This window comes from Amphiura filiformis, chromosome 5, assembly GCF_039555335.1.
Source record: "Amphiura filiformis chromosome 5, Afil_fr2py, whole genome shotgun sequence".
Lineage (NCBI taxonomy): Eukaryota > Metazoa > Echinodermata > Ophiuroidea > Amphilepidida > Amphiuridae > Amphiura > Amphiura filiformis.
Window position 1 is genome coordinate 15,232,069 of NC_092632.1, and position 72,089 is coordinate 15,304,157.

Consider the following 72,089-nt stretch of genomic DNA (forward strand, 5'->3'; position numbering starts at 1 on the left):
CCATTGAATCTGTTGCGTACGGAAACTTCTATTCCAATACAACAACAGGTCGACTCTTGAATTACTGAACTGAATGGAGCTTATGGAACTGTGGTACTGATTTGTGCTCTTTTTCATGTTGGTCAAATTATACACACGCCTTAACCATACCTACTCACCCCAAAAGAACGTGGACATAATTACACACTGCTTTGGAATACTAATACGCACATCAACATTTAAATAAGTGTATTATATGAATGCGTGTAAGAAATTAAAGAGAATTACATCACGCGCATTGAATTGATTCTTAAAATAAGGGCCCAACCTTTGAATGATAGAAAAGAAAGAGAGCAAGGTACACCAACTTGAGGCTGCTCGACTTCTCACATTAGACCCAGTTTTAACCACCGTTTTTCATTGGAAGCTGGTAGCCTAATGGATAGAGCGTCCGTCTAGAGATCGGAAGGTCGTGGGTTCGATTCCCATGCTGGCACATTCCCTTGCTTCTTTTCAAGTTGGGTTGTGTACTGGTCGGGATTTGTGTTTATTTGTTGTCTTGTTTTAATTGTAACACTTGGTAAACTGATCATTCTTTCTTTTTCTCTTGTAACCAGCAATCGTCCCCCATTGTGTTTATTTGTTCTTGTCCAGGATGCGTAGCCCCATTACCTACTTTACTTATATTGGGGAAAAGATTAAGGGTACACGATGCACTACAAATATTACTGTATCCAAATGCTTGTTAAATTACTCGCGCATGCTCCAGCCGCTTGACCAATCACAGTCGACTCAGCGAGTTTCTGCCGATGTTTGCCGAATGACCAGCCGAACTTTTAATCTTCGTGTGTTCGGCACGGGGATTTTAGAAAGGTCTTTGAGGGTTGAATAATGTTTTGAATCTGACAACTTTCTACTCCCATTTAGACAAAATGGCAATTTACACGAAGTTTTTTAAACCTTGAAAATCGGTGAAGAGATAAGGAAAATAATGACATTTTTCAGAGCACATGTTTTTGATCAACAGAATTTTTAGGCAAGTTTACAATTCTGAAACATTTTGATGTATAAATTTCATCGCAAGATTCACAATTTCTTGGATTTTTCGATGAATACTTTGATTTTTTGCATCATCGGAAAACTACACAGTATAACACTGTGCTAGTTTTAACGTGTTACATTTTCGATTTTTGTGTTACATTTAGGCCAAAGTTGGACCAAATTTGAGTAATATTTCGGATTTTCCCGTTTCTACTGCACGGAAGATCATAAGGCCGAATGAAAATAAAACATGTTTCTTGTCTCCTCCCGCTTCCTTTTTTGAGGCCGCTTCAAATTTATTTTCAGTTTTTTTAAATTCAGTCAAAACTTTTGAAGAAAGATGTCTTGGAAGTTGAGATGTTTTCTATAGCCTTGCTAATATGCAAGAAACAATTCTGGATGGTTCTGTGATCACTAGCGGGGGCGTACCTACCAGAACCATAAAATAAAAAAAGGACCTCAAGCCCCTCTTCCTCCTTTTTTAAACCCGGACGAGAAACATGTTTTTAGTTTTACTCGGCCAAATCATCCTCCAGACATGCTCCAGATAATATGCAAATGCATGGAGTACAATACCAATCACCTGTTTAACTGGTATTGATCAAAGTAATTCTTTGTACTCCATGCATTAGCATATCTTATGGAGCGTGTCTGGAGGATGATTTGATTCACGGCGGAAAGTGCAGGGCAGCATGAGTGAACACGGGTCACTGAATTAGCATAAAGGTCACAAAAAACAGCTTCCGCGCAAGCGTGGTAACCTCACAGTGAAAAGTTTGACCTTACAAAGCTGTCGAGTATTTAGATACAGCAGTATAGTGTGTAAGTTCGTAGTGCGATGTATTGTTGGTCGAAGCAGCTAAAACATCGATTTTCATTATCTAAATCAACATAATATTGAAAAATAACACTTTGATGTTTTGCAAAAGTTCATTCTACAAATCATATATTTTGAAAACTTATTTATTGTTGTTAATGAGTTATGTACGTTTTATAAAAGTATTGTTGTTTCAGCGAACTTACGTAGGATTAACTGTGGATGAGAGAGGTTTTGTTATATTCAGTTCACAATGGTGGTATGTCTTGTGCAAGAGATTGACTTGTGGAAGAAGTACATTGTAATGCATATTTTGTCATTATCCTTGAAAAATCCAAATGACGAAAAATTACGAACATCTGTTCTTTTCTTTGCATTACTATTAAATTGTGAAGTACCAAATAGCTGAGTTGTTAGTTCAGTATTTCAGGAAAATGTGTTCCTGATGACTCCATGTTGACTAAATAATGACCGGAAAGGGTGCAAATTAATGCCACCCACAGTAACCCGAAATAGACAGTCGTTCAACATTGACGAGATTTCTAGCCTGACGTTCTCGTATGTGATTGGTTGCTCAAAGTTCACGTGATCTAGTTTCTGAGCATCTTCCGATGATTTCCGAATGGTATTTGAAGGTCTATAGCATGAACTATTCATCAAAGTGTCTTAAGTTTGCTCAATGATTTGCCTTGACCGTTTTAGTGATTATATACACGGTACGGTAAAGCCCGATTAGGAGAGAAATAAACCATTTTCTGCTTTGAAAAGCACACCTTATTTTCATTCAGTGACAAATCGAAAGAAGCAGACGTAGCCCGGATATTCATGATCGCGTTAAGCAGGTGCGTAACAACACTTTGTATGTACAGTAATCAATGCGAACGTGCAAATGACTTTAACATTTACGGTAGGACGAATTCAACTTTAGTGGGGAACGGAAAAACAATTTTAGCACTGCTATTAGTTTTCGTAAGTATGTGATACTTTATAATAGTTTTTAAGACTTGTTATGTTTTAAAGTTACTCTGGTTCTCTCTTAACAACAACTGAAGACTTTCGTGGTCATGATAAAGAAATACATTGATTGCTTTTTGTTTTAATAAAAAAGGGACATGTCAATTTTCTTCTGTATGAAGTAAATTCTATTTTGCAATCAAAAACTTAATTTGTATGCTAACTACAGTGGTCTAATAGTCCCATTTTCGTAGCAATGCAATAAATATTGACAACATTCAGCATAATTTTTATAGATATACTTGAACGAATTTTATCAAGTGTAATCCAACTATATTCACAAGCAATATATTCTTCGTCAAAAAAAAGAAGCAAAAAAGAAAAGAAAAAAAAGTGCAATAGTGGTGGTCACAAGATAAATGACATTAAACATCTGCTGATTAAAATGAAAGCACCCACTATGTACTTTTAAAAATCGAAGCGGTACTTTTATACTGCAGTACGATGTCCACATAAGTTGACGCGCGAATGTAAATATCTTGCGATAGCTATTAAGATTATGCAATATCTGTAGATCATTGTAAAATAACGAGTACAATGAAGTACAATGTTGATGCCAAGGGTGTCTTACCGCGTGCAGCAATGTCTAGTAGAAATACAATTAGTTTATTTTTTAGATTGTTATTTTTGATTTAAAAAAACCCGCTCTTTATCCACATGGGTGGACTAAAAAGTTAAGAAAAATTAGGTCATCAGAAAAAAGGACACGTAATACTTGTGTATGCTGTGTACAAATAGTTATAGATATTTTGTTCAAATCTAAATATACTTTGCTTTGGCGGATGAAGCAATACTCTATAATAGTGATAAATCAAACAAAAACAGATACTTTATCATGTAATGCTTGATGTTGAAAGTGTTTATGTACAATGATTTCATAATAATAAAACACGGGAGCTAAATGGCGAACTTGAAATGAAGGCTATGATGTGAGTTTGTATCTGCACAAATTAATTGTTTAATGAACTAAACTGATACCATGCTGTCGCTTCACTACTCATGCCGGGATGGGCATTGTTTTTTTTTTAAAGATAACGATAACAATAATTGCAGTAAACAGTGAGTGATAATGTAGACTTTAACGGGAAAAGAAGTTGATAAAGTTAATTGTAAAACCTCAAAACTAACAAAAACTACTTACGAAACTAAAGTGAATGAGCTACTGAGCGACCAAAAAACATACAGTAAGCTTAACAAAGATCCGTGACAAAAACGTGAGTGTTGTTGACTAGTTTTAAACTTTTCTTTGATGTCTACTACCAACACGTATAAATCTCTACACTCTCTAACAAAAACTGTTTGTGTAATTTTCTTGTAGAAATATCTAAAGGAACCAAATTTGTCTCTAATGTGTTATGTCTAATTTCGCACGTTGCGATCGTTGAGCCGTAAGTTCAGCCCAGTACCAACAAACATCGATATCAAAATATCGACTAATTTTACTTCTAAGCTTATTTTATAAAGAAGTGATCATTAATGTCTTGAAACACACCTTTTTAGTTAAGTTGTCCTTTATATGCCTTTTATGTTGCATCTTTAATTACATGTGTTATCTTTCAATATTTTAAATTCTGGTTTTCAAATACATAATATGTGCAAATGTTATTGAAACGATTCGGAGTTAATGCTACCTGAGGCACAAGTAAACTTTCTCAAAATAAACGCACCCTTTTGATACATGTTTTTGTATTTTATGCCCGAAAACGAGCTTTTATTCAAATCATTTCATTCGTTGCAAATAAAACAATACAATAATAATACAAGCACAAAAAGAATACAAACACAAAATATAGACAAATGAAAGAGGGAGAGACTGAAGGGCTCTACAGATTTGAAACCCGACGCAAAACCCATGATTCCACACGCCCCACCCCACAAGTCTCAAAATAAATGTACCCTCTTGATGCTACATACCTGCCCAATTTGATACTTCCTCTAATAATACTAACAAAAAAACTACCATCCCTGAAATGGCATGCTCTAAACCAGTTTCGTTACTCAGAAGGTATGCTACTCAAAGGATTTGCAAATACCAATGACACATTATTACTGAATCTAGATAGAGAATTACTAACCAAAATATCAACTTGATATTTGACGTTTTCAAAGTATTTGATGAAATATTTGTGATATAAACAGATTCATTTTCACTTACGTATTTCAAAAATATAATATTTGTGACTGCTCATTTTTATCACAAAACCAATAATGTAACTTATTGACACACACCCCCGCATACTGAAATTACAAAATAACCACGGATTTTATACCGCAATTATATATGATCAGTCACTGACCTCTTAGATCCAACACATACCTTATAAATGTAAATGAATGTCAGTGATTTAACGTGCGCTACACTTCAACAATTATTCCGCTGCGATTAGGATATATCAGAATCATTTCCGCTTCCACAAGTCCGCAACTGGTGCACAGGATACTCTCAGCTGACTTAGATTGTGATTACTTCCCAGCAGCTCCCCATTTTACACCTGGGTGGAGTGAAGTAATTGGGAATTAAGCCGTCTTGCCCAAGGACGCAACACGTACACTGGCCGTGGTGGGGTTCGAACCCACAACCTTTCAATTATGAAGCTCGCGCCCCAACCATTGGACCAACGTACTTCCCAATCTCACAACCCTCTCAGGGGAATTTCAAGCTATATAGTCTGTATATCTACCGCGAGTCACCGGCACTAGCTTTGAAGTTCAGCGTTGGTTCAGCGTTGGACTTGCATACGACTTCTAAACACTCCAAGTGGGACCCCAATATAAGGACAAGAAAGCAAAAGTAGTATAAGGGTCACCGTCTGTGTCTACTGCTTGTCGGGCTGTCGGTAAAGAGAATGGCATCACCCATTTCATACTTTTTCCTTTTTTTTAATACTTTTTACCCTATAGTTTCAGTCCTTCTTCAAGCCCTGCCCTTTATCGGGGGCTAATTGGATATCCATATTTCGCGGTTAGTGGTTCTTTGTAGCCCTGCGGGGCAAACTAGTTGGATATCTACAATATAGCCTGAATATCGAATGTGATTCAGTGCGATATAGACTAAATATTAGGTTGTTTATAAAGGAGATCCTAAGGCTTAATATAAGGGGTGCCATTTCTGCCTAACGTGCATTATTTTTTCTGGAGAGGAAAACGGCCAAAACTTACGTTTTGATATATATTTGTATTTTATGTCAAATGTATCTATATCTATGATAGTAATTGTTCTAAACCATTAAATATAAATATAGAATATTGGCTTGCTTGACCCATTTCCTATGTATTAATATTAAGAAGTACACTGGAGTTGTTTTTACTTAATTGGCCAAAACTGAAAATATATATGGTTCCTGCCATCTGCCTCGGCTAAATGATACTTTGACCACAAAAATGTTAGGTATAAAATGCGTGTAAAAAATTACGAGTTATACGTATAAATTAATTGGTTAGAAAGAGAAACCTCTTTACTGAAGTATAATTTGACAGCCAAAGTAAGTATCCTGTGCAATATATCTTGGTAACCACTAATTAGGTTGCTTAAGAACATGGAAGTATTTCCTTGAAAACGTACGTGTTGAAAATAATATTAATATGCTCATTACCCCCTGGACTGAGACTAACCATGGACTCAAAGAGGATCATTTAAGGTTGGTCTGAACCCTGGAATTATGAAAACTTTCGGGCCTCATAACTGCTAAATTATTAGACTAAAGAATATAAAAGTATACATTTTTAGAATGGAAATGACTTGATGAATTCATCTGTGAGGTCCAATTTGGGCCGAAATGCTCATTTTTGGAGAAAATCCAAAAAACCGGGTTTTTTGGCCCAAATTTTTTCGTGCAACGTAACAAAAAAATTGTTTGGCCAAAAATTTTTTTAATTAATTTTTAAAAACTAGATAAAAATATCTAGGGACCGTTTTTTCATTTTTTTGAATTTTGACCAACTTCACCAAAAATATTTGAAATTTGGGCGAAAATCAGGCTTTTTTTATTTTTTTGATTTTTTTTTTTAGTGCAAATTTCTCAAAGTTGGTCAAAATAAAAAAAAATAAAAAAACGGTCCCTAGATATTTTTATCTATTTTTTAATAATTAATAAAAACCCGTTTTTGGGATTTTCTCCAAAAATTAGCATTTTGGCCCAAATTGGACCTCACAGATGAATTCAGCAAGTCATTTCCAGTCTACAAATGTATACTTTTATATTCTTTAGACTATTAATTTAACAGTTATGAAGCCCGAAAGTTTCCATAATTCCAGGGTTAAGACCAACCTTAATCAATACACATACAAATAATACATAAATGCTATAAGCACTGATCATTCATATCCTTCAACTATGAATTACTTCTTAATTATTTATGAGGACCTGAGTAAATTCTGTCCATAGCCACATCCTGGTAAACCTATTACTGAGGGCTAATTTAACACAATATAATATTAGACCCCTGCCACTGCTATTCCCAGTAAACCTACTTATGAAAGCTAATTAAAGGAGGACAAGAAGATGAAGACGAAAAAGCAGAGATTCACGTTGAATAGTTTTATCATATTCTCATTTTCCAAAACGTATATTATTTGATTGAACATGTAAAACTGATACTGTCTAAAAGCCCTCTTACATTAGCATTTTAACTTGAAATGTTACTTGCAAGTAATGTACGTTCTCTGCCTCATGGATCAATATAATATCGGAGATGATAATATGGAATTTAATAGGTAATGAATAATAGTACAAACATGTTTCATACCATTTCAATTTACAACATAGTTATTATATTGCTCATCAGATTACAATATTGATCCTGTCACCACTTGATTTGTAAATTATATTCTGTTTATACACATTGTTTCATTATACACTTTAAAGTTTATAATACACTGCAGAAATTCACTCTGATGCACATGAAAACAGCAAGACATTTTTATCTTAAAATTGCATTTCAAAAAAGTATTTTTAAATTAATTGAAACACTTAAAAATTGAATTCTATCGTAACATGCTTTTACCTACAATCAAAGAAAAAAGTCTTGGAACGCTTGCGTGTAAATAACGGAAAACTGTCACCCCCTCTCCCCCGTACAATGTTGAGAAATGCCAATGTCTCCAGCGGTTCCCCAATGTGTTCCAACATTGCTTGATGGGGAGAGGGAAGGTAAATCATTGTTGTAGATGTCATGTTTCTTCCCAAACACAATATAGGTCATTTCCATGAACATAAGAAATTCTACACGGAATTTCGACAGAGTGTGCCAAGCGTTCCAAGGACTTTTTTTTTTTATTGTCTCTACCGAATGCAAAATATTTCATCTAAATTTCGTTTTTGCCTCATAACTCAAAAACGGAATGTCGTATGAGCTTCAAATTTCACACGATTTGAGAGTGGATCATATACTTGGCAATCATATTAAAATTGTTGATAAAGAATTTGGTTTATTTAAGGTGTGGTCATTGAAACACCCCATATGCTAAATTACACACGTTTCATAATTATGGCTCGAAACTGCTCTAAAATGTCGTTTTTGTCCATAACTCAAAAACAGAATGTTGTATGAGCGTCATATTGCACACGACTTGAGAGGGGATTATATGCTTTGCAATCATAATAAAATTGTTGATAATGAAATGGGTTTAGTTAAGGAGTGGTCACTGAAAATACCCCATATGCTAAATTACACACGTTTCATAATTATGGCTCTAAACTGCTCTAAAATGTCGTTTTTGTCCATAACTCAAAAACAGAATGTTGTATGAGCTTCATATTGCACACGATTAGAGAGTAGATAATATCCTTTTGAATCCTAATAAAATTGTTGATAAAAATGTTGAGTTATTTAGGAGTGGTCACTGACAACACCTCCTATGCTAAATGACACAAGTTTTGTAATTATGGCCCTCTTCTGTATGACACCGAGTCAATTGTCGTTTTTGTCTCATAACTCAAAAACACTACAAATGCATTTTTCGTACAATATCACAATGTTTTGCAGCATGTTTTCCAAAATGTTTTTTTGAATGTTATTTAAACGTTTTGTACCCTTTATGATATAACCTAACATATAAAATTTATGTTTTCTCTAAAACTTGTGTTTGCTGCGTATAGGCACATCCGAGCGAATCAGAAAGATTATGATGTAACAATTTGAAACAACTCATTTCTGAATATTATTTATAACAAAATACGCTTTTGCGATGAGAGAAAAAAAAAAAAAAGAAACAACAATTTAATACACTTAAAGAAAAAATATAGACCACCATTGGGACTCGAACCGCGCACATCAGTCAATAGCCAAAAGGTTAACAGTCGGAGGACTAATCCGCTACACCACGTTAATTTTGCCATTGAATTGAAATAAATATATGCGTTTTTCTTTATCAATTCAAAATGGTAAAGTGTTAACAAATTTCATATATGAAATCAATGTTTCATTCCTTTGCATTAAAACTTTCAAATTGGTATAGCAAATGTAAACGAACGTGACGTTTCATGAGATGCGGCCTCAAAACATAAAATGTCGATTTTGGACCATTTTGTCATTATGGTACCAAGTGATACACTTTGCCATTTCCACTATACAAGTTTACACTTCTCCCGATACCTGACTACTATAAAAGAACAAAACTTGATACTTGATTGCGAAATGGCAGCGTGGCGTAGCGGATTAGTCCTCAGACTGATAACCTTTTGACTATTGACCGATGTGGTTCGAGTCCCATTGGTGGTCTTTTTTAAAAAAGTATATTCAATTGTTGTTTTCTTGTTTTCTTTTCTTGTTTTTTTTTCTCATCGCAAAAGCGTATTTTAATATAAATAATATTCAGAAATGAGTTGTTTATGCGTATTTATTTCAATTTAAATTGGTAATAAACTTAACTGTTAACTAATTTCATATGTGAAACGAATGTTTCATTCCTTTTGCAATAAAACATTTTCAATTGGTATAGCAAATGTAAACGAACGTGACGCTTCGTGAGATGCGGCCTAAAAACATAAAATGTCGATTTTGGACCATTTTGTCATTATGGTAAACTGATACATTTTGCCGTTTCTACTATAGGGTGCTTGCACGAAAGGTCATGAGTTCAGATCATCCTCAGACACGCTCCAGAGGACATACAAATGCACGGAGTACAATACCAATCACCTGTTTAACTGGTTTTGATCAAAGTAATTCTTTGTACTCCATGCGTTAGCATATCTTATGGAGCGTGTCTGGAGGATGATTTGAACTCATGACCTTTCGTGCAAGCACTCTATACAAGTTTACAATTTCCCCGATATCTGACTACTATAAAAGTTATAAAAGAACAAAACTTGTTACTTCGATTGCGAAATGGCAGCGTGGCGTAGCGGATTAGTCCTCAGACTGATAACCTTTTGACTATGACCGATGTGAATGGTTCGAGTCCCAGTGGTGGTCTTTAAAAAAAAAGTATATTCAATTGTGTGTTTTTTTCTTTTCTTGTTTTTTCTCATGGCTAAAGCGTGTTTTAATATAAATAATATTCAGAAATGAGTTGTTTCAAATTGTTACATCATAATCGTTCTGATTCGCTCGGATATGCCTATACTCAGCATACACAAGTTTTCCAGAAGACATTTATATATGCCTATACTCAGCGAACACAAGTTTTAGAGAAAACATTTACATGTTGGGTTATATCATGAAGGGTACAAAATGTTTTAAGTTTTAATAACATTGCAAATATTTTGGAAACATGCTGCAAAACATTGTGATATTGTAAAAAAAATGTATTTGTAGTGTTTTTGAGGTTTTTTTACAGTAGAGGGCATAATTACGAAACTTGTGTAATTTAGCATAGGAGGTATTTTCAGTGACCACTCCCTAAATAACCCAACATTTTTATCAACAAGTTTATTATGATTCAAAAGGATATTATCTACTCTCAAATCTGGTGCAATATGAAACTCATACAACATTCTGTTTTTGAGTTATGGACAAAAACGACATTTTAGAGCATTTTAGAGCCATGATTAAGAAACGTGAGTAATTTAGCATAGGGGGGTTTAAAATGACCACTCCCTTAATAAACCAAATTCTTTAGCGACAATTTTATTATGATTACAAAGCATATAATCCACTCTCAAATCGTGTGCAATTTGAAGCTCATGCGACATTCCGTTTTTGAGTTATGAAACAAAAACGAAATTTAGATGAAATATTTTGCATTCGGTAGAGACAATCAAAGAAAAAGTCTTGGAACGCTTGCGTGTAAATAACGGAAAACTGTCACCCCTCTCCCCGTACAATGTTGAGAAATGCCAATGTCTCCAGCGGTTCCCCAATGTGTTCCAACATTGCTTGATGGGGAGAGGGGAAGGGTAAATCATTGTTGTAGATGTCATGTTTCTTCCCAAACACAATATAGGTCATTTCCATGAACATAAGAAATTCTACACGGAATTTCGACAGAGTGTGCCAAGCGTTCCAAGGACTTTTTTCGTTGATTGTCTCTACCGAATGCAAAATATTTCATCTAAATTTCGTTTTTGCCTCATAACTCAAAAACGGAATGTCGTATGAGCTTCAAATTTCACACGATTTGAGAGTGGATCATATACTTGGCAATCATATTAAAATTGTTGATAAAGAATTTGGTTTATTTAAGGTGTGGTCATTGGAAACACCCCATATGCTAAATTACACACGTTTCATAATTATGGCTCGAAACTGCTCTAAAATGTCGTTTTTGTCCATAACTCAAAAACAGAATGTTGTATGAGCGTCATATTGCACACGACTTGAGAGGGGATTATATGCTTTGCAATCATAATAAAATTGTTGATAATGAAATGGGTTTAGTTAAGGAGTGGTCACTGAAAATACCCCATATGCTAAATTACACACGTTTCATAATTATGGCTCTAAACTGCTCTAAAATGTCGTTTTTGTCCATAACTCAAAAACAGAATGTTGTATGAGCTTCATATTGCACACGATTAGAGAGTAGATAATATCCTTTTGAATCCTAATAAAATTGTTGATAAAATGTTGAGTTATTTAGGAGTGGTCACTGACAACACCTCCTATGCTAAATGACACAAGTTTTGTAATTATGGCCCTCTTCTGTATGACACCGAGTCAATTGTCGTTTTTTTGTCTCATAACTCAAAAACACTACAAATGCATTTTTCGTACAATATCACAATGTTTTGCAGCATGTTTTCCAAAATGTTTTTTTGAATGTTATTTAAACGTTTTGTACCCTTTATGATATAACCTAACATATAAAATTTATGTTTTCTCTAAAACTTGTGTTTGCTGCGTATAGGCACATCCGAGCGAATCAGAAAGATTATGATGTAACAATTTGAAACAACTCATTTCTGAATATTATTTATAACAAAATACGCTTTTGCGATGAAAAAAAAAAATAAAATAAAAAAGAAACAACAATTTAATACACTTAAAGAAAAAATATAGACCACCATTGGGACTCGAACCGCCATGCACATCAGTCAATAGCCAAAAGGTTAACAGTCGGATGGACTAATCCTTATACCACGTTATTTTGCATTTTGAATTGAAATAAAATATATGCGTATTTCTTTCAATTCAAAATGGTAAAGTGTTAACAAATTTATATATGAAATCAATGTTTCATTCCTTTGCATTAAAATTTCTCAATTGGTATAGCAAATGTAAACGAACGTGACGCATCTCATGAGATGCGGCCTCAAAAACATAAAATGTCGATTTTGAGACCATTTTGTCATTATGCAAAAAGTGATACACTTTGCCATTTCCACTATACAAGTTTACACTTTCCCGATACCTGACTACTATAAAAGAACAAAACTTGATACTTGATTGCGAAATGGCAGCGTGGCGTAGCGGATTAGTCCTCAGACTGATAACCTTTTGACTATTGACCGATGTGGTTCGAGTCCCATTGGTGGTCTTTTTTTAAAAAGTATATTCAATTGTTGTTTTCTTGTTTTCTTTTCTTGTTTTTTTTTTCTCATCGCAAAAGCGTATTTTAATATAAATAATATTCAGAAATGAGTTGTTTATGCGTATTTATTTCAATTTAAATTGGTAATAAACTTAACTGTTAACTAATTTCATATGTGAAACGAATGTTTCATTCCTTTTGCAATAAAACATTTTCAATTGGTATAGCAAATGTAAACGAACGTGACGCTTCGTGAGATGCGGCCTAAAAAACATAAAATGTCGATTTTGGACCATTTTGTCATTATGGTAAACTGATACATATTGCCGTTTCTACTATAGGGTGCTTGCATGGAAGATCATAAAGTTCAAACCATCCTAAAGACACGCTCCAGAGGACATACAAATGCACGGAGTACAATACCAATCACCTGTTTAACTGGTTTTGATCAAAGTAATTCTTTGTACTCCATGCGTTAGCATATCTTATGGAGCGTGTCTGGAGGATGATTTGAACTCATGACCTTTCGTGCAAGCACTCTATACAAGTTTACAATTTCCCCGATATCTGACTACTATAAAAGTTATAAAAGAACAAAACTTGTTACTTCGATTGCGAAATGGCAGCGTGGCGTAGCGGATTAGTCCTCAGACTGATAACCTTTTGACTATGACCGATGTGAATGGTTCGAGTCCCAGTGGTGGTCTTTTAAAAAAAAGTATATTCAATTGTGTGTTTTTTTTTTTTTTTGTTTTTTCTCATGGCTAAAGCGTGTTTTAATATAAATAATATTCAGAAATGAGTTGTTTCAAATTGTTACATCATAATCGTTCTGATTCGCTCGGATATGCCTATACTCAGCATACACAAGTTTTCCAGAAGACATTTATATATGCCTATACTCAGCGAACACAAGTTTTAGAGAAAACATTTACATGTTGGGTTATATCATGAAGGGTACAAAATGTTTTAAGTTTTAATAACATTGCAAATATTTTGGAAACATGCTGCAAAACATTGTGATATTGTAAAAAAATGTATTTGTAGTGTTTTTGAGGTTTTTTTTACAGTAGAGGGCATAATTACGAAACTTGTGTAATTTAGCATAGGAGGTATTTTCAGTGACCACTCCCTAAATAACCCAACATTTTTATCAACAAGTTTATTATGATTCAAAAGGATATTATCTACTCTCAAATCTGGTGCAATATGAAACTCATACAACATTCTGTTTTTGAGTTATGGACAAAAACGACATTTTAGAGCATTTTAGAGCCATGATTAAGAAACGTGAGTAATTTAGCATAGGGGGTGTTTAAAATGACCACTCCCTTAATAAACCAAATTCTTTAGCGACAATTTTATTATGATTACAAAGCATATAATCCACTCTCAAATCGTGTGCAATTTGAAGCTCATGCGACATTCCGTTTTTGAGTTATGAAACAAAAACGAAATTTAGATGAAATATTTTGCATTCGGTAGAGACAATCAAAGAAAAAGTCTTGGAACGCTTGCGTGTAAATAACGGAAAACTGTCACCCCTCTCCCCGTACAATGTTGAGAAATGCCAATGTCTCCAGCGGTTCCCCAATGTGTTCCAACATTGCTTGATGGGGAGAGGGAAGGGTAAATCATTGTTGTAGATGTCATGTTTCTTCCCAAACACAATATAGGTCATTTCCATGAACATAAGAAATTCTACACGGAATTTCGACAGAGTGTGCCAAGCGTTCCAAGGACTTTTTTCGTTGATTGTAGGACAATTGCTGTTACTATTGAAACACTATGAAAGTTAAGAAAAAATAAGACAAAAATCTTCCCTGGGGTAATAAAAGTCAAACGAATATGAACTGTGCCCTCTCAGATTCGACAAAATAAGTTACAGTTGTCTTGAATACATATTAAAAAGTTATTTTATTTTATTTTACAAATTCGGCTAAAATACATCAAAAAGCAAAAGTAAAATTACACAATACATACATAAGGAAACAAAAGTGATATAGACCCAATGGGCTAGCCAGGAAGAGTCAGATGCATCAAGACACTATCGCCAAGAGGTGTGACTCCTCCAACCCATTGGGGGCAATTACATAAGGTATATGTGAAGTGCTACCACGAACTCAGCGTAAAGTCGCCACGACTTTATACTCATTTTGTTAATAAGACTACGTTTGCTTTAATAAAGCTTAGGATTCATTACGTTTTCTTTAGAAATTAAGCATACATTTTGGCTTTGCAGATCTTCTCAAATTTAATTAAAATCGTTGGTAATAAATTGCCTACTTTATTTTGTTCTCTTTGCCCTATTAAGTTACACGTGACACATTGCTGTGAAACTATGGTATCAAAGTTAATGGAAATCAAGAATAAAACTAATTTTGGTCGACACTATAACCCTTGTCTCGGTGCACTACAACTCTCAAATAAGCCGTCAAATAACTCGGGCTAATCGTATAAGTCCATCATTCTAGCACCATACATGGGTGTACGGTGGATAACCAAACTGCGAGGGTGCATGGGGGAGGTTGATTTTTTTATATTTGCTGTTCCGAACAGTGATATTGAATTCAAATTTGATATTAGAATTTCAATTTACTTTTATATTTAGCCAAAACTCTGGTGAAACAAGCATGTTTGGACGATTTTTTTTTGACAAAAATCAATTTTTGCCCTATGTATGGTTTTGTACATAACCAGAATTCCCCCATTTCCAAGGGTGCACTCGTATTGATGGCGTGTGAAAAATGTGGATACTTGTTTTATTAAATATCAATGGATAAAAGAAACCCCCATATCTATCATTTAGTACCATATTGTACAGTATAGGGGTTTGGCATAAACATCCAATAGGAGAATAGTTGGTTCAACTCATCAGTAAAGCACGGAAAAACAGTGGCATGATCGACGGGAATTATATAAATAAACATTAATTTTCATCAGGTTCGCCGTCGCAAATAATAAAGGAGACAAGGAGAAAAAGTGATCCCGCCTGGGAATCGAACCCAGGACCTCAGGTTTACGAGACCTATGCCTTAACCACTTGGCCACGGGAGCTTCATGATTAGGCTGGTTGAAATTCGAACCCATAAGCGGTCACTTAAACTTATCTCCTCCCCGCAAATAGCCCATAGTAGCTAGAGCCGTAAATGCGAGAAATAAATTGCCATCCTCCCTGTGAGGAAATATAACACGGAAAAACAGTGGCATGATCGACGGGAATTATATAAATAAACATTAATTTTCATCAGGTTCGCCGTCGCAAATAATAAAGGAGACAAGGAGAAAAAGTGATCCCGCCTGGGAATCGAACCCAGGACCTCAGGTTTACGAGACCTATGCCTTAACCACTTGGCCACGGGAGCTTCATGATTAGGCTGGTTGAAATTCGAACCCATAAGCGGTCACTTAAACTTATCTCCTCAAGCAAATAGCCCATAGTAGCTAGAGCCGTAAATGCGAGAAATAAATTGCCATCCTCCCTGTGCACATCAATAATACTGAAAAACAGCGGCGTGAGCGACTCGAATTATATAAATAAACAGTAATCTTCACCAGGCTCACCGTCGCAAATAAAAAAGGAGACAAGGAGAAAAAGTGATCCGCCTGGGAATCGAACCCAGGACCTCAGGTTTATGAGACCTATGCCTTAACCACTTGGCCACGGGAGCTTCATGATTAGGCTGGTTGAAATTCGAACCCATAAGCGGTCACTTAAACTTATATCCTCCCCGCAAATAGCCCAAGTGGTTAAGGCATAGGTCTCGTAAACCTGAGATCCTGGGTTCGATTCCCAGGCGGGATCACTTTTTCTCCTTGTCTCCTTTATTATTTGCGACGGCGAACCTGATGAAAATTAATGTTTATTTATATAATTCCCGTCGATCATGCCACTGTTTTTCCGTGTTATATTTCCTCACAGGAGGATGGCAATTTATTTCTCGCATTTACGGCTCTAGCTACTATGGGCTATTTGCGGGAGGAGATAAGTTTAAGTGACCGCTTATGGGTTCGAATTTCAACCAGCCTAATCATGAAGCTCCTGTGGCCAAGTGGTTAAGGCATAGGTCTCGTAAACCTGAGGTCCTGGGTTCGATTCCCAGGCGGGATCACTTTTTCTCCTTGTCTCCTTTATTATTTGCGACGGCGAACCTGATGAAAATTAATGTTTATTCATCAGTAAAGCTTGTAAACATAAAATATGTCAATATATTGGTTAATATTTGAATACCTGAGTGGAAGAAGGGCCCAACTCCAATTTTTTACAAAAATGAGTTAGACCCAGCATTTTATTGCCAGCAGACTGATCTTCCTTGTGTGTGAAAAATGAGCCAAAATCCACTCTCTAAATAGTCTTTCACGTACACTTAATCATGGTTTTCATGGAAGAAAGGCCCAACTCCATGGAATTGGGCCCTTCTTCCACAAATATAGGGTTAAAGAGGAATTTTGTTCATCCATGAAATCTGCTTTTCACTACAATAAATGTTCTTTAACATATTACATGAGTTCTACTTGTGCAATTAATGGTGATTACGTAATTTCTGTAGCTATTTATAACACAGAACTGGCACTTGCAGTATATTAGTGGAAGAAGGGCCCAACTCCAACTCGTATTAAGACCTGTACCGCTGCCATGGAAACATCAAATATAATTTCAAATGTATGTACTATTGTATGTTCATGTATTAAAGGTCCCCTGAAGATGAAAACGTTCTGTCTATAAAACTTTTCCAAATATTAAGTTTTTTCTTAATATCTCAAAAACAGTTTTGATAGAGTTGGGCCCTTCTTCCACTCAGGTATTCAATTGATTTGTCTCCGGATCTTTATCTTATAATATTTTATTACAATTCGGTTCAGGTCTTTGCTAGGTATATGTATATTTATTTACGTTGCCCGTCGGACAAATTCTGACTTTTTATCTTCTGATTTTGTATGTTTCTTATTTGTTAAATGTAATGTTAAAGCCATAATGTACGATATTTCAAATTGAGTTGGTCATTTTATTTTCAAACCTGATTTTTTGGCACAATATCCCAACTTAGATTGGAAGAGATGATGCATCTTCCGACGTAGGCTACTGTAAAAACGATCTAACTGACGAAAAATGACGAAGATGATTTGATCATTTCTTTCCATATTGTGAAAAATCAAGTAGCTTAAAATAAACTGTATTCAGCTTACTGAATAATAAAAATTACAAAGATTTGCATTTTTCTTTCCATTACCGTCATATTGTGAGGTACCAAATAGCCCAAGTGTTAGTTAAATACCTTTGAGAAATATTTCTCGCGATGGCCCATGTTGATTTTGGCTAAGTAAGTTGTATTTTTACTCAAAAGGGTACCGTGCGATGATATTTCTTGTCCACCAATTTGACCCCCTAGCTTACTGAATAAATACCGCGGTTTCAGAACTTTTCCGAACTTGATTTGAAATGTTCTATGGGACTCTAAAACTAAAGCACGTTTTTGAGGTTTAGCCCTTCGATTACAGGTATTAAGCTTTTGACGTGTACAACTTACATGGTTGATCGGAGCACGGAAAGTCTACGTTAGGATTGAAATTGTCAACAAAATTAAGATGCTCGGAGCTTGGCAAGTCTATAGAATCTGTCGTCCAAATTTAGACACAGCACCTGTTAAAGGCCCATTCAGTGATTTGCTCATCCGGACGATTGTAGAAATCATCAAAATTCAGATTTTGGTACCTTTGTCATTGTCATAGATGTGCTAACATAGCCTGCAAGTGGTTGAGCCGAAAGCCACGTATTTAAGACAAAATAAGACATTTTACACGAATCTGTAATTTAGATACTGAGGGGGCTGGCATTTTCTTCGGAAGGGGGGGGGGTCCCAAATATGTCGGTGACCGGAGTCATTTTTTACGACCCCCCTATCGCGGGCAATATTTTTTTACGATCCCCCCTATCTTGGGTCGAAAATTTTTATGACTCCCCTTTCCACCTACACAGAATCAAGAGAAATTGAATTTTTTACCGTAAGTGTAAAGAAGGTGCGCGGAGCGCGCAAAAATTTTACATAGATTGTACGCACATTTCGTTTGTGAAGTTAAAGAAATTTTGAGTCACCAGCCCTTAATAATTCTATTTGTTAAAAAAATTATAACCCCCCCCCCCCATTTGGTCTGAAAATTCTATGATCCCCCCTGTATTTTCGAAGAAAATGCCATCTCCCTGACAGTATCTAAATTAGCTACATGTATTTGAATGTGGCTTCAACTTCGTCATACTGCTGTTTTCTTCGTTTTTTGCCAAATTTGTCATTTCAAAAATACCAAATGACAATTTGAATGACTTATCCTTCACTTTTAAGCAATTTATAAATAATTTAGATTTTTTTACAATTGCGCTGTGATCACTGAATGGGTCTTTAACTATTTCCTGTTTCCGGTTCACTTCGTGAGGCATTTGTGCACGGGTGCCAAGTTATTCATCCCAATGGACACCAGGTGTTAATATTATACTAACAAAAACAGAACAGGTGTTTATACTCTTCAAGCATTTTTAAACAGGTGTACAAGTGATCGTTTTAAGTTAAACCTCGCTATGTTGTGTGATTATTTGAATGGATCTGATTGTGGATATATCAGTGGTGACCAATGACCTATTTCTAAATCACTCCCAAAGGAAGCTGTTTCAGCAGGTGTATCATGTCTACTCCTTAATATTCAATCAATATACTAAACCAGTTCAGGTTGACCATTTAAGATCAATGTACAGGCATCTCAGGCATATAGACGAATCCATTGTCACGCATTCCTACACCTCAATGGCAGCCATAGTTGGATCGCCCTTAGGTCTATTCCACCTAAAATATGAAATGATGTGGCCTTGGCCGCTTGGCAGGGATATTAAACTGCATTCCATCACCCGTGTTACATGTAGACAAAAGAATGATGAAAGTTTACTACACAATACAATTCAACATCGATTTTTAAGCGGATTTAATCCACATTTGGGCAGTAACGTCACCAGTTTGGTGCAGACGGGACGCAGTAATGGCCGACTGAATTCTGAGCATCACTTGGCTCGTTGGATTCGTCTATACTAGTTATGCATGCATTTAAATTGCAAATAGCCAAACTTCATAATCCCTTTTACATTTTCAGATCAAAGGGCGTTGTTGGTAATGTTGTAAATAAATATCAAAGACTCGCCACAGTATTTCAATGAGGGTGAACTTTGTAAGAAAATCATCCTACACGTGTTTTGCATATTTTCTGGTCTTCATGTCTTCTGAACACTTGCATAAGACAAGAAGACAAGAAAAGTATTGTTGAGCTGGCTAACTGTTTGAGTGAAAACAGGAAAGTAAAATCACAGGGGAATCATAATAAATCCCTTTCAGGCGCGGTCCATCACACGCATCGTCAATGAAGGATATTGTGTTGTTGATCTCTCACAATAACCCGGATGTTGATTCTGTGCATACGCAGTTCTGCGAAACTGCGAAAGAGTTTATTACACTGGCAAAAGTACGAATGTTAATGTTTTTTAATGCCTGTACGATTTGATAATTATAATGTTTTGATGAAGAAAGTTAAACAATTACTCAAAGCATATTTTTGCTCACCTGAGAGCTTTCGGAATGTATCACTATTCCTTGTCCACTCGGTTTATTGACTGGTGAATTATAATGTTTACTTATACGGTGGGGAAATCACTTGGAATCCAAATTAATATTCACATGTAGTCATATAAAATCTTGGTGAAGTGATGGAGTTGTATATAAATTATTGGCTAATTTGAGATGGGATTTGAGTATGATTACAGATGTGTACAAAGAAGCTAAAGTGTTTTTTTTTACTAGTCGTTGTTGGTTTGGACAGATTCCAACAATTGCACAAATAATGTCAGGATGGAATTTTTACATGTTGGACTTGAGCCAAGGTTAGGTCCGTCTGTGTTGATAAAAGGTTTGTGACAGTTGCAAATTGTATAGAGAAATATCGAAGTACCGTATTAATATCCACAAAACTCATTGGTCAAAAAGCAACCACTTATAGGAAGTCATTAAAACCCATTGATTTGTAGTTAGTTTTGTTTGTTTTGGTAGATTTAAACGGGCTTACACACCTTTATCCAGATTCTTCTATATAGCTTTGTTCCAAATCAATACGGTATATGCTTCACTGCATCTTAGTTATTTCCTATCAGCTAGATGCCATATGTCTTTGCTTGTATTCATTCATTTCATTCGGCTGCGAAGCAGGCGACTACAAAGTTTCTCCATGTACTACGATCTGAAGCCAAAGTGGCAATGGCATCCGGCAGTAGAACATTGTCGAAATCCCCAACAGTTTTTGCACATAAGACAAGCAGGATGTTCTGTGCCTTCCAGGTCTTCTTTTACCATGTAATGGGGTGTAGAGAGCATATCTTCTGCATGGTTCATCTTTCTACATCCTCAGGATATGTCCCAGGAATCGTAGTTGTCGTGATCTGACAGAATTGATAAGAGGCACAGTGTTGGTGATGGTATAGACCCTTTCATTACTAACATGGTCAGTGCGCTTGATGTAATCAGCATTATCCTGATGTACATGATGTACCAAAAGCGTTGATCTTATTTTCCATGTCAGTAGATATCACCCAGGACTCGCAACCATAGAGTAGCTTGAAACAACTTGACTTTTGTTGCAACAGTGATTGTTGGACTTCTCCACAGATGCTTCAGTCTCCAAAATGCATACCAAGCAAGCGCCTTCCGTCGGGAGAGGTCATTGGTGCTAGAGCCCATCATAGAACCAAGATATTTAAAATCGGTGACATACTTGATGGGTTCTCCATATACTTGGAGTGGTGGCTGAGGATTGCAGTTGATGGTCATGTACTTGGTGTTTGGAACACTGATGATAAGACACAGGATTTCTGCTGCAGCCGCTGTTCTGGTCAGCTGTGCCTGTGCCCGTGGGATGGAAGATTCAAGTAAGGCAATATCATCCGCGAAATCTGCTTGTATACTCGTACGGTGATTTTCATCTCATTTCCTTGCAGACGGGTTTAAAAACCAAACGGTGTCTTTTCAGAGCCACACCAGGCTGAGACAGCCGAGGAAAGACTAGAACGTGGCCAAAACTTTACATGATCCTCCGCCAGCTGACTTCCTCGCATCCAAGCCAGTTCCTCATTGCCCAAGTTAGCTTTACACAGTGTCAAAACGCTATATTATAAATGTTTTTTTGTCATAAAGCCCCATACTCCGTTGGTGATCAATATTCTATTGTTAACACAGATAACGAAAGTTTACATATGCATTGTGATATACACGTGATAATTTTCTATTATACAAGCACCTGGATCATGAATGTGTTCCTTTATATAATTGTAATTCTCAAAATTAAATATATCACAATTTTAACTTTCGATTTAAAAATCGTTACGCCAAAAATGCAGTAAAAATGTATCCAGAGCAAACAGTGATGGCCGCTAATTAGTGTATTTAATTTCAAGTTAGTGTATTTAAAACAAAACCTTGGTTTTACCTAAAACAAATTGAATTTCCTTGTAATAGCAACACCATATGGGATACTAAAGCATGCGCAAATCGTAATAATGTGTAGAATAGAACTTGATGGTATCTCATGATAGTCGTACTATGCTTAGCCTGAGTCGCTCGGCCTATCTCAAACAAAATCGCCATGCGTAGCTATTGAAAAACGAGAGGATTCGCCGTACTATCACGGCAAATTTTGACCCTAATTGGTACACCTTTATAATGAAAAATGGCGTTACCCTACACACTCATGATATGAGAGGATAGCAATACCCTATAAAAATCGTGTACTGGTGATAAATATTTGATGTACAGCTTTCATGGTTGACCAGATACATTACGATACAAATCAAGAAGATGAAGATGTTTTGGAGCTTTGAAAGTCTATGAATATAATTTATATAGAAATTATCGTCCAGATTTAGACACCACACCTGCTAAATATTTCCTGCTTCCTTATCCATTTCAATGGGCACCAGGTGTTAACATTATACAATAGACGGAACAGATGTTTATAATCCTTAAGCGCTTTTAAACAGGTGGCATCGTTTTAATTGTGAATATAAAGTAGGTTCTCTAAAAGTTCGCCTGCTCAAATATACGGAATTCTGATTTTTAAGACAAACTGTTGATTTAACCAGTAAATTGGGAGTACTGATGACGTGTATGTGACGTTTCAGTCATTCGCAAATCATGACAGACGTGCATTTTCATAGGGAAAATCCACGCGTCCACTTGAGGTGAAATATGAGAAAAGTTCAGCGGAGTTTAAACTAATTGAATAAGATATATGATATTCTACTTGACATTGTGCCTGCCGGTTGTAATGGTCGAACATTCGCATCGCAGTAATTTGACGTTTTGACTCATGGGCAAAAAGTTAATTGCAATTGGCGAGCAACAAGGTCGTTGGTCACGTCTGATTATTGGATTTCAACTCAACTTTACACAAGCGAACCGCCCTTCGATCATTTTTGGTCATAACTGTTCTATTTTGTTTCTTCATCCGACAATATTGATGAATTTGAGGTTAATGACATCTTCTAGATTGATCAAAGTAGCTTAAATAAATACTGTTTAGAAACTTGAGCAGTAAATCTGGCAAAATGATACTTATTTGTAACAAAATAATGTGAGAAAAACCAATTTAGTAGTTAGTCCGTCACTACAGGTTCAATTCGATTATTTCATTTTATAGATGAAGTATTACCCAACATCTTTGTTTCAATATTTTGAAGAGTGTAATGTTGACATAATAACTGAAATCTGATAACAGTTGTATTAATGGGAATGTTAAGTCTATGTAAAGAATTGATGATTATGAAATGTCATTGGATAATAAAAATAACAACTGTTTGTTTTCAAATTGAACACGTCGGTGAAAATGATCACCCAGGTATTGATGATGTTTCCTCACTTGTACTTTTTGCAGGCGTCTGCTAAATTTGATCGGTAACATAAATGTTTTCATCATGTAAAGTTATTATTGTTCTTGGTGCTTGCAAACTACGTTACTTTTGAAGCAGATTTAGGTATCTTGCCAGCAAAGCACTGCCTTTTCTATAATGCAAAACTTGACAGAATGTTACACCAAAGTATCAAGGTTAGATTTCACAAACTGCCAACGCACGTTTACAAGATTTCAAATCCATTACAACTTACAAGAAGTCAAAGCTAGTTCCAAAATAAGATAGATTTAAGGACTTAAGGATGTTTATACATACCGTTACTCTCCTATTTTGAGCTCTTTTGATGTACTGTATGCTTAGCTTTCTATCAGTTTTTTTAATGTTCAACCCTCTAATTTATTGATTTCACTCGAGAAGATGAGATCGCAATCTTGATAGAGCATTGCTATTGACATTATACATTACATTACATGATAAATGTAGTAGCGTGGTAACCATGACAAATCCACAATCTACAGAGTCTGTTGGCGTTTTCAAATTACAGTGCAGATCTTCATACAAAAACAAAAGTTCTGTAATCTGATGTGGAACTGCGCTGCAACCTGAAACTGTAGCTTATTAATGCCTTTATTTACTAGTGTAAACTTTTCCCCAATAGGACACCAAAGTATTTTAATATGAAATTTTACTCTTATGCCTTTACATTTTTAGATATCTGCTAGTTGAAAGCACCACTGGGAGAGAATCAGACAGGACAACTCAGCAGCAAGTGGCCGTCACAAAATCAGAACTATGGAAAGATATCATCCTCTTCTCATCTACATAATATGGCTATTATGCCTAAGCTACCAAGACACATCAGCAGCTGTTCTTAGACATAATCTTCATCCTCATCCTCAGGAGAAACAGTTAAAGTTCCTAACCCGTCATCGAAGACAATGGGGAGATGTCGTTGAATATGGGGATGATGATGGGGATTACTTTGCGATGAACTATGACCCAACAGTGTGGGGAAGTTACGTAGACACTGGAGATTATTCATCATTTAAAGACACACATGATGCTGCAGATAAAATGTTCTTTAATGGCGGGGCTTTCAAAGAGGAGTCCGTGCCTGTAAGTGGTGGATTTTTCAATAAAAAACAACCAATAGCCGCTAGTGGTGGGGTTTTCAATGAGGAAAGTCCCGTAGCAACTGCTGGTGGATTTTTCAATCAAGATAAACCAGTAGCCGCTGCTGGTGGATTTTTCAATCAAGATAAACCAGTAGCCGCTGCTGGTGGATTTTTCAATGAAGAACAACCCGTCGCAGGTGGCGGGTTTTTCAACGGAGAGCATCCCGTACCCGCTGATGGCGGGTTTTTCAACGGAGAGCATCCCGTACCCGCTGATGGCGGGTTTTTCAACGGAGAGCATCCCGTACCCGCATCCCGTACCCGCTGATGGCGGGTTTTTCAATGAAGAACAACCCGTACCCGTTGTTGGTGGATTTTTCAATGATGAACAATCATCTGTAGCTGATGAAGGAGGATTTTTCAATGAGCAACAACCTGTCGCCAATGGCGGAGGATTTTTCAATGAGGAACCTTTGCCAGCTAAGGGAGGATTTTTCAAGGATGAACCAGTACCTGCTAGTGGTGGTTTTTTCAATGACAAACCAGTGCCTACACATAATGAGGAACAGGCCTCTCTATCAAACCATCGAGAGGATGATTCTAATCATCTGTCAGAGGTAAGTCATGCAAAAGAAAAAAACAACTAGTAATTCAAATTATTCTTCAGGTCGGATATTCGGCACACCTCATTTGCCCACCTCTTTGATTTTTTTCATTTCGACCTTGCTTCATTGAACTGGCGATATTGTTCAAGCCATCTAGTGATTTCTGACAGATACGGTACTCTTGTTGCAAGACGCTTCCAACGGTGGATCGCATAAGCGAAGCTAAAAACAAGACCGTTTATTTTTCCTATTTTGTGATCGCTATCCATCTGGATTCTTTACGTGGGTCAAGCGTTGTGCCAGTAGTACCGTAGCTAAAGTTTGTTCGGCTTATATAAGGCGGAAAAAATAAGACTCATAACACCGTGTATTGATATAGAATGACATGCACGCAGTTGTACGCAATGCTTTTTAGATCAAAACCAGAGTATCAATTAGTATGAAGTAATATATGACCTAACCAGAGTCAATGACACTGGCGAAGGTGAACGGAGATGGACAATTATGTAAAGCTTTAAACGGTAAAGAGACCTCTGATACTATATATCTATAAAATGTAAACAAATTACCCCGTTTTACCACAAAAATTCCACAAATCAGGAAGTCTCAGCCCAGACACCAATTTATAGGAATACGTTTTCAAACTATTGTTCTTTAGGAACTCAGTCACAACCTGCCCCGTTTCCGCGCAATTTGCTTTTTTTGGCGCAATTGGCTATTTTTTCCGTGCAAATTATTTGTCCCTGGTCCTGACTAATCCTGTTTGACCATTATGCTATCCATCCAATACTTCTAAGAAAGTCATTGCTGAAAATTAGCAAAAACATTCCTGAACAAAACCTTTTACGAGTAAACATGCGATCGTGGGCTTGGTGCATATATAAATATGTTCCGGTTGGGAATTCCAATGTAATTGTGTTAAGCACCGAGATTATGAAGTGGGGTCCGTGACATAGATCGACAAATACGAAATGGTAATTGAGAGCATTTCAACATGTCGAATGAAGGTTTATAAGTGCGTGATATTTTACCAGATGATGCCCATCAGACATTTCTAAATAATATCGTCACCCTACTACGATAATTGCCCAAGTCATTTTTTGTAATTTTGAGAACAATGTACAAGATATGGTTCAAGCATACATCAGTTACGTAATCATCATATTTATTTTTGATTATTTCCTTTCATTTGTCTTATTATCATTTGTTCATGTGCAAAGAATGATGAAAAAATATGTTTAAATGCACGCTTGAACCATATTTTGTACTTTGTTTTCAAAGCAACAAGAAATTACTTAGGCAATTATCGTAGTAGGTTGACGGGATATATTATAACCCAGTTCTAAACACATTTTGCACCTCCTGTTGCCAGCCTCTTTGTCTTAGCTTTGTCTTGGCAGTTCTGAACTTGCTTTATTGGTGATATTATTTTAAGCCATCTGATGATTTGACGACTTCTGACAGGTCTTGCACTGTGTAAACAAAGCTAACGCACCTGTGCAACGATGACCAAACATTGTCATATAAACATGCTACAGGGTTGACAAAAAATAAGGTCCGGTTCCGCGGTTCGGGATTCAAAATATAACTGTGTTAAGCACCGACTTTATGAAGTGGGGGCCGTGACATAGATCGACAAAATAGAAAATGGTATTCTATAATTTAGTCACTTCAACCTGTCGGCTGTAGATTTATAAGTGCGTGACATTTCGCCCAATGATGCCGATAAGACATGCCAGAAAGATGTCTAACCCAGTTCTGAACACGTTTTGCTTATTTGATATAATACCTTAATGGACCATTTCCAGTATCAACTTGTTTATCTTCTATTCGGCTATATTGAATTTGATATTTGTGATAGGGTTATTTTCTGTAATCTCCACACACATGTCACTTTAAAATGTGGACAGCATTTTGGTAAAACGTTATATTTTTGAACAAAACATCTTGCACAAAGCTGCAATTATAATGGATATTCATTTTACTATTCAATATTTTGTTACATCATTAAAACAAGATAAATTGCAAAGTATTTTTCGTATGGAACCAACATTTTTTAGGGAAGTGAAAACGTTTTATGACCCTAAAGTAGATCGGTCATTTCATAATAGTCTGATCCTATGAGAACCAGGTCTTTTCACGGTTTGATGGCATGTAAACTGTAGTCATTTTTTAGAAAAGGTGAACAATGATGGCGCTATTTATCTTAAATCTTGTTTGCATCTTTAGAAGGGGTAGACACTTGTATAATGGCTTTAGGACATTGAAAAAAGACTATCATATGGCAAGGAAATTTGCAACAAAAAAAAAATTATTATTTGGCCAATTTAAATTTAAAATGCTTGTAAATAGCGCCCTCAATTTGCACACAAATGTGCACTTTATAGAATATGAATTACCACAACAATGAATAATTTGATGCAGAAACGAAAATCTTTAAACGGGAATGTTAAAAATAGCTTTAAAATATATGTGTATATTAGTGTAATAACTGTTGCTATTGTCCAGGTCTAGAATTAAACATTAATATTTTGTTAGAAAAATTAATAAATGATCACATCAAACAACCGTGTTTTTTATGGAAGTGGTTGAAGGTGAAACTAAATACTAAGAAACCATGAAAAAAACCCCGAAAAAATAGGGCAAATATCACGGCGTTGTTTGCCTTATAGAATTTTCACGAATTGGTAGAAGACACAATTTTGTGAGTCAAAACAAAATGTAAAAACTATTCAGTTACTTATATTCTGTACTAATTTGAATCCATATAATCCGTAATGGGGTCTCAAGTCAACTGTCATTACTCACTGACCTTCGTAATTTCACTCTGAACCAAGACTGTATAATAACTATTCACTTCAATTGATGACTTTGGTATGACTCTCATCAATAATGTCCAGAAATGATCTAATTACAACCCTAAACCGGACAGTTAACTAGATTGAAACATAATCATCCACCAAACATCCATTTGGTATTGCCACATACTCGTATAATACCATTTCGGTTTCGTAATACATGGTACTAATATCCAAAGTAGCCTTTCTCGTTGCAATAAACAAGTTCATCATTCAAATTAATTTCAAAGTTTCTTTCTGAACAAAAACGTAAGATACCGTTGATACTCTCATTAAAATGACCTCTTATAACAGTCCGGTATATACGGGAATTTAATGATAACCCCACAAGACTCTACCAAACCAACCTTTTTAGCTTCCTTTTATGGCCCTATAACACATTCAAGATGTTAACAGAAAATAATTCCCGGCCCCTGTGTGGCCAAAAAAGCCGATTACCCCCAAAATTTGATATTTTTGCTTATATTCCAAGAACAGTATGTCGTAGGTAGGTCAAACTATTCTTTTTCTGAATCTTTGCAATGAGAGGCATAATTTGATGTGCTTGTTAACCAAATTTGAACAACTTTGAAATTTGACCACTATGTTGACCTTTAATCTTGAACATGGCCGGAGTGCCTGGAATGAATGTGTTATAGGACCATGAAAGGAAGCTAAAAAAGTTGGTTCTGTAGAGTCCTGTAGGGGTCATCATTAAGTTCCCGTATATACCGGACTATAGTGACGTTAGCTACTATTATGTTATCATTATGCGATGCAGTGGTATCCAATGACAGGTTTTGTCCGAAAAAGAAAAATGAAGCCATTTGCTTCTGTCCTACAAGAGCGTACTTGTAATATATCATGATAAACTTGTCGCCTTTGGATTAAATCAAAACCAGTGTAATTACTTCCTTGTTCGTGTGGATGATGTATGAACTGACCACAAATGCAATATAGATTGATATCGCCTTGTGGACGCTACTAGTCTATATAGGGACCATCCGCTTGATTAAAAATTCTTGCTCCTTGTAGTTGTAAATGAGGTTTGGATTTTTTTCTTTGATTGATAAAGGCATAAGGCCGAATATCATGAATAATAAATTTGTGGAATTAAACTCCCATTTATAAAAACGGTTTGTTCCAAAACTCATTTTTAATTGGATATATTATATTTATGATACACTGATATGGAAACAAAGATAGATACGCTACAATTATCGCAAGATGCAAGATAATGCGTCTTATTTTACCTTTGAAACAAATTATGCTAGGATCTAAAATCGTGTAAATTTTTGATATGGATAATAAGTTGTAATAAAGTGCTCAGTATTTGAAATAAATTGACATTGCCCAGTGATGCATCGGCTATTCACGTCTCGCATGTCCATAATCCAAGTGATTAATACTGCGTCCACCCACCTGACATAGGGTGACTTACAGTAATTTGACAGCGGAATCTATTACATATGCCACACAAATCAAATATTGAACAAGGAGAGTTCTAATGTCCCATTAAAACAAAGCAAAGTACGAAGACCAGAAAATTTAGAGTAGTAGTAGTATTATGGCGTGGAAAAGGGTTATATGGTCCCCTGTAAATAAACGAATCAAGGCAGCAAAGACAACCTTAACCCTCATCAAGCGGTTTTTGACTGCACACAAAGGTCTCATTTTGTCTCTTTTCAATCGATTATTGCTGCAACCGCAATATTGACTATAATTGCCATTCTGATATTGGGTTCAGTAGCTATTGAGATTGGCCATATTAATTTTTACCTGTGTTTTTGACACACAAGGTGACAAAAGGTTTCCAATCCGTTTTGAAACAACTTTCGAGGCATAGAAGTAAATCGCACTGCGCGCCATTAGCCTTATGTTTAAAAAAATAAAAAAGATGAAAAAAGAGTCCCACTAGGACATACTGAAATTGTGTATAGTCTGTCTACAGCTTACACTTATTCATTACCGTTCTTAATTCATTAGATATTCCTTCCACATCGTGACTTGGTTACATTGATTTATATGCAACAGTCGTCTTATACGCTGGAGAGCTCGGTATCCTTTAGTGTTGTAAAGCATTTAAAGAGCCTCACAATGAAATAAAATGTCATATTATAGTTGAGAAGTCACCCAGCAAACACAAAACGTTTTCGACATCATTCGCAAAAGGTTATAAAAGGTTGTCAGAAAACGTTTAAATGTCGGGTTATATAAAGGGTATAGTAAGAGTATAAAACGTTTTCATAACCTTAAAAAACATTTTTTATAATCTTCTTCTAAGCAAACAAAAATGTTTTACAGAAAACGTTTAAGTGTCGGGTTATATAAAGAGTATAAAAACGTTTTAATAACATTCCAAAAACATTCTTGAAAACTTGATACAAAACATTCTAAACAGAATGTTATTTGGGGTTGAAAAAATATTTTGCGAAATATGTTTGCCCAAAATATTTTCAATAACGTTTTAAAAACGTTTTCATGACCTTTATATAACCCGACATTTAAATGTTATTTAAAGGTTTTGAAAAAACATTTTAAGAAAATTTCTGTGTTTGCTGGGTTCAAATATTTTAACATAATGTTATTTAAGTATTGACACAATATTTGGCAAAAATGTTGCAAAAATAGTTTACAATAACATTTTTTGAAAATATTAAAAAATATTGTTGTAGTGTGTTTTCATACAAAACGTTTTAAAACGTTATCATGACCTTTATATAACCCGACATTTTAATGTTATTAAAACGTTTTTACCTAAACCAAAAGCCAAAATATAACTTATTTAAAACGTTTTTAAAACGTTTTTGTGTTTGCTGGGCACCTAGCTTTCGGACAAAAATCAATGTTAATTATTGTAAACAAAAATGTGTTGATCAGTGTTGATCTGCTTCTCATCTCATGTATGGATTTTTGATTCTGCGTAAAACGGTTATACAACTAGAGTTATGTATAAAGTCAAGAAGAGCATTTTTGCTAATCATTGATGTAAAATGTCACCATGAAGCTTGATTCTTTTGCACACTTTGATGCATAATTTTCCCAGACATTTCAGAAAGGGTGATTCATATAGCTCGTGAGGATTCACACAGTTCTCAAACAAATTCAATAAAAGGTGATGTTAACATACCCAGTGGCGGCGCTACGGGGGGTGTTAAGGTAGGCACTCCTCCCAATATTTTTCTTGCCACCCCAGTTTTCCCCCCACCCACTTGAGGCTAAAACCCCAAAATCACACAAATTTCCATTTTTTGCGGCAATTTTGGGCAAAATTTCTTCATTTTGCTAACCCCCTGAAATTAACTTTTCCAAAAAAAAAAAAAAAATCCTGGTGTCGCCACTGAACATACCTCAATGACAGTTCTGTGCAAATGACTAATTGCCCTTTCTCGTATGTTGCGTCCTTTTGGTAGATGACGTAGATGACGCTGTTAATTATGATTAGATGTTTATAAAATCCATTTGAGTGCATTTAATTTAAGTTGAGCAGAACCTTACTAGTACAGCTCAACTTACCGTACTTTGCCTAACCAGACAGTCCATGCCAAAATTGTTACTACACCTTTACATTTCATCGAATCTCTTTTTGATGTCTGTCATTTTGAACATCACACAATTTCATAATTTGCATATTATTAGCATATTTGTAGGCCGTTTGTTATGACTTGATGAATGAAGCTGTTAAAACAGATTTTGATATTTTTGCTTATTTTTCCTTTTTTGCCCCAAAATGTATAAAAAAAAAAAATTCTTGGATGACCTACATTTTCTTTGAATATTTATCAAATTTCTTAATTTAGGTATAATACAGTGCAGAAAAAGATGTCAAAAAATCTGTTAAACAGATTTCCAATAAATTGTTCCATTTTCCATTTTGGGTTAAATACTCAATTTTCATGCGCGGGATATTTGAAACATAAAATGAAAACATGTCCATTGCACTTTTTCCTAGAGATGTACTATAATATCAAGGTTACGGATATATTATAATCCCTTCTTATCTTCACTGATCAATCAGATACCTATTGTTATGAATGATCAATGAAAAGGTTCAGAACTGGGCTACTAATGGTCTGTCAAGTATCTATAGTTATTTTCATGACTGTGTCAACTCAAAAATCATGCAAGGTCGAATGTAGGAAAAGTATGATCAGTTGAGCTGTATTTGTTTTCGTTTTGTCTTCTCTTACCTCTGCTTCTCAAAGATAGCTTGGGTGACCAAGTACTTTTCAGTGCAGCTCGGAGTGCCAATTTCTCTTTCAGTAGGGATTGAGTCAGACTCTTTGGTGTAAAATTGCTGTGAGTGGGTCGCATTTAACATTTTTGTCTTTTGCCAATTATTTGAAAAGTTTCCAACTGTTTGAAGTTTTAAAAAAAAAAAAGAAAGAAACCAGATCGTGAGTAACGTTTTACAAAGTTTCGTCAAACAACACACCTAGAATGATTGATTGCGAAATGTAATACCTATAGTTGCTATTTCTTGTTTTTCACCTCGATAACAATGTTGAATTCTTGGATACACGATATGCGTGTTAGTTACGTATATCACATTGCTTCTATTTCTGCGTGTTCACGGCCTTAGGTCATGTCTGATATTTTAATAATTGAGGTATAATTGGTGCCTTGATTCTGGTATTTTACACGGAGTCATCATTTCTTTCTACTCCCACATCCCCGCTTCAAAAATTCATACAAATATATGGCGGAGTTTTGTAATCCGACATACTATAATGCTTGTGGAGGTTCACACCCGAATGACTTAAGTTAAACGTAGATCTACCCTTGAACCTGAGTCAAGGCGGTCTCTGTACTGTGGAGGGCGCTATATGCTGATTGCATAGGTTCACTTAATTAACATGATCAATCACTGCTGTCCATTTCTTCCGAATTTTTGACGTAAATTGCAAATTTGCAACCTGCAAGGCTTTTTAAGAACAGGTATGAGAGGTGATAACCGCGTTCTTAAGATTGTCCGGGAAAATGCCAAAAGATAGAGACACATTAACAATTCTGGTCAAAGTGGGCAGCACACAAATGTGTTGTTTCACAAGCCAAGTCGGTAAGGGATCAAGGAGATATGTTTTAAAGGAGACATGTCTTAAACATAAATGCATAGGCAGATAAACTAGAGTAAAACTCCGTACTTACCTGCCTGTGCTGGGACTAGAACCCCAGACCTTTCGCTTGGGGCGGGCGCTCTAACCACTGATCTACACAGACTGTCCCTGATAAACAGGACTCAAGTCTGGTACTTATGGATATGAGCAGTCAGGGTAAACAGTCCATGGGTAAACAGTACAAACAACACATAGCACACCAGTGTACGAGATTAATTGATACTCACCCGTCAGCCTAATAATAATCAAACAAACAAGCGAAGAAGCTTACGCATCATACACTGGAACACAGAAACATTCAAACAATACAAACTAGCGGACGGGATCAAATTAATGATGCTTAATCGTTATTTGTGATATATTAATATACAGGGGAAATAAGAATCAGGCATCAAACACTAACACAATTAAACATGAAATTACAATTAGCAACATAACATGCATAGCCAGATAAACCAGAGTAAAAACTTTGGACATACCTGCCTGTGCAGGAACTAGAACCACAGACTTCTTGCTTGCGGGGCGAGCGCTCTAACCAGGAGAATTCAAATTTATTTATTTATTTATTTATTTATTGCATCATATTTACCCAGGGTGGCCCGATCAGCTAAAATGCTGTTCTTACACGGGGCCCTGCATAACATTAAAAACATACAGATACATGAGTATTATAATAAAGCATAAACATATAAATCACAATTTAAATAGAGTATACCAATTTACAAGTACTTAAACTAATACAATGTTAAGAACAAATCATTACAAAGTACTACTAATATTGGTAACTCAACATGGCACAAAATTATAAACGTAAAAACTCATGTAAAAACTCACACCTTATACACTCACCCCCACACACACACCCCCACACGCACCCCCACATAATTATATACAAACATAAAATGAAGATACTGTTTATCATGATGTTTTGTGCGCATCAACCATGATGAAATAATTAACAATAACATAAAATAAGATACAAATAACAACCAAATTCATCAACATTGACCAAAATATACGATATACTCTTAGGGACCGTTCACAAACACTTGTAAGGGGGGGGCCTGATGCAAAAATAATTTATCGCAAACATTTTCGGGGGCCCCCCTTTACAGACCTCGAAAATTTCAGGGCCCCCCTTTTTGACATGAAAATTATCGGTCAACCCCATAGAAAAGCATATAAACTTTTTTCAGGCCCCCCTTAGGATGGTCAAAAATTTTCAGGGCCCCCCTTTTTGCATCAGGTCCCCCTTACAAGTGTTTGTGAACGGTCCCTTAATGCAAAATAGACCAATATTGGTCCTAAAGCAACAAACGTTATGTTCATCATAAATTGTACATGCGCTTAAAACATTGAATACTTGGTGACTTTCTGATGTCAAGATTAATTTTGTTCCATACTTGAACACCACTATAGGAAAATGAAGACTTGAAATATTCAGTATCATTGCCATTGGAACATGGTGGTAGCGCCAGCAGATCAGCTGCGGCTTGTCTCGTATTAACACAATGTCTATCTGAAATATAATTGACTTTTGAAGAGAGATATGATGGAGCCAGACCAATAGAAGACAGTGTCCATGGCATTGGCCAATTACACACTTTTTTCAATTTTACTGGGAAATTTGCTTCTTGAAAATGACCATGAATGGAAATAAGAATAAGATTAGATGTTTATGAAATATATTGTGCATTGCATTGAAGTTGAGCAGAAGCTATTATTTGTTTTCGTTTTGTTGTCTTTTATACCTCTGCTTTGTAAAGATAGCTTGGGTGACTATGTAATATATTTTCAGTGCAGGTCGGGAGTGCCAATTTCTCTTTGAGTAGAGATTGAGCAAGGCTCTTCGATGTAATAAGTTTCCAGCCTTTTGAAGTGCGCTTCAGATCAGATCTAAAAAATTGTACTTTTGTAAATAACAAAAAACAAAACAATATAAAAAAAAGCCCCACCCAGATCGTGAGTAACGTCTTACAAAAGCACACACATAATGATTGATTGTCGAAATGCTACACTTTAAAATAATATAGTAATGGTTTCTCGTTTTTCACCTCGATAACAATGTTGATTTCTTGGGTACTCGATATTCCTGTTAGTTATGTATATCACATTTCTTCTATTTCTGCGTGTTCTCTGCCTTAGGTCATGTCTGATATTAATTGAGGTATAATTGGTGCCTTGATTCTGGTATTTTACACAGGTTCATCATTTCCTTCTGCGCCCATGCACTTCCCTTCATCAACAAGTCATTTACATGTATAACGGGTGATAGGGAGAACAATATCGGTTAATAGAATAATAATCTGTGCTTGACTAATGTCTAATAAAAGGCGCAGTTCACTGCACTGTACGGAATGCTTCCACCTATTAACCCCGTCCTGCGAAGGTTTTCATCCGACATACTATAACGCTTGTGGGAGTTTACACCCAAATGACTTAAGCTAAACGTAGATCTACCTCTTGCGCTCATTTTAGTGATAACCGTTAACAAGCCCGGGGTAAGTCAACCATTAGGGGGATTTGCTGAAGTCCATCATAGTGTTTTGCAATAATGGACTTTAACTGGATAAAAATCGTATGTACGTAAAGATTTTATCCGAAAATTAATGTTGCATATTCTTTTGTACATAGCCAGACTTTCGTAATTTCGCGAGGGCACGCTGACATTATGACATAGTGAAATTACATGGGGATTGTTTGTACTTATTTTGGTATCACTGGATAGAGTGACTCAATAGGAGAGAAACGTGCTCAATTAAAATATTCATAATTGGTAATGATTCTATTTTAACGAACAAAGACGAAGGTCACTGTACATATTAAAACACGGAAAATACAGACCCAGTAAGATTTCAAATATTATGGGCGGGGCGTCCATACGAGGCCGGGATTATTAGAGGCCCTATTTGCCCAACATATACCATATAATGTGGAGGGGCTCTGAGCTGGCCACTGGAAGAACTCCCATATGTCAAATAAGTCATACGTGGTCAAATACAAAATAGTCTCGATTTGCTGTCAAATTTAGATTGATTCTATTGAGAGGCGACGATCATTGCACGGAAAAGCTTCCACCTGTTGTATTAGGTAATTGGCACCGAGTTCAATGTATCTTTTCATGATTTCTTAGAAGATAATATACTATTTATCACGTACATATTCCGTGTAGGCTTGGAACAAGTGATTAAATGAATTAGGAAGTAAACTGAAATTGATCTGTGTGTATTTCAAGCTGATCATACTTACTATTTTCTCCGGGGAAGATTTTATCAATGGTTTTAGATAAAGAAGACACCTTTTAGCCTCGCTTAATAATTGAAACACTTGCAGTTTCTCCTTTTAATTTCGACTTCCAACAATGTAAAAAATGCATAAATCGTTCATGATGGTACGGATATGCTTTCAGAGTAAGAACAAAACCAATGAATTTAACTTATCTACTTGTCTCAAAATTTTGATGTTGTTTTGGTACTTGTGGCGTAACATCATTAGTGCTTAAGTGACATCAAGACTATTTTTCTTCGTTGAGTACGGTATAAAACATGAAATAGGCTCCCGCTAGGTTTCATTCGACTACATTGCTTGTGTCTTATAAGGTGTCATTACCTTAAAAAGCAAATAAATGATTCAAAGAACGGTTGTGAGATTTTCCGTGCGAAAGGTGAACACTGGTATTGTAGAAACTATAAAACCGTATTGCTATCCAGTATGTTGAGCGGCGATAAAATTTCAATAGTACTGATAGTATTGTCGAATGCAATATATTTGAGCCATAGCTTATAATCTGTAAGGAGTGTATGTCTAAATCTGAAATAGAAATTCACGCTCATAAGTTAATTAAAAGTGCGCTGAAACTGCAATAAAACAATGGATATACGCAAAGTTTAGTAGACAATAAAAAAGGCTTTAACGTCCAATTTTATGGGACTCTTTATCTAAAATGTACCACTTACAGCTATAACATGTTACGCTTAGTCTAATCTAGTTTCGTTTCTTATTTGCTTATTAAAGAGTTCAGTTTTGTAGAAGCGACACTGTTCCGTTATTCAAAACGTTGGGATATAGGCTATTAGATAGGCAATAACACTTTTCATCATTTTGTTAGAGTAACCGACTCTAGACTATTAAATTAAAGCAAAATGTGTTACTTGTCATGATATATATGACATAAAAATCTAGTAACATGCCAAATCATGACATTTTCTATTTCTCCTCTGTTCAAGTTCTTGTTAAAGGTATTACCGTAACGGCTAACGGCTGTTTTTGCGTCACTTATTTTATTGCTAACTCTTTAGTAGGTTATAATACGTTAAGTGGTAAATTGTACATTGTGTAAAGTGTGATGTTGCTTTTTGTATTGTAATTTCAGTTAAGTTGTTGAATCTTCTAATGATGTAACAGATCTTTATCGAAGTTTATCCACGCCGCCTTTAGGTTTATATTACTGTTTGTCTCTGCAAGTTTTGGTAGTCTCAAAACGTTTTGCCTTATGGTGTATAAGTGCGGCATGTCATGTTTGTTCATTTACTTGTCAGCCAACTTTACAAAATACTAAATAACTTTATTCATGAACGTCTCTCTTTTGTTCTTTTCTTTTACTTCCAGAAACTACCACAACCTGAAGAAGTTCCAGCAACTAAATCTTCAGTCAAAAATATGGATATCGATTTAGACTTAATTAGTGCTTTTTTTAACGGCTTTCGATTACCACACGAAGATGTTAACGTGCGAATGCATCGCAGAGCTTCAAATAATTGATTACAGTTCAAAACTGAAATAGCTTAAACGCAATAAGTTACAGTATTTCTACGAGTACGGTTATCATAGTACCGATGCAGCCGGTCCCTGTGTGAGTGGTTGAGCTTTCGTCAGATGTATCTGACTTTATCAGGATTAAAGGAGGATTTCGTGATCCTAGCATAGTCTTTTTATGACATTTTTCAGTAGATATCCACGAAAAAAGCTTATTCCCAAAATTTCAGTTGATTCCGATTTTGCGTTTGCGAGTTATGCATGATTATGTGTTTTACACTGCTCCATAGGCCACTGTTGTAATTTCGTTCTGGTATACCAGAACGAAATTCAAATTTAGTGATATTTTTGCTCAACGGATTAATCTGCAAGAAATATTTGGTACTTAAACATTATGTAGCCAGAGGTATCCAGTGGTATAAAAATCTCAACTAGTTTTGAGAAAAGTGGGGGGATCTGGGATGAGCCTGTGGATCACGAAATGCCCTTTTAAGACACACGTGACGAAAGCTTGACCACTAACATAGAGACCGGTTGAATCGGTACTGTGATAACTAACGACGATGTACTCGTAGAAATACTATAACTTATTATGATTTCCTGTCGAGAAAGCCGATTATACTTATAAGCTTTAACACTACCACCAAGACACGAACTCACAATTCAATGCATGCATGTATAGAGTTGTAGATAAAAACAATCGATGAATTATGCAAGATGAATCCATGTAAATGTTAAATCATGGTTAAACACACCAAATTTAGTTTACATATATTCTTGTTTCTGGAGGAAGCAAGGTTTTTTTAAAAGAGTAGAACAGTGTATAGAGAATCGCTTCATCGTTTTGTTAAAACATCATATTGGAAGGGAAACCTGTATCTTCCCAAATTGGATTTGTCTAGCAAAATTCTTAATAGTTTATTCTTCATTAAATCACCAAATTGCATCGTGTATAGTTTATAATTTATAGTGGCGGAAATCAATATTAAATCAAATATGTTTTGTTTTTAAATTTGATTGTGTAATCGAGTCCATATGGGCATATCTGATCCTATTTCAGTACCCATAGACATAAAAAACTAAAGCAAGATGAAAGCATTTTGTGTGCGATTTTTTTTTCTGATGATTTCTGACTGTGTATGTGTTATGAAACATCCACACTCATATACCCCAGCAACAAACGAGCAATTATTCTGTCTCTGTCCGAGATAGCCTCGTAAGGCAAACAATTGGTTTGTAGTGGTGGAGCCACTGGGCGGGCGTCAGAGTAGCGTGTACAATCAGTAAAAGAGAAACTGCTTCATAGGACAGGCTGTTCCTTCAAGTAACTTATCCTGCCTGAAAGTAACCTGTCCATATGTTTTAGATCTAACATTGTTTTTTTCTGTATTGGTACAATTTGTAATTGTATGTAATACTGAAAAATTAAATAGGCCAAAAGGAAGATGAACATCATAAATGTTGTCAATTTTGTCCAGGTTTTAGCCACTACTCAATATAATGGCAACATTTCTGAGGGTCCGTCGGACGGGTCCGTCGGACGGGTCCGTCGGACGGGTCCGTCGGACGGTCTGATGACAACACGTCCGATGACAAAGTAGTCAATCTTGGACGTGAATACTATGGTCAGAGACAGGCAAAAGCAGCTCTGAATCTATATAGGCATTTACTACAGAACTAGAGCCCCTGGGCCTGACTAGGGTTACCAATTATATAAAGTTACTGTTTATGATCGATTCGTGCTTGGCGAGACCATTAGCTTGATTAGTTGTAATGGCACAGTATAGATGACCATAGCTTAGTTTTATCATGGACTTTCGAAATGGGTCAAGTGGGTGAACAGACTTACAAGCCATATTAAAGTAAACTATTGTTAACTATTAATGTATTTATTGCTATACATGCTATAAGGAAGGTTTTACTATCGCAAACCTGACTATAATTGCTTAAAGTGTATAAGTAAATTGTACTGCGTAACATAATGGTAACATCCAATGTTATTTATAATTTAAATCTATTTTACACACACATACACCACTCCCACCCACAACACACCCCACTTCCCACACGCACACCACTTACCACAACATAGTGTGATGGATCGCAACGATCCAAAGCCAAAAACACCTTCAGAATGCACAACAAGACACACTGTTTTTATAAGTTAACCAGATTTGAATCCTCAAGGAAAATTGTAGTATTGTTGGACAATAATGTTGTATATAAATATGAATGCATACAATCAGTTAATGGATTACAATGAGGATTTACAATGTTTACTTATCCGGCAGTCTTCATCTTGTTGCTGATTACAAAGTTCTGTTGCACTCATTGTTCAAGACGACAGCAGTAGATCCTGATACAAACTTGTCCAGTGAAGACCACTGTTGACTTACGTAATATGTATCCTTTATGTACAAAATCCTCGCACAGATGATAATTTCCAAAACGGCGCTGCTTTCACTATTCAATCACTTTGATCCACTCTGTTTCCTGTTTCCACCTACATTGACAGACGTGTCGTTTCATAAACCAGACTTCAGCAAGTCGGCAGAAGAATATGTTCCCTGTTTGGAAAAGATGAAATCTTTTGCATATTTTGATCCTTAGTTGGATTATCGAAAAAACAAGTGCCTAGCTCAAAATAAGTTTCTTTAAAGGTATATGGTAATCACCTTACAATACCACACAACACTTATTCAGATTTATATGATCTTTGATCTAACTGTCACAGCGATGCTGCTTGTGCATTATTTTATAAAACAAATCTGCCCGCCTTATCCTCAGGCAACCCAGTCGCAGTCATGTCTCTGCTCTTCTGCACTCACTCCACTGATTGCCTATTGCTCAAAGGATCAAATTTAAGAGACTTCTCCAGGCATTCAAAGCATTTCCACTGCTGGGCCGCGTCTCTGTGAATTTCTTGATGCAAAAATAGGCCTGACTGACTTTGTTATTGGGGATTCCCATCTTTCATGAAATAGCTTTAAATGTAAACAAAGTGAAATGACCAATTTAAATTACACAGGGTAAATCACAATAGTAACAGAAAGGCGTAAGTAGAAAGGCGTAAATCTGTAAGTCATCTAACAAATCGCGTCAAAAACAAAGACAAGACAAGATCATATTCGTAAAATTGTGAGTTACCAATGTGGCTTGCGCCTTACGAAATACACCATGGAATTCCTTTGAAATCCAATCAGGTGAGATTTATTTTCAAAAGAATCAATGCGTGTCATTGAACACAATGTGGAAGAGAGTCTAAGTTTACTTTAAGTTCAAGTTCAATGTTGTTTTTTAAGTTTGTTCTGTGTTTTGTCATAATGACGTGGTATGAGGTACAGGTGTATATTATAATCGCGGAAATTGAAGTAAAAGTATCGCTTGATGACAGCCAACTATAATATATATACATTTATTTTTGGCTAATCTGTTAATGCAACTTGCTTTGAATATTTAACCTCAATACCTACATACCCCTCAATATGACCTTAATGGTAATGTGCAAAAAGCGGTCGACTTAATCATGTTTATTTCTATATAAAAGAAGTAAGGTTATGCTTTGGGCAAAAAACGAGGTTGTCATTCGAGACATAACTACAAGTATCTGGTATCACCCCTGTGAAGCTTGATTAAAATTGGGTTAGAAGGTATTTCAAAAACATGTTTAGAGATAAAAGCAAATATGGTGGATATAGACCTTCTTTGTAAGTGTTTCAATAATGAAAACAAATGTATGTTTTTTTAAACATATTAGTTATAAGTCTCCAAGGAGATTGTCAAGCGAAAGTTTTGTTGAACGCTACAAAGCAACGAGATGACGTAAAAAGGTGACTTAATTTAAATGTGTTTTCGTGAATTCTCTGGTAGCCCGATTTGCATTTCAATACTTGGCTTTAGAATTTCAAAAACAAGTTTAGTATTTCAATTCGTTAATGGAAGAATCTCGTGAGACTTTATATCTATCGAAAAAACACTACACAAACTTGTGCAGAAACATATGGATCTTTGTAACTGATAAACTTGAGATTAATATTAATGTTAGATTCCCAAGAGCTATTGACGATGAATTTCATTATAGTTAATCCTATTCTAATTTATGTGGCTTGAATTTTCTGTACGTTTCCAATTTCACTTAAAGAAATAATGTATCTTGTCTATTAGTTATCTTATACCACTCTTATCTACAAAATCTTTTCCAATTGTGCTTAAAACCATAATTTATACTTTTCATTACCGAATAGGGTGCAACTTGCTAGACTCGAGTCCAGTCCTCGTTTACGGAGTTTAGGGTTATGGTTTGGAGTTGGGGTAGGGCAGTCTTGTAATAAGACTAGTAGGGTTGCACCCTATTCGGGGTTCGCTCCAATTGTAAATTGTTTCTATATATGGAAACCAAAGTTAGTCCTAAAAAACCAGGCTACTTTCAGGCAGGACAGGTTACTTTTAGCAGCCTGTCTTACGGACTACTTGTTTTTTGTTATGACTCCCAAAATTCCCTTTTACAAATCCCCATTTTATTTTATCTTATTTTAAAGAGTAATTTGTACTTGTATTAAATTATTTTTCTTTTATGATTGTACAAAACTATTGTTATTACTAAGTATTATATTTTAAAAGTAAATTGACAGCAAAGAAATGATATGTAGAAAGGATGAAAGTAGTAATCCGGTGATTATCTCACAATTATTGTTTATTGTTGTACCATTTTGTTCTCAGAAATATGTCTTGCATTTCGAGCTTGGTAAATTTGAGTATTAAAACATTACTCGTGGAGCGGCTGATTCTTTTAATTAAATTACTTAATGATTATATAGTTGCCACGTATTATAAACGAAGTTGTGTAATTATTGATGATTGCATCATTATTAATTGGTATATTTCACATCCGGTACCTAGTGTAGCATAGAATGTAGTGTTTACAGTTTAAGATTTAATTAGCTTTGTAGAAGTAGATTGCAGAAAATTAAAAATGATTGATAAAGCTTATTGTCCAATAAAAAATGATTATTTCTTTAAGTATGGTTGTACGTCTTATTATTTCTAACCAAGTGATTATTTGCATCACGCAAAGAAATATTAAGGGGTACTACACCCCTCAATAAAGTTGTGTCTATTTTTGCATTTTTCTCAAAAACTAATAACACAGTGGTAACAAAAGTTACGTATATTATAGGGTAAGGAATCCAATTACTACACTAGAATTTCAGTGACCCAAGACAATTGTTCGTTATTTATAATAAGAAATAAGGTACCGCTAGGATGTACCTTATTTCCTATCATATCGTTATGAATTCGGCAGACGGCCGAATCCGGATTCGGCTTTTGGTAAATTCATTTTACCCATGCATTACATTTGAATTAGAGAACAAGGGATCAATGCTGTACATAATAGAGGGCAGCATATAATTTTTTTAACGGAGATCAGATGATAATAGCATAATAAGTAATCAAAAGAGGGCGACATACAGGGTTAGCTAACGGTGCATCGCAGTGTGGTCAATGACGATAACCGTTAAAAAATCGATATGCTGCCCTCTATAGGTAAAGCATTGATTCCTTGTTCTCTAATTAAAAAATAATGCATGCGTAAAATGAATTTACCAAAATCCGAATCTGGATTCGGCCGTCTGCCGAATTCATAACGATATATACTGAACTGCTTGTCTTGAGTCACTGAAATTTCAGTGTAGTAATTGGATTCCTTGCCCCAATAATATACATAACTTTTGTTACCAGTGTGTTATTATTTTTGAGAAAATGCAAAAATAATCACAAATTTACAACACATCAACTGTATAGCACTAACAATTTTGTAACAATAACGCTCTGTTGAATCATAATGATAAAATACATGGTGCTATGGTTTGAAAGTCTGCATAGATTTTCCATTGCACATACATAATCCGTTTTGCTAGTGCATCCTGTTGCTTGTCTTACTTATATTGTTATACAGAAATTTCCCAAGGTACTAAAATATTTCAGAAACGCTTTGGGAGAAAAATGAAGGAAAAAACATCCGCTAAACAGTATTAACCACCAATTCAACGTGTTTCAATTAAAAGAGTAAAATACTGTTTTCTCCTCCAAAAATCCCACAAAAATCAAGTTAAATCCCTAAACAATTAAGGATACTTTACTGAACATGTTCTTCAGGACTGTTATTGAAAATAAAGACGAATTTCATAGTTCTAGTCCAATAAAACAGCACTTACTGTGGACGTTTCGGAATCTGTCAGATTCCTTTATCAACACTGATGTTGTTGTGACGACCTTCTGTGTACAACTCGTTGTTGCTTAGCAACTTGGTTGCCAGTTGGTTTCTTCAGGAGATCGTCAAATACGTGACGATCGTCAGATACCGTTCTTAGACACTTTGATAGTTAGACGCGACGATGGCACAATAAAGTTACTGGTATATCGGAAAGCCACCCACACCGACCAGTATCTTAATTTCAGCTCCCACCATCCGCTACACCAGAAATTGGGTGTTGTTCGTACGCTCCTGGATAGAAAAAATAAGATCATAACCGAAGATAAAGACAAGGAAGAAGAGGAAGTCACTATCAAAAATGCACTTAGTAACTGCGGCTATCCTTCTTGGAGTTTTGAGAAAGTCAAACAACAGATGGACACACCAAAACAGAAGAAGAAGGCAGTTAAGAAGGATGAAACTACCGAGTCAAAAGGCCTTGTCGTTATCCCCTACGTAGAGGGTGTGTCGGAGCGTATCGCGAGAACTTTGAAGAGTTACAATATCTCTGCTGCCATGAAGCCCCATTGCACCTTAAGAAACATGCTCGTGCACCCTAAAGATAAAAGGGACCCGCTCAACACCACAGAGGTTGTTTATTCCATCCCTTGCAAGAATTGCAATGAAACTTATGTCGGTGAGACGGGGAGGAAATTTGGTAAGCGATTGGAAGAACATAGGGCAGAGGCAGATAAGGCGTGTGTTAACGTTCGTACGAGAGCAAACAGAAAAGCATCTCAATCAGCTACCAACAAATCGGCCATCACAGATCATGTTCTCGAGAAAGACCACATCATTGACTGGGAGGAGGCTAAGATTTTTTAGGCAAAGAGGCAGACAGATACAAACGATGGATCAAAGAGGCAGTGAAAATCAGACAACAGGGCACCACCATGAACAGAGACGAGGGGCAATACAACCTAACTCACGTATTTGACGATCTCCTGAAGAAACCAACTGGCAACCAAGTTGCTAAGCAACAACGAGTTGTACACAGAAGGTCGTCACAACAACATCAGTGTTGATAAAGGAATCTGACAGATTCCGAAACGTCCACAGTAAGTGCTGTTTTATTGGACTAGAACTATGAAATTCGTCTTTATTATAATTAAGGATACTGCTGTTGGCGCATCAAAATTAACGATTTGTTGTATCCGTTTGTGAAGATAATCATATCAGAGGTATTAAACAATATTAATATTTGAACTAAACATTTAAAAAAAGTAACTAACCCCCTTAAATAATGGCCATTATTCAAAAAGGGGCTATTGTATTGCAAATCTGTGAAATGCGTTGGAAGCAGAATTTATTTCTGCACATTTTGACAAAGTCAACTGGACTTACTATTTTTGAGTGGGAAAATTTCACGTCCAACCCTGAACGCATCATTAGCCCTACTGATCATCTGGCGGTAAAAGTTCATTGACCTGTGAAACGGATGTTGTAGTATCACAGGTCACCACCTTTGAGTTCATCTTTTTGCTCGTTCGAAGATACATGTAGCATTCTGACTGGACGAGGGTTAAATGGTCCCTGAGCCCCTGGGCCGGTGCTTGAACCTGGGACCTCAGGCGAGGGAACAATCGCTGCGCCAACTCGCTCTCCCGGATCCAATTACCGCGTAGAAACTTGATACACATCCCTGGAGATCACATTGATGCTGATCCCGCTTGCGTGTGGAGTCACCCATGTACCTGAATTCACGACTTAGTCACGTTTATCTATAAAATAAGAAAGGTTGTGCTCAGGAGTGTGTCATTTGAGCCATAACAACAAGTTTCTGGTAACACCCTGTGAATTTTTTTTTGAAATTGGGTTAAAAGTAGCCTTGATCAAGGATTCCTCCTTACTTATTCTCTATTCATGTTATTCTTAGGACCCATGGTCGAAGTATCATATTTACTGGACTCCCTCAGATTTTTAGTCAGGTCAGAATTTTTGTGTAGGACGAACTGGCAACATGAGCTTAGGGAGGAAGTATACCTTGTGGGCATGGTATGCATTTTGCTCAAACACAAGTCAGTCTCCAAAGAGATTGTGAAGTGAAAGTTTTGTTGAACTCTACAAAGTTGTAGGAAAGAGATTTCGTTAGAAGGTAATTAAATATAAATTGCACGTGATGTAAACACGTGGTTCACATGGAGACCGATTTATATGGCCTTCCAAAGACCGACTCAATTGAAGATTTCAATTCGTAAATACAACAATCTCGCGAGACCTTCGATTTATCATGAAAAACAAAATCAACCACCAAACCTTTCAGAAAAAAATTCATGTCTGTCACTTAAATTCCCATGAGAGATATAAGGCGTAGAATTTCATTTAGATTTACCCTATTCCAATGGAGCTGTATGTGTAGGATGTAGGATAACTTAAGAAGTCGTTCCATTGTGATATGTTGGTATCCGACATCCCTATCATTATACTTTCACTGATATTAATATTAATATTTCTTTTCGTACTCTTTATCTTATCTTCCTTTAAGAAACAATGTTTTTTGGCTGTTGATTTTATAACTCTCAGATAAATGTGACATTTTGGTTTTGATTCTCCTACTCACACATTCCAATATTAGACTGCTATTTCCTTCGACAGTGAGCACTCTTTATTTTACAAATTCATTACGATTGTTCGTAAAACCCCAAATAATTTACTCTACACCAATAACTAGCTACATGTTGCCATTCAATATAATATGGCTTTGTCAACATTCTATTTCTATAACTATTATATTTTGAACATGCTACCAAACTTGATTCTACTCTAAAACTCACACTCTTCCCTTTTACCCATCTCGCTTTTATTTTATTTCTCAAATAATATTTTCTTTTGTGATTGTACAAACAATTTTTGTTACTAAATATTAGAGACATTGCGATTTCCAAACGTACACATCGGACGTACGTTGATCTATTCAAAACCACTCTCCTGTATCGAAGCGAGGTCACGTATTTAGCTATTTTTGAAGATATTCCACGTGCGAAATCGACGTAGATACATTGTTGAAAATGCACAAAATTTGTCCATTTCACAATATGTTAAAGACAGTCAAAGATAATGAACAAATGAAGGAAAGTCTAATATTATGATCCTTTTTGTTTGTAACAAATCATTATAATAAAGGTACAGCGATGTGTTAAAAATGGACTAAAATGACATTGCGATTTCCCATTTTGGATTCCAATGTAGAATAAAACGCAGATGCTACGTTGAAATATGTTGATTTTACCTCATGCCTAAGTCCATGCAACGCGCCCAATTTTCAGGACGAAAAAGGCTCATTTTGAAAGTAAAGTCAGGATGTATGGATGTAGTGATCTTTAATCTACCAAACTATAATATTTGGGGAGCACAAAAAAACAAATCAAAATCAAAATCAAAAGCGGCCTGTTTGAATTAGGCAGAGACTCAGCTTACTGTTATTTTTTCAATCACTATGCCCTCTATCGACCTAGATTAGATTAGATCAAATATTATAGTCTTTATTCCAGCTGACTCGTTCTGCTTCGTGACGAATGAGCACAATCCAGTTTGGAACCGAGACTAGCAATATTTAACACCGTATTAACGTACGTAAAAACGTACGTTCCACGTGCTGCGTTTGGAACATCGCAATCTCTCTATTATATTTTAAAAGCAAACTTACCGCAAAGAAATAGTCACTATAATTTGTACATTATGAGCTTGTAGAAATGTAGAGACTGAAAGAAAGTGTGTCCAATAATTATCGCACAATCGTTGTTCAATTTAGTTCACAGAAATATGTCACGCATTTTAAGGTCGGTATATTTGAGTTATATATTCTTTTTTATATTAGTGACACATGTATTCACATTCGTGGAGTGACGTATTATTTTAGTTAAATAATTGCAACGTATTATACGAAGTTGTGTAATTATTGATGATTGCGTCATTACTAATTGGTATATCAAATCCGGTACCTAGTGTAGCATAGAATGTAGTGTTTACAGTTTAAGATTTAATTAGCTTTATAGAAGTAGATTGCCGAAAATTTAAAATGTTAAAAAGTCTTATTGTTCAATAAAAGATGATATTTCTTTAACTATGAATTGACGTCTTGTTATTTCTGACCCAGTAATTATTTGCGCCAAACATTGAAATATTACTCTATCATTATTGCACATAAGATCAACTTTAATTTTGTAATATATCCTGACTGTGTAATGGTTATAAATTTAGTATAAATAAAAAAAAAAGTTAAAAAAAAAAAAGGTTTTTACAAAATGTACTTGTTTTACACATCTGGGCCATATGGATTTGTTTGGCTTGTAACTCCGGAACGATAAGTCGGTAGGTAAAATTTTACATTTTCTGAATCGTCATGATCAGAGTGACATTTCGGCAGTTTTAAATTTTGACCCCCGTATAAACTTTGACCTTGGAAATTTTGAATTGACAATTCAACACCTCCAATTTAATTAATAATTAGCGAAGAAAAACACTTTACCTGGCAAAACCATCTAACCTGATAAAACATAGTTTGCAGGAGATTCGCCGATTAGAAATACTTCATTGATTTCGCCATTGCACAAATGCTTATACACTCTTATCTTCCGATATAGAAATCCTTAACCAATCTTAACCAATCATTGTTTACGTGGCCCTCTCTTCTAATAATTGGTTAAACTTCGCCACTGTTTAACATCTTATACAATTATTGCTTAAACCTTAACCCAATAAATGCTTAAATGCCTTAAACAATTGCATGTTTAAGACTTTAAACAACCAATTGTTTAAAGATTTTAAACGTTTATTGCTTAAAATACGCTCGTCTTAAACAATAATTGCTTAAATATATGAATAGGTCAATATAATTGGGTCTTTTTTTCTTTCTTTTTTTTAAATTTAATTTTATACTGAAACATAATTCATGATAGATTTGAAGTCATTAGATCTTGGTCAACTGTGAGATTCGTTCAAAAATACAATTTCATGCATAAAGTATTTTGGTTTTTTTTTATCAGTTCAAACCGGTATGTATCCGAGCATGGAAGAAAGAGATAAGAAGGAACCACAACGAACGCATTCACTTTGTACACTCCTTTACCGACATTTAATTGACATTGTTATTCATGAGGATTTACTTTGATCAATACCCCGCGTTAAATAGGTGATTGGTATTGTACTCCATGTATTTGCATGTCTTCTGGAGCGTGTCTGAAGGATGATTTGAACTAATGACCTTCCGTGCAAGCACTCTATAGGATTTTCTCTGGTGACGTGATCATCGGTCATTGATGGCCTACATCTTTTTCTTCCATTTCGCCCAATTTTCCCGAACTTTGATGACTTTTTTCTCAGAGTTGGCAGTCCTTGGCACTGAAACGAGTTAGCTAGTTACGATTATACACATATAAACTATTAAATTAAACAGGTTTCATGTACCGGACTCAACCGGAACATTGTACATTATTTAAGAACATTTTGCATCTATTTTTCATCGAAAAGTCACCAAAATCTTACCTTATTTGCTAAAGATGAAACTCAGCAAAAAAACGGCCGATTTTGATGACCTTTTCGATGTTTTAAAGGACATTTTCTACATAACACGATCAAGAAAACAGTTTGACTGTAGATCCCAAAACAAAGCTACTATTCAAGTTCAGAGCATCAGTGAAATTCCATAATCTTACTTCTGGGTAGCGTTTGTTTGTTCTTGGATGGGTTTGTTATAGTTTTTTTCCATTAATTATTTCGCCAAGCATCGATCGCGGTAAATGGATCATACATGAAAGTAAGTACCATTGATAGCTTTTCTTTTCATGCGTCAATAGATATGCGGATTAAAACTTGGCCGATCGAAGTCGTTGTGGTTCCTTCTCATCTCTTTCTTCCATGATCCGAGCAATGTATCCGAGTAAAACATTAAAATCTAGTAAGCCTTTCTCTCTCGCATGCATTACGATACAATGCTGACATACAACGCATCAACCCTAATAAATTCACACACTCGATACGGTATCCAGCATACCGATACTTCAATGCATCTGTCTACATTGTAAGCTATTGTACGTATGCCCTATACTGAACATCGCGGTACACACATTGGTGATATACATGCACCGTGCACGTAGAACAGTACCATGCTGCAGTCACTGTCCGTTTTCCTATACACAATACACAGTGCTCTCACCATTGACGCGTGACCTCTACAAACAGTGTATGTTATAGGTATATGGGCATTGCCTAGTTAACATCACTGTGTGAAAAATAACCAGCCAATATTTTAACTATTCTCCAAACTTCTAGCAAATATATTTCTCTAACATGACCTAAAATTACAGCTAGGTTAGATGTTCAGAAGGGGTCGCAAAGCATAGCTAGCTCATAGCTAGCCAACTCCCCGTGTTAATTGAATGGCGATTTGACCGAAAATATTGAGCTATATTGGTAACGGACCGCTCCGTTCTGAAGGATGCCACAAAAAAACGGTACAAGCTACATTTAAACTATTCTATGAAATTCTAGAAAATATAGTTTTGTAACATGTCCTAAATTTTTAGCTAATTTAGGTGTTTGGAGAGGGTCGCATTTTTGTGTTTTAGGAAGGATATGTAAACGACAGATAACACCAAAAATATGAAGAAATTATTTCCAAACCGTGTTAAGTCAACAATCATGTTGCTCATTTTCAAGAATGCTGGTTTACAAAAAGCAGGCCATTGTCTCATTTCGTGAACAAAGGTACACATACCATTGTTTCCTTTCGTTTCCTTTATAATCGGTTACCCAACTGAAGCTATAATACCAGCTTTATTGCGATATCGCACATGTAAAACAGACACTTGTGCACAACCAGAGAAGATCCGATTTAATCAGTTGAGCTGTTTCAATGAGTGTTATCTTGGTTTAATAGCTTTTAATGGGGTTTAAGTCCTGCAAAGGTCGAGATGAATTCTACTGTAGACATGACTGCATCATGCAGTACAGTATCGCTAGAATGTCAATCCCAATGATGTTGTTAAATCTAGCAAATAAACCCATAAATATCCATCCGTTGTGTCTCAACGATGTCTATGCATAACTTATCAAACGAATCTCGAGTTTGGTGCAACCTGATTGACTCAAACCTACCTATTTGAACGAAGTTTCAGGAGACCATAAGCAGCACGACCAGCATTCACTCGTGGCCGCCATTTGCCTTGTTATTTTAAATAATAATTGGTTAAAATTCCGCGGCGCGAGATGTATCGTTATAGGGACATTCAGCATGTTCTGGTAAATTTTTAAGTTTCAATGTTTGCAAAAATAACCGACCATTATAGTACAAACTAGACAAGTTAAATATGAAGAAAACTATTTTGGCACGTCAAGTGATCATGTCTGTTATGCATACTGCAGTTACTGTCCGTTTTCCTATACACAATACACAGTGCTCTTTCCCATTGACGCGTGACCTTTACAAATAGCCCTACGTTAACAGTATGGGGATATGACTAGTTAACGTCGCTGTGTGAAAAATAACCGGCCAATATTAAAAGTACTCTTCTAAAGTTCTAGAAAATAGAGTTTTTAACATGTCCTAAATCTTTAGCTAATTTAGATGTTTGGAAATATTCGTACTTTGGTGTTTTAGTTAATGTTATAGGTAATAGTACATTGCCTAGTTAACGTCGCTGTGTGAAAAATAACCGGCCAATATTAAAAGTACTCTTCTAAAATTCTAGACAATATAGTTTTGTAACATGTCTTAAATTTTTAGCAAATTTAGATGTTTGGAAATACTCGTACTTTGGTGTTTTAGGAAGGATATGTAAACGACAGATAACACCAAAAATATGAAGAAATTATTTCTAAACCGTGTTAAGTCAAAAATCATTATGTTGCTCATTTTCAAGAATGCTGGTTTACAAAAAGCACGACATTGTCTGATTTCGTGAACAAAGCCACACATAACATTGTTTTCTTTCGTTTCCTTTATAATCGGTTACCCAACTGAAGCTATGAATACCAGCTTTATTGCGCTATCGCACATGAAAACAGTCACTTGTGCACAACCAGAGAAGATCCGATTTAATCAGTTGAGCTGTTTCAATGAGTGTTATCTTGGTTTAATAGCTTTTAATGGGGTTAAGTCCTGCAAAGGTCGAGATGAATTCTACTGTAGACATGACTGCATCATGGCCCAGTGCGTTCCAAGGTCCTGCCTTGATCCATTAATTAATATTCCTTTATTATGATTGCAGGCATTTGCTGCTATAAAATTTAGACTTACTTTATCTTGTATCAGAATTCGCTTGCAACAAAACGATATATTCACCCCACACACCCCCACACACCCCAACATATAGTTTTGAGTATAGGCCTAGTGATGAGAAATTCATAACTTTCACAAATCATGCTGTTTTGTCAAAATAAATATTGTTGCAATTTTCATTTGTTATTTCAAGTTGATTGCGCCACATCATGAGATCAAAATATTAACATTCTAACACATTGCCCACAAAATCTGTAAATGTCCCTTTAAACAACTAGGATTAAACAACTAACCCACTTGCTTAAAGGCTTTAACTTGTGAAAAGTTAACGGATCTTAAACTTTTCTGTTTAAACCTGTTAAACCAAATTGTTTAAAAGAAAATATGTGCCTTTAAACAGATATTGGTTAAAATCGTAAACAATGTTTCTTAAATAGCGCAATCTTAACTTCTCCGGTAAGAGTGTAGCTAACAAAAACAAACAGAAATGGGATCCGTTTTGCAGGTATATCCGGTTGCTCGTGTTACTATGCCTATATGTATATTTATATACACAAAATTAAACAAGTCATGCTCTATTTTTTATAATTAAGGTCACACAAACAGATTTTCTAATTCAATGTGATGCAAATTCAAGATATTCCCATGGGCCCCAATGTATTTTTAGGAACACTTTGGAGAAAATGACATCCTCTAAATTCTATTCAACGCAAGTTAAAACAGTAAAAAATGCCATTTTATTTCCTTAAGTTCACAACTTATTTTGTCAAGAAGTCTATAATCCCTTAAAATAAGGAATACAGCTGTAGCCGCACCAACATTAACAATACATTTTCTCAGATGACATATAAAATAGAGCTGTTTTTCCGTGTGCAATTACCACGGGCATGATCAATCAAATGTTGGTGTTCCAGTGCACTGCAATTTTCTCTATAAATAAGCTCAAAGAATGATCCCTCGATCATCCGAGACATTTGATTGTGATTTATTTTGAATGTTTGTGCACTTTCGGAGATAAATTCGGTGAGGGGGAATTAATACACATTTGATTAGGCGAGGGTTAAATGGATTGGAGATCTGGGCCTGTAATCAAATATTAAATGGATTCTAAAAGTGCAAAATGTAGCATGGATCCTGTGACAGTAACAAGCTTTGATCGGAAAGCATAATAATATATATGTGGATTTTTTTTGTATTTCGCGCTTGTTGTTTTATAAATTACCTAAATACTTCTCTTAAATTCCAGATTCACATAACATTAAAAATATAAGAGTCGTGCTCAGAATTGATCGTTTGCATTAGGGAACGAATTTGGAGAATACCTTCTGCTAATAAAATACTATGCTGAGCCACCAGCCTGGGTGGCTCACGCTCCAGTAATTTCAGATGATTGAAGTCAGTAATAATGGCATTTTCCACTATCACGTTTATTATTATTATCATAATTAAACCTCCCCATCCTTTAAAATAATGTCTGTAACATTTAACGAGAAGTTGATATCAAAACATGTATCTGACTTCACGTCAAGCCTGCACATGTTACATAAGTCCTGCTGTCGAACTGGGTTGCAGAATTGTACACTGCGTGGACTCTTGTTACTTAAGGTTTTACCGTCGTCAGCCGATTCGACTTGACTATTGCGCCTGTTTTCAAGGCGTGCGTACGCCGCGTCGTATTCGGCGTTGCGTTGCAGACATCGCAGAGAACGATGTGTATTGAGCGTGTCAATGCTATTTTTGCGCACCGGCGATAACTAGGGCCAAAAAATAAAGAAAACAATGTTTGCTGAGCGCAAAAAAAGTGGTCGCTTCTAATATATTAAATACAACATGTACAAACCAAATCTTGCCAGCGTGCTTCCAGTAATAACAGACCTGGAAATAGGTCTTTTGGGGAAATAAATCCATATCTTCAATATGAAAGTTAAAATTTTCAATTGATCGTCGGCTTTTCCTCCCAGCTACATACACTTTAAGAATATGTCATTAGATTTATAAAATTTAATTCGAGGACTGTTATATATCAAGAATATGAAAAATATCAAATTTTAATAATTTGTCATAAAATTTGAATTATATCGTGAATTTCAAAAAATGAAAATTATTTGATATCAGAAAGACATTCTTCGTATTCAGAATGCAATTTGATACATGTATGTCTGATGTGCTCTCATGTCCCACAAAAATATACTGTCGAAACGCTCAAAACGCTCATTCCAGATCCCTTAAAGGTTACCGTATACGTTTGTAGAACGTTTCATAAATGAAACACACTACAACAAAATTAAAAACATGTTGTGAAAATGTCATAATTTGTAGACATAATTATTTTGGCAACATTGTTCCAACTTAGAATATGTTTTGCAGCAAGTGTTCAATGTTTTTGATTGTTATTTTTAAAATGTTTTAAAAGTTTATAATCCACCATTTAAATGTTTAAAGCATTTTGTGTTATTGGGCAAAGACCTACTACGTGCACTGAGTTCATAATGCATGCGATATAGACAACACTATCAAAACTATTCAGTTTATAAAAATGTGTCATACATTTACAAAAATGATATCATAATTGGCCAAACGTTTTCATATAGCTATAGGCAACCCAGCGTTTAACTTTGCTTTAATTGAACTGCAACAATTGATGATATGAATCCACCTGGAGATAATTCCGTAGGCCTATAGTTTTGTGACCAAAAAGTTTTCCTCTCGGTAAACGGCACTAAGCATGCTAAGTAGGCCTATATGCCTATAATAAGTGTAGGCCTATTATAGTCAAACACTTCCGCCCATGGTGTCAAACGCTTCGCTTTAACATGTTTAATAAATCCTCTTTTGGTCATTCGTGTCAGGTGAACATAAAGCTGAAAATAACTCGCTTTGTGTAACTTAATAACTCTTTGGCCCAATATATTTGCAGAATGGGAGCCTTTCTTACACCCGTTTGTGACCAAAATACACCAAATTAGAATTAGGTTCAGATTTTTTTTTTACAGTGAAAACTTTCCTGCGTAAACAGACAATTCCTTTTTTGTGGCCATATGCGTAAATGAACGCTGATCCGGCATCAGATCGCGCTTCATACCAGCGCGTTGGCACGCACCAAAATATCCACGTGCGCAATTAACTACGCATGGTGTCGCAGAAAAAATGCATTTTTGACCTATTTTGGTCAATTTACGCGAAAACTAGGTCCGGTACCCCCAATTTTTTTTGCGCGATTTTACAGAGATTTTTCTTTTTCATAACATATATAAAATTAAAAAATTTTTGTCTCGACAATTTTTTTATACAACGCAAAAGGTGATATATTTTTGGCAAATTGCTGATTTTGCCATTGAAGTGTACAGAGATTTTTGGAAATGTACACTTCTTTTAAAACGGCTGTAGCTCAAAAGTGAGGTCCGGCACCCCCTGTTTTTTTTCATGATTTATTATCTACACATATTAATGTACAAAATACGTCAATTTAAAAAAATTTCGTCGATAGGTTTAGTAACGACGGTAAAACCTTAACCATTATCTTTAACATACTGCGCGGATGACGTTGTCGGGCGAGCACTCTAACAGCTGAGCTAAACAGATAAAACCTGATAAACAGAACTCAAGTCTGGTGACTACTGCGCGGATGACGTTGCAGACTAGTTTCCCATTTATCAATCAAGTGGACTCTGGACACGCGTACCCATACGCTCGGCGCATGACAACCATATCCATATTCGTCCGGACACATTATTAGCATTATTGATATAAACATCTCAATAAAGTAACCATGGAAGAAAGAGATAAGAAGGAACCACAACGAACACATTCACTTTGTCCACTCCCTTTACCGACATTTAATTGACATTGTTATTCATGAGGATTTACTTTGATCAATACCCCGCGTTAAATAGGTGATTGGTATTGTACTCTATGTATTTGCATGTCTTCTGGAGCGTGTCTGAAGGATGATTTGAACTAATGACCTTCCGTGCAAGCACTCTATAGGATTTCTCTGGTGACGTGATCATCGGTCATTGATGGCCTACATCTTTTTTCTTCCATTTCGCCCAATTTTCCCGAACTTTGATGACTTTTTTTCTCAGAGTTGGCAGTCTTTGGCACTGAAACGAGTTAGCTAGTTACGATTATACACATATAAACTATTAAATTAAACAGGTTTCATGTACCGGACTCAACCGGAACATTGTGCATTATTTAAGAACATTTTGCATCTATTTTTCATCGAAAAAGTCACCAAAATCTTACCTTATTTGCTAAAGATGAAACTCAGCAAATAAACGGCCGATTTTGATGACCTTTTCGATGTGTTAAAGACATTTTCTACACAACACGATCAAGAAAACAGTTTGACTGTAGATCCCAAAACAAAGCTACTATACATGTTCAGAGCATCAGTGAAATTCCATAATCTTACTTCTGGGTAGCGTTTGTTTGTTCTTGGATGGGTTTGTTATAGTTTTTTTTCTAGTAATGATTTCGCCAAGCATCGATCGCGGTAAATGGATCATACATGAAAGTAAGTACCATTGATAGCTTTTCTTTTCATGCGTCAATGGATAAGCGGATTAAAACTTGGCCGATCGAAGTCGTTGTGGTTCCTTCTCATCTCTTTCTTCCATGAAGTAACTAATCCCCCTTAAGGGAGGGGTTATGGGCAGGAACCTGGTTTGGATTCCAGAGGGAGTGTGCCTGCAAGACACACAGCCATCAGAAAAGGAATAGCTCAGATCGCGCGCCAAATAAGTTAGCAGTTCAGAAATTGATATTTTTCCCAGCCTTGAAAAAAATTAGGCAGAGCTGGGAATCGAACCCGGGACCTCGCGGTGCTGAAACTCAATGCATTACGACTAAGCCAACTAGCTATTTGCTGTGAGAGGTTTGATAGGAGTCCTTGATATTGCTGAATAGAATAAATCAATACTGATATTTATCTAATGTACGATGTTATTCAAATGTCAGTAAATAAACAAATAAATAAATAGACATAGGACCCGTAAATAAATAATAATGCAGAATGCAGTTAGTATTTTAGTTACTAAATTCCAAACATTCTATAATTTATAATTTTCTGCTATACACGCAAAGGAGCTGTGCATTTAATATCCGCGCCTAATCAATAATGGGTATTTCACTACATAGTCAAACTGGTGTGCGCCCTGACGGATTATCCATTGACCAGCTTCTAAACCAATAAGTCTTTTATCTGTATGCTTTATAACCATGATAACAGATTAAGAGTCTGTAACAAGGTCGGTCATTGGCGGCTTGCTAATCGGTTCTGGCATTATACAAAGAGCAGCACCAATCACAGCACATGTTTGATAATGGGCAACCAACGTATCCATAATAGTATAGTTTAGGCGCTGACGCAAGCTTTCATGCGGGAAATATGAACACATTCTCGCTAGTCGTACCCTTTTTCGAGATATTGATACGGCGCTAAAGGCCACGGCTTTTCCATGTTAGAGCGACGAACCCTATAAACAGAGGTAAGTTATCATGTTGTTACAAGGAATTCAAAGTAATTTTATCATCAATAGATCCACATAGAGGAATTCGACATCTATCGTGAGCCAATCTGCATTTTGTTGCCTGCAAAAGCCGACGATCAGGTAAAAATTCTAAAAGCAGCGTGAGCAGATATTTTTCTTAATTTCATGATAAGCTTAAATTGCATTGAAAACGCCAAATTGCAGACATAAAATATATAATATTACTAAATCACCCAAGCAGATGGTAACGTAGGTATGTGGAAAAGAACTGCAATAACAATAACAAACTATGTGCTCAAAGAGTTGTCTTTGGCATGTCGCTTTTTGAAATATCACCAAAAATATCAAATTTTGGGAAAACGCCCCAAAATTTAAAACAAACACGCACCTCCCAAAATAAATATATATTAGCACTCGGCGGCCCACTGACTACCTGCCGCTGTGATTTGGGGTAACTCGTTGCTTCCCCTCTCCAGATATAGATACCTGTACTTCAAGTTCGCCCATACCCCATGCCTTAAATAATGACCATAATTCAAAAACGGGCGATTGTATTACAAATCTGTAAAATGTGTTGGAAGCAGAAATTATTTCTGCACATTTTGACACCTCATTTCTCATTTGTAGCAATTGACTAAATATTGATGTCACAGCGTACATTTAAATCAATGTAACCCAAGATTTGAAAGTTGCAGTAAAATTGTATTGATTTTGTGTAATGATATCTGAGTGTTTTTGTATTGTATTTAAGTGCAACTTTCAAATCTGGACCTCACTACATTAAATTGACCGGTGTTTTATTGTTTTCTGGGCTATCGTATCAAATGAGGTGTCAATATGCGCAGAAATAAATTCTGCTTCCAACGCAGTTTACAGATTTGTAATAAAATAGCTCCTTTTTGAATAATAACCATTATTTAAGGGGGTTAGTTACTTTTTTGAGATGTTTATTAAGAATAACGATTAAGCATCCGTAATTTGATCCCGTGCGCTAGTTTGTAGTGTTTGAATGTTTCCATGCTCCAGTGTATGATGCATAATAGTCCGGTGGCAGAGCAAGGTTAGATGGTTTTACCAGTTAAAGTAGTTTTCTTTGCTGATTATTACTCTTTGAGTGGTACAAAATAAGATTTTGGGGATGTAAAATGGTAACCCTTGGGCAATTAGAAATATTCAAGATGGCCGCTATGGATAATTAAAAAAGCGCGGTTATTCACTTGTGGTACCAAAATAAATTAAACTATAATATATTTTGTGTAAATTATTTATCTTTTGGATGCTTTAAATATAAACTATATACAGTTTTAAATGTGACATTCTCATAAATCAAGAAATTCAAAATGGCCGATGTGTAACGTCATAAGCAACAACCATTAGTTTCAAGGTAAAGTTCTTTTGCCTGATTTTGTTTCTTACACTAATTAATGTACACCCTAGAATTAAGCAGATCCAGTTTGACATTTTACTTCTTCGCAATCGCATAAAAATTCCAAGATGGCCGCCACCGAAATGAACGGTAGAAATATATCATATTTTTGAGTGACAGCCCCCCCCCCCCCCCCGGGTTAACAGCTTCCCATTTGGTGATATCTGAACTGATATCTGTATCATCCGCCTGCAACTGCAGCCGGATGACGTTGTCGGGCGAGCACTCTAACAGCTGAGCTAAACAGATAAAACCTGATAAACAGAACTCAAGTCTGGTGACTACTGCGCGGATGACGTTGCAGACTAGTTTCCCATTTATCGATCAAGTGGACTCTGGACACGCGTACCCATACGCTCGGCGCATGACAACCATATCCACATTCGTCCGGACACTAAAGGTAGCATTATTGATATAAACCTTAAATAATGACCATAATTAAAAAACGGGCGATTGTATTACAAATCTGTAAAATGTGTTGGAAGCAGAAATTATTTCTGCACATTTTGACACCTCATTTCTCATTTGTAGCAATTGACTAAATATTGATGTCACAGCGTACATTTAAATCAATGTAACCCAAGATTTGAAAGTTGCAGTAAAATTGTATTGATTTTGTGTAATGATATCTGAGTGTTTTTGTATTGTATTTAAGTGCAACTTTCAAATCTGAACCTCACTACATTAAATTGACCGGTGTTTTATTGTTTTCTGGGCTATCGTATCAAATGAGGTGTCAATATGCACATAAATAAATTCTGCTTCCAACGCAGTTTACAGATTTGTAATAAAATAGCCCCTTTTTGAATAATGGCCATTATTTAAGGGGGGTTAGTTACTTTTTTGAGATGTTTATTAAGAATAACGATTAAGCATCCGTAATTTGATCCCGTGTGCTAGTTTGTAGTGTTTGAATGTTTCCATGCTCCAGTGTATGATGTATAAACATCTTCCCTTGTTTGTATCGTCGCTCGCAAGACATATTGACGTATCAGCCATTTTTGACAAAATGAGATAAGATCAGTTTCATAATCTATGTATAAAGCTTTACATTCTGACAAACTTTCAAGACATGCATGTCATTAATTAATTAAGTATTATCACTGATTAGGTTTGGCGTATCTCACTCAATGGAATTATTGTGTACAACATTCCCCTTGTTTTGGACGACATAGTGGCGTATCAGTGACATATGTGTAGCTCAGTTGTTAGAGTGCTCGCCCGACAAGCGATAGGTCTGTAGTTCATTCAAGTCCCCGCACAGGCAGGTATGTCCGGAGTTTTTACTGTGATATATCTGCCTATGCATGTCATGTTTCCATTTGTAAATTCATGTTTAATTGTGCTAGTGTGCAATGCGTGGTTCTTCTTTTCCCTGTGTACCATCATTATAGTTTATAGTGTTATATAAATATGAGCTATATTATATTTGTGATTTATACCGTCATCTCAATACAATAGTTGTTTTCACTGAGGTGCACTTTAGAAATATGACATATATTGTCACTATACTATTTATAAGTTAGAAAGCTATTAGTACTTACGGAACCCTTTTGTTGAAAATGAAAAAAAAAACCACGTATTAACTGAGTCCAATTCAAACTAGCTTCATTTACCCTTTTTAGTAAATATCCATTAACAAGATGATGGGTTTAAGGTGATGAGTACGATTGAACTCTTGTTTTACTTCAAATGTCTTTGGAGAAGCAAATCTATTTTATGTGTCATATTAAGGTAACTCCAAGGATTCGTCCGACTTTGACAAAATCAATTAGTGTCTTCTAAATGATTAGTGATTAAAGTTGTCACTTAGGAGTTCGTCAGTTTTATTTTGAGAGCACGAGGATTTTTGTGCATCATAGAAGCACTGCAAAAAGTTGGTATAGGAATTCTTTATAGCCTTGCTCTGTACTATTGGCATTAAAGCAAGAACCAACGAACCCGCTACACTTGAAATGTTGGCACCATAGATATTTTTCTTCAAGATGAATAAAAGTACCCTTGTTTGTTTTGTCTTGTATAACCAGGCATTGCATTAGTTGGTAATTTTATATTGCACCTCATATACGAGATTGGACGTTTGAAATATTAGGCTTTTGGAGGTTTGAAATTCTGGAATCTCAGAAGAGGCCATAAAGCAATTGAGGTAAGTGGACCTGATCATATTCTTATATTAAATGTAATAAATATGTATGAAGTATAAAAACAAATACCACATGTACATTCAGGGCCGAAGGGTCACTATTTCCCCCTACTTGTAGCCAATACCTCGTGAAGAATATTTCCCCTTATCTCCCTTTAAATCATGTTCATGTAGTATTTGTATACAAGCTAAATGAGCCGATCCATTTGTATCATACTTTAACTAAAAGTTAAAGTTGCGAGCTCTTGGTCACTCGCTGCTTGGTATTTCTGGTATTTCATCTTGTTGGGTTGGAAAAAGGGGCTAGGGTGCACCCTCGGAAATCAACTTCTAGAGATCTTCTCTTGCATAAGTTGCATAAAAGCATAACACGCTAACCAACTGCGCCAATCAGCCCGCTATCACCATCTTGGATTTTTTAGAACTTTATAGTATCTGAAGTCTCTTCAGCAGTTAGTGTGGTTCGCTCTTTTCACAGAATGTGAATGACGCGAAACCCAACTAGCTATTGAGGAGACTATAATTATCTACGGTAAGCCTGTCCAGAATTCAAGAAATTGGTAGCCACCAAGGAAGCTATTTTTGTGTGAATTCTCCGGAAATACATCGACTTGGGGCGTCAAATTTCAGGATAGTAATGAGAAAAATACGATCTATTTTGTGATACCAAAAACTCATTAACAATGACAAAAATCGGGGGGATGATGTTGTCGATCGGGTTACTGACCTTTAAGGCTATCACACAAGAACAAAAACGGGGTTCCATGAACTAGTTATTAAATGAGATTAGCTGTATTTATATTTGTTTCGAAAACGTTTTATTGAGTTTGCTACTTTAAGGTTATCGTTCAGGGAATTCCATAAATACGCACGTGACCCATGGGCACGACATACCAAGATCAGCAAGCGTGACCAAATCCTCATGCATTGACCACTATACAGGAATAAATATCATCAAATTTCTCCTTATAAATTGTCGCTTCATTGCCTGAACCGAATTATCAGATCAGGGTCCATCTTTCATCTTTCATGTTAATCATCAGGTCGTGACATTTTTGATCTTAGACTTGATTACAGTCATGTTCCAGAATCCTGGAACTTTGAACCTGTCCCGTCAGAGATGGCTGATTGATTTTGATTTGCACTACTTCCTTGCCGCCTCGTTCAAACCACATATCTGTCCAAGATCTTGACCTGGTTTGAGTTCACAAAATGTCCCGCTGACTCAATGTGGATGTGGTTAGATACTTTCGATTTCGAAAAGCGTGGTCTTCTATGTTCCAGAAACCAAAGATACTCAATACATGTATTGAGTATCTTTGCAGAATCTGCTTTTAAGGGGTATCATCCCTGCTCAATTTTGTGCCTATTTTTGCATTTTTCTCAATATTATAGCGCATTGGTGACAAGTAAGATATGTATATTATAGGGGCAAGGACTACAACTACTGCACTCGAAATTTAATTTCAGCACAGACAACAGTTGTGGAGTTATAGTCAAAATGAGGGAAAACCAATATTTGATCAATAAATCAATAACTACTTGCCTTGAGTTGCTGAATTTTCAGTGCAGTAGTTGTAGTCCTTGCCCCTATAATATACATGTCTTTTTTGTCACCAATGCGCTATAATTTTTGAGAAAAATGCAAAAATAGGCACAAAATTGGCCAAGGGTGTAGTACCCCCTTAAGGAGCGTTCTGTCTCCCCTGTAAGCTTCATTACACTGGCCGGATGTAATTTGGCATTGGCAGGGGATATAATAGTACACAGGTCCAGTAATATCTTTTTTGTCCGTTTTGGTGTTAAAGTATGCTGCATTCATTGTATTAGATTATACGTTGCAAATTCTGTTATAAACATAACAAAACAATATTTACATTATTATGTTTTTTCCGACAACAATTCCAGGGATTGTACAATTTCTCTTAAGTAGTACGCGCTGGTTATAATGAAGTTAGAAGTAGTTATTAATATTCACTACAAGTCCAACCTTATCTAAAGGATTATTTCTTGTGTTATTTTAATTGAGTCTTCAAATTCAAATTGAAACATCGAGGAGGTTGTTGTTAGAAACAATTCATTTTCAAGAAGATAATTTGCGAATAAAAGACCTTGAGCAGGGATTGAATAACTGCAAATGATTCTATTCTTGTGGTTTGTGAAAAGTTTGTCAAATTATGAAACACGTTGGTTTTGAAGTACTTGAAATACATTCAGTCTTACGTCAAGTCAAATGTAATCATATATGGAGAATGATATTAAGTAATATGACCTTTATCTTATCTAATCCAATGGAATTATATAACATTTTTGTTGGTAGTAACATTATAGCATATAAATCAACTGCCATTCAATTTTATTTTATATAATTTAAAGACAACGTGAAAGTCACCTGACAGATTTGCCCCAACACGTGAAAAGCATCATGCAACTTATCCTCAAGGCAACTCTGCTGTTTGGCATTATTATCTTCCACGGCACAATTCAGTTTATATCAGCTCGGGCTGCAGGGGACGATCAGAAGCAACAAGAAGATGAATATGATTACCACCCAGAAAACAGTTGCCGACATGAAACCTCTCCGTCATATAGAGGACCCTGATGAATTAGTACAGCATGGAGACGAGAAACCCATTCCAGGCTACGATGACAAACCCTTGGAAGAAATTATATATACACTATATAAACGTTCAGAGGAAGAAAGTAAGTGTGTTATACCTCTCGAGGACTACTTGCATTTCAACTTGCATAGCACACGCGCAGCGACTCTCAAATAGCAAGCATTTTCCCTCATGTAAATCGCACCCTAGATGAGCATCAGGTGTTTGTTTTCTTACCCTAGTACTTAATGACGTGCTATCATTTTCTTGTTTTGATACCCTAGACAAGTATTTTGTATGAATACAATGTAGAAGGTAATTCTCTTGAAACAGATTCTTGAAACAGGTAACTCTCATTAACAAAGGTCAAATTAGGTACCATTGAGGCCTGTATTACGACATGCTTACCTTACCACCAACATGTCATGTGTAGAGCATAATTTCTTGAGCAAACTCTACGATCTTTTTAAATTTTTAGATTTTTCTTTTTTTCTTTCAAAATGATAATATGCAATCATGAATTTTTCCATTTCAATTTTTTTGTACTGATTAGCTATGTTGTGCCACATGGGTCTATAGTGACGAAATATTCCTCTGTGAACAGAGCCCATCCAGATCTGGCAAAATATGTTTATTGACTAGCGATCCACGTTCAGCAAGTCTATTCTCAATATGAAAACAAAGAAAACATGTACATAAGTAATGGGAGTGTCATTTGTGAAATGAGGAGATGTATTATGTTGAAAAGGATTCTGGGAAGGGTAAGATATTTTCTCTGGGCTTTGAGTTAAAGATATGGCAAATACCAACATTTATAAATGCTTCTTGATAAACATGGGAAATATCCCAGCAAACACAAAACGTTTAAATGTCGGGTTTTATAAAGGGTATTAAAACGTTTTAATAACATTCCAAAATTTTGTTGAAAACTTGATACAAAACATTCTAAACAGAATGTTATTTTGGAGTTGAAAAAATATTTTGCGAAAACGTTTGCCCAAAATATTTGCAATCACGTTTTAAAAACGTTTTATGACCTTTATATAACCCGACATTTAAATTTTATTAAAACGTTTTGAAAAAGCATTTTAAGAACATTATTGTGTTTGCTGGGTGCAAATATTCTAACATAATGTTATTTAAGTGTTGGCAAAATATTTGTCAAAAATGTTTGCAAAAACATTTTACAATAACATTTTGAAAACATTTTAAAAATAGTGTTGTGGTGTGTTTTCATACAAAACGTTTTAAAACGTTTTCTTGACCTTTATATAACCCGACATTTTGATGTTATAAAAATGTTTTGCCTAAGCCAAAAGCCAAAATATAACTTATTTAAAAAGTTTTAAAACGTTGTTGTGTTTGCTGGGTAGTGTCTGCATACCAAATATGGTCTGAATCCTTTTGCATAGTTGTACAGAATTTTCAGATCTAGCAGTTTTCTGAAAGCGAGCGAAGCAGATTTCTAAACTACCCTGTCAAATTTTAATTTTCGTGATTTTCTTTAACATTCGACTGCCGTTTGGTGTAAATTTTACAGGATATTTGACTCATATGCAACCAAATCTAATCTAAAAAAACTGGAGAAATTCGTTGAAATTCAAGTCAGAGATGACAAAAACACCAAAATGACCTTGATCATGTTTACATCCTGCACAATTGTAGTTTTAGTACTCTTTTGGAATAATTATTGTGATATAGAAACCTGATGATATGATCATTGAAACCTTGTTTTTATAGTAATTGATCTCAAGTTATGAATTCGATACATCTCAGCATTATATTTCAGATATGAATTCTTCCAATCCTGTATTTCAATCACCTAATAATTCCCCTTTCTTCCGAGGCCTTGGACGGGATGAAAGGATGGAAAAGCCGTTACGCTAGCAACGGACGAGATGGTCGGGATGGTGAAGGTAGGAACTTTGATTTAATATTTTATAGCAAATATATTTATGAGGACAATTCAAATGGCTAGAATTTTGTTTAATGCAGGACTAGAGAGTATCTCTAGGTGAGAATGGCTTTTAATTAAGCGAAGTCGAATTAAAACTAAATTGTCAATGGGGAGAAATTTTTGGCCAGGTGTAAAGATGGGAGTTTTTTCCCCCTTGTGTATAATATGGGTTAAGCCTTTGATCCACTTGGAATTATGCACATCAGTGATTTCAGTTATGCGTTCACCCGTGTTAAAACAGGTGCGTGGTTATAATGCAATCATAATGGTTTTGTTAAATGCTTTTGTTGTTGCTATGATGCAACCAATCACTTGGCATAATTGTAGCTGGTCAAATGCAAATGGGTTTTTGACTCATATCATGTTTTATCATCGAGAGATCAACTTCTATTGAAAAATGGTTAAAGCATCTATGGTTAAATAGCTGCATGTCAATATAAAACAGGGGCATGTTTAATACTTGCATTCGCTCTATGGCAATGTATAGGAATCTCCCAACAGGATATTAACAAAATGGCAACAGTAAAACAATCAGCAGAGTGATCAGGGTATCGAGTGCAAGTAGAATGTTACATAGATTGTGATTGTAAAGCAGGACGGGTGTCATCATGGTGGAATCTTTGTCTTTCGGCGGTATGGAAGAGACAGAGGACTTGAGTAGGCAAGTTATGATTAATCTGTTAATTATACTATGAAATAATAATGATAATAATAAATAACAGAAATGGCAATAAGGAGGATCACCACGAAGGACAGCGATTAAGTTATACGGGTAATATACATGTAGCAAAAGATTAAGCAACTATTATACTTATCTCGTATCGTTTGAAAATTTTATTAAATGTAAGCCTACACGAATAACATCTATACGCGTATAACATCTATAAGCAGTGCCAAGAAATGAGCGCGTAAAGGCATAAGATAGGAGGCGAGTTAATTAAAACATTAAATAGTGCCAGCGTAGGCATTTCAGTTGATCGAATAATTATGAATAATATGAATTAATATTATTATGTGGTTAAATAGATTAATGTCAAACATGCTCAAAATACACGCGAGCACATGGTATGTGTAAGACGGAGGGCAAGTAGTAGGACCTATAGTACCTTCTGTAGGCCTACTGGGGGATCAAATTATATATATACAAATGCACGGTCAGATTCATCTTCGAGTTATTGCGAGTTGATAGAGTACGTAAAAAACCCGAAATAGTATCACACAAGTTCGAAGTAATGACGCTTCAGATTGACATGGTTTCGTCAAAAAATAATAGGCCTAAACACGAATATTTCAGGATATAAAAGTTGTATTAATTATGGTAGGCAATAAGTACAAGGATAACTAGCGGGGAACAAATTTAATTATGCAACAAATGGTAGGGTCAAGGAGGTTATACTAAATTCATGTTTCTATTACTAATGCAAAACAGAATAACGAAAAAGGAAAACTATTGGTTATTAAGGGAGATAGACCAGCTCTATATAATGGCAGAGTCGAGATCTTATCAAGTAAATGAAAAAAAAACAAAAAAAAACAAAAACCTGACATCTGAATAAATTAAGAAACTAGCCAGATTAACAATATATGTGAACAATTGCTGTACAAACGGGAAGTAAAGAAGGCCAACAAGAAAAAATATCTTATTTTTCTGGAGGTAAACAAATTGGGATGGTCACTTAGGAAATAAAGAATAGGCCTAACATAAATATAAAAATAATAAGCATACCAGATACAGTAATAGCATCTACGTGTATATAGTGGATTGAAATAAAACACATTTGTATAGGTAATGATAGATATAATATAGATATGCAGTAAAATATATAAATAGTCCTTCAAATACATAGATTAGTAACACGGTAGAAATGACCGATCAAATTAGTGGATCTGCATTATACAATTTAATATAACAATATCAAATAATACATACAGGTAATATAATGAAAAAAAAAAAAGTAATAAAATAAATGGAAGTGAGTATATTAGGTTTAGGCCTAATATCAAAAATGTGTAGTTTACATGCGTTTAAAGAGATTCCTTTGGGTGGTTGTCAATTAATACCAGTTATATTGAGTTAGTGCATTCACACAACTCCATCGATGGTTTAGGACGTTTGAAGTGCAAGTATAGGGTAGCGAGAGGCCTAGTTAAAAAGAATGAACAAAAACTGTCTTGTACAATGGGCAAAATATGAAAACATTTAAGCTTATTACAGTGTTAGCAGATACCTTATGTACTGGCTAAAATATGGAACATAGGCAGATCACATGACCAGGTTAGCAATATTGGAATATATTCGTATCATAGGCAAGAAATATAATTTTGAGTATAGTCCTATACTAAAAAATGTGAACTTATGTAGTTAGGCATTCATTTATAGGTGGTATTATAAAATATGCTGACACATCAAATATGCAAAGGTATATAAATGTAGGCACGAGCAAGGAATACATGATTGTATAAATGAGAAACAGGTTGATTTTAAGATGGAACAAAATAGGAGGAGCAGTAGATGAGGAAGCCACAAATTGCATAGTGCGTTCTGATGTTGACCCCCCCCCTTTACATGATGGTTAAACAACTAATGCAGTAAGAGAACAAAACAAGTAGGTTACGTTTGCGAGTTCATATATGCATTCAATGTTAAACAAATTGATAACAAATAGGCGTTTCAAAAATAAGGAGTAGGCCTATATTTACAATTATAGGTGCAGCTAGACGTATATCAAAGAAACATGGCTGAACAGACACCAACAGACAAATCATATCTCCATAAATCATAAAACAGTATAAGACATACAGTGTATAGCATCAGTCGTCTCTTGCTGTGTATTTTTGTTTCATTTCAGAAATTCATAGTGCTGAAGTTGTGGAATTAGCGTACTTGGTGGGATATGGCAAAATGTGTAGTGGACATCATGCATGGTATACAGTTCAGTCTATAACAAGCGACAATGGGCGGTACCTCACAAGGCAGAGCTCCTGAACTCAGGGAAATTAAAACAATTTCACGCATAACGCATGAACGCTTGGATCAAACTGCGGAGGATATCAGCATTCAAGTCTAAGGCCTACAAGAAGTTAATAATACCCCCGGGATAATACCGAAGTTCTTGAATAACATACCACTGAAGATTATAATACGAACATGAATAATGATGAACAAGGTATGGCAAAACGAAGTTCCTAAGCTCATCGAAATTAAAAACAATTTCATGCATGAACACTTGGATCAAACCGCATTAAGGCCTACAATGTACAGCTCATACTACTACTACAATATGGGCTTAAGGATAGATGCGGTATTGGGGTCGAAGCAGCCAAAATATTGATTTCGTTATCTAAATCAATATATCATGGAAAAATAACACGTTGATGTTTTGCAAAAGTACATTCTACAAATCATATACCGGGAAAACGTGCCGGATTATTGTATCGTTGTTAAGGAGTTGGGTACGTTTTACAAAAGTGTTGTTGTTTCAGCACTCTTTACAACATAACTCAAGAAGTGCACATGACCTACTACAGTATATCTGTGATAATTAAATTCTTCTACACACTCGCTATGAAATGATGAATGCTATTTTTGCAAAAGCCCATCCACCAGTTGCAAGATGCTGTGAACTACCAAATCGTAACGGCCGGAGGTGCGAATGTGTCTCAAATGTGCAGCAATTATACTTGCTTAGGTGATGTTGTAAACCGTTAAAATCGAAGCACAGTCGATAAATGTATAATATTAATAGCCGCATCAACGCCGCATCATCAACATAATTGTCAGGGGGGTGTGTCAGCATGGAATTGGCATTTGATGAAAGCTCAGATAACAAAACTTGAACCAATGCAAGTAGTTTGTAGTCACAAAACAAAATCAAGCAAACTTTATTCTGGAAATGGCATGATCATCACCAGGGTTAAACAATGTCCACAAAAGTACAATGAACTACAAGTACACTACAGGGTTAAGCAGTCTTAAGATACATTTAATTGTTTTCCCTGGGGATACAAATTGAAACTTAATTTGTCAAATGCATAAAGCCAGTAGGTAACATAACACTCTTACTATGAACTTGACAGTTGGCAAAGGCGAAATGATAAACCAAGTTCATAAAAGAAAAATTGTATATAGATCCTGTATGGAAATCCTTGGTAAATATTGAAACGATACACGCTGCAATTGGAAGGTTTTCCTGCTTTTATCCCACGAAGGTTTTGATTAGGTTTTTCTACGTTCCAATTACATCTATTCGGTATCAGTGACAGTATTAAATCCAACGGATTGGTATGGGAATTTGTAATTGTATGAATTCAAAGTATGGGTTTAATTTAGTCAACAATTATTTGAAAAGCCGTTAAGAAAGATAAAATATACAGTAAAGCATTTAGCCACCCAATGCTCAAAATCAGTTCTCGAGGTGCTAACCGCTTAACCCACAAGTAATTTGGGTATTATGTTGGGCAAACTTGTGGCATTCTAAAGTCACAATCATCAACTTATGCTCCACAAGTTGAAAAAAAAAAAAGTTTCATCCTATATTAAACTGGATAGTGCCAGCTAACTTCAGGCTGCATGTTTCACATGGCATCCTGGAATATTGAATCATTGAAATTGAAAAAAAAGGGCGGGGGTTAAGCAACTTCCTTCTGAAATGAAGGAACTTGTTTGGCAGTTATTTTTCGGCTTTCAATGATATTATGCATTAATTATATGCATTTATGACAAATCATGGCAAATGACATGATCATTATTTGAAATCTGCGTAAAGTTGGAATTGGGTGTTATAAAATACACTTTGAGGCTTTGGTAACTTGTGCCCTTAATTAGTGCAAATTATGGTCATGTTTGGCTTTGGGGCATTATATAGGGAATAATATGTGCCCTGAAATGGCTGCGGATTATGGTCTTGTCCGGGTCAAGGGTCAAGGGTCACTTTCCCATGGAATCTAGAAGTGTGCCAATTGGCGAATATTTATGGTGAACAATGGTAACTTGTGCCCTTAATTAGTGCAAATTATGGTCATGTTTGACTTTGGGGCATTTACCATAGGGAATAATATGTGCCCTGAAATGGCTGCGGATTATGGTCTTGTCCGGGTCAAGGGTCAAGGGTCACTTTCCCATGGAATCTAGAAGTGTGCCAATTGGCGAATATTTATGGTGAACAATGGTAACTTGTGCCCTTAATTAGTGCAAATTATGGTCATGTTTGACTTTGGGGCATTTACCATAGGGAATAATATGTGCCCTGAAATGGCTGCGGATTATGGTCTTGTCCGGGTCAAGGGTCACTTTCCCATGGAATCTAGAAGTTGTTAAATTAATAACGTCATAAGAAATAATGTGCCTTCAAATACGCGCAGATTATGGTCATGTCTGGTGTCGAGGCATTTTTCTTTGGTATGAGATACTTAAGAAATCCCATAGAGGATATTCTTTATATATAAATAAACCAAATGATCTCTCGGTTGGTATAGAACATGACCACCACAAAATTGTGTTGTCTCCCATGCTTGTTTTTGAGTCCAATGACAATGGCTTTTAATTAAGCGAAGTCGAATTAAAACTAAATTGTCAATGGGGAGAAATTTTGGCCAGGTGTAAAGATGGGAGTTTTTTCCCTTGTGTATAATATGGGTTAAGCCTTTGATCCACTTGGAATTATGCACATCAGTGATTTCAGTTATGCGTTCACCCGTGTTAAAACAGGTGCGTGGTTATAATGCAATCATAATGGTTTTGTTAAATGCTTTTGTTGTTGCTATGATGCAACCAATCACTTGGCATAATTGTAGCTGGTCAAATGCAAATGGGTTTTTGACTCATATCATGTTTTATCATCGAGAGATCAACTTCTATTGAAAAACCCACCCTCC

General features: G+C 35.7%; 2 protein-coding genes across 2 annotated transcripts; both read left to right on the forward strand.

Moving 5' to 3' along the window:
• Window positions 1-25,084: 25,084 nt before the first annotated feature.
• On the forward strand, window positions 25,085-43,138 carry LOC140152019 (uncharacterized). Its single transcript, XM_072174319.1, has 2 exons — window positions 25,085-25,426; window positions 37,977-43,138. The coding sequence occupies exons 1-2, from the start codon at window positions 25,085-25,087 to the stop codon at window positions 38,127-38,129; spliced, it is 495 nt and encodes a 164-aa protein (XP_072030420.1). The 3' UTR covers window positions 38,130-43,138.
• Window positions 43,139-44,751: 1,613 nt separating this feature from the next.
• LOC140152020 (uncharacterized) lies at window positions 44,752-45,201 on the forward strand. The gene has a single exon (XM_072174320.1). It carries the CDS (start codon window positions 44,752-44,754, stop codon window positions 45,199-45,201), a length of 450 nt encoding a protein of 149 aa, XP_072030421.1.
• The last annotated feature ends 26,888 nt before the right edge of the window (window positions 45,202-72,089 follow it).

Excerpts from the sequence above, each read along its gene's own strand:
- LOC140152019 (XM_072174319.1), top strand. The coding sequence starts at position 25,085 with ATGGCGGGTTTTTCAACGGAGAGCATCCCGTACCCGCATCCCGTACCC. Across the intron at positions 25,427-37,976 it reads ATTCTAATCATCTGTCAGAG|AAACTACCACAACCTGAAGA; the intron begins GTAAGTCATGCA and ends TTTTACTTCCAG.
- LOC140152020 (XM_072174320.1), top strand. The coding sequence starts at position 44,752 with ATGGACACACCAAAACAGAAGAAGAAGGCAGTTAAGAAGGATGAAACT.